The 71670-nt window shown below is 42.6% G+C and overlaps 2 protein-coding genes, 1 long non-coding RNA gene and 1 pseudogene across 8 annotated transcripts; 2 read left to right on the top strand and 2 right to left on the bottom strand.

Annotated features, from left to right (window-relative positions):
* Positions 1-11683: 11683 nt before the first annotated feature.
* LOC116855596 lies at positions 11684-13346 on the bottom strand (annotated as a pseudogene).
* A 3199-nt stretch (positions 13347-16545) lies between these two features.
* AASDHPPT (aminoadipate-semialdehyde dehydrogenase-phosphopantetheinyl transferase) lies at positions 16546-36712 on the bottom strand. Of its 2 annotated transcripts, XM_032838359.1 has the most exons (8): positions 36511-36602; positions 36014-36156; positions 34916-35141; positions 23069-23190; positions 22016-22177; positions 19139-19210; positions 17320-17470; positions 16546-16608 (listed from the first exon to the last, which is right to left on the bottom strand). In XM_032838359.1, the coding sequence occupies exons 3-8, from the start codon at positions 35127-35129 to the stop codon at positions 16553-16555; spliced, it is 777 nt and encodes a 258-aa protein (XP_032694250.1). In that variant the 5' UTR covers positions 35130-35141; positions 36014-36156; positions 36511-36602; the 3' UTR covers positions 16546-16552. The 2 variants fall into 2 exon arrangements, with proteins under 2 accessions (XP_032694250.1, XP_032694249.1); XM_032838358.1 differs by lacking the exon at positions 36014-36156 and having other exon boundaries at positions 16547-16622; positions 36511-36712.
* On the top strand, positions 16852-33439 carry LOC116855544. Its single transcript, XR_004380377.1, has 3 exons — positions 16852-16962; positions 22281-22284; positions 33429-33439. It is a non-coding gene; the product is annotated as an uncharacterized LOC116855544 (long non-coding RNA).
* A 252-nt stretch (positions 36713-36964) lies between the features above and the next one.
* On the top strand, positions 36965-67715 carry KBTBD3 (kelch repeat and BTB domain containing 3). 5 transcript variants are annotated; one of them, XM_032838377.1, is made up of 4 exons: positions 36965-37103; positions 49833-49895; positions 61183-61427; positions 65825-67715. In XM_032838377.1, the coding sequence occupies exons 3-4, from the start codon at positions 61207-61209 to the stop codon at positions 67425-67427; spliced, it is 1824 nt and encodes a 607-aa protein (XP_032694268.1). In that variant the 5' UTR covers positions 36965-37103; positions 49833-49895; positions 61183-61206; the 3' UTR covers positions 67428-67715. The 5 variants fall into 5 exon arrangements, with proteins under 5 accessions (XP_032694268.1, XP_032694266.1, XP_032694265.1 ...); XM_032838375.1 differs by having other exon boundaries at positions 49833-49912; XM_032838374.1 differs by having other exon boundaries at positions 49833-50060.
* The last annotated feature ends 3955 nt before the right edge of the window (positions 67716-71670 follow it).

Raw genomic sequence — 71670 nt, 5'->3', positions numbered from 1 at the left:
GAGAGAATTCCTTCCCCTCTTTTCTTGCCAGAGAAGTAGGCTCTGCTTGGAGGGGGCTGGGTGTTTTTACTTGTCTTCACTAATTTCACTAGGAAGCAGATGCATAGTTTATATGTGGGTATAAATTCATAAAACTGTAGAACATAAGAGCCAGAACAGACTTTAAGAAGTCAACCTCCTCTCTGCCTACTTGTAATCTCTGCCTGTCAAATAAATAAATAAATAATCTTAAAAAAAAAAAAAAAAAAAAAGAAGTCAACCTCCTTGTTCCAGGTCAGTGGCAAAAATGAGACTCTAACGGGCTCTGTTCTGTTTCATAAAATCACTTCAATTGCTCTAACATATACATATATATATATATCTACTTTGTGTAAAGGATGCATCTTTTTAAACATGTTTCTGAAGATTGTCCCAAATATCTGCTACAAATCCTTTTCAATAAAACACCACCTTCTTTTCTTTTTTTTACAACTCCAAACTTTTATTTGAGACAAGAGACCATAAAATTCTTCTGACAAATTAAAGTCACTTGACACTTATTCTCCATCCTTGTACACACTAGTCATGGACACAGGAGAAGTGCCTTTGTCTCCTTTTCTCTCGTATTTTTCACATTTGTCTGGTTCGCTTAAGATGGAACTTTTTTTTTTAATCTTATTTATTTATTTATTTTTGTCTTTCCTCTTTTTATTATTAATATATAATGTATTATTTGTCCCAGGGGTACAGGTCTGTGAATCATCAGTCTTACATAATTCACAGCACTCACCACAACACATACCCTCCCTGATGTCCATCACCCATTAACCCCATCCCCCTACCCCACTCCCCTCCAGCAACCCTCAGTTTGTTTCCTGAGATTAAGAGTTTCTTATGGTTTGTCTTCCTCTCTGGTTTCATCTTGTTTCATTTCTTTCCTCTCTTCCCCTATGATCCCCTGCATTGTTTCTCAAATTCCTCATATCTGAAAGATCATATGATAATTGCCTTCCTCTGATTGACTTATTTCGCTCAGCATAATACCCTCTAGTTCCATCCACATCATTTCTAATGGCAAGATTCCATTTCTCCTCATGGCTGCATAGTATTCCATTATATACCACATCTTCTTTATCCATTCATCTATTAATGGACATCTAGGTTCTTTCCACAGTTTGGCTATTGTGGACATTGCTGATATAAACATTGGGGTGCAGGTGTCTCTTCACATCACTACATCTGTATCTTTGGGGTAAATACCCAGTAGTGCGATTGCTGGGTCGTAGGGTAGTTCTATTTTCAACTTTTCGAGGAACCTCCATGCTGTTTTCCAGAGTGGTGTACCAGCTTGCATTCCCACCAACAGTGTAGGAAGTTCCCCTTTCTCCACATCCTCGCCAACACCTATCCTTTCCTGACCTATAACACCATTTCTTGATAAAGTTTTTATTAAAATATATAACCAGTAGCAATAACATAACCTAAAAGGAGAAATTACTCTTTGTCCACCCATGTACTCACTCAATCACTAGTTCAATTATGAAGCCTATATTAAGAGTCTTACCAAGCCAGGCACAAGGACAAGCCAAGGACAAGTACAAGTAGACCAGCAAGAGATGGCTGAGGAATTTACTGGCTATTGGGGAGAGACAGAGGTATCAACTAATGAATAACAACATACAAATTACGATCAAGGTCATGAAATGCTATTACAGTGGTTTAACATTTATCCTGAAGGAAATCAAAAAGGGAACATTAGGGATGGATTCTGAAACATGTCTTGGTCACCTCTCTTTCAGGTTTGAGTGCACTTAATGGGCCCCTACCTCTGCTATGCCCGAGTTACCAAGCATCGAGTTACCAACCATGCAACAGGAAGTTCACTCATTCCACATTTCTCAAATCCTTTCCTCTTTCATATATCAAATCAACAGTGGGTTTTTGTTTTGTCCTACCCAGTTTGCCCACTAGTTCATGGCAACTGGTATGTATGTATGTATGTATGAATGTATTTATTTAAAGTTTTATTTATTTGACAGAGATGACAAGTAGGCAGAGAGGCAGGCAGGGAGAGAGAGAGAAGCAGGCTCCCTACTGAGCAAGGAGCCTGATGCGGGGCTCAATCCCAGGACCCTGGGATCATGACCTAAGCCGAAGGCAGACGCTCGACTGACTGAGCCACGCAGGCATCCCAGCAACTGGTATTTAAAAAGTGGCATTAGCAGGCTGTGTTGGAAGCATGGTACTTGGGGTTCAGCAGCTATTCTAAGGGGTATGACAGCATCTCAGCACAGCTGTAAGAGTCCTGGAGGATGGAGGAACCCACTCCCCAGCACTGCGCTCAGAGAAGGGGCCCGGCCGCTGAAGATCAATGTTCTATCGCCCCCTCACTTGGGCACATTCACAAGGCACTAGGCAGCCCCAGTGTGGGGCTGTCAAGCCAGGTTAGAAAGTGCCTGTCATCTCAGGGGCTAGTGACTATGGGCTTCGAGCTGTGAGGGGAAGCTTTTTAGGAATAATGGCAAGAACTGAAGAGAAGACTGGAGGTGGCCACAGTTCTGCACAGGAAACATTCTCCAAAGGCTCTATGAGGAAGGTTATACGGTTCAACTGAGATGATATCTTGCCCTCATAGGCCCAGTTTTGCAAGCCTTCCTGAGCCAGTTTTTCAGGTCACCTGTCCAGGTGCTGACCGGAGAGCACGCCGGCCGGGTTAGCACGAGCTCCAGGGTTTGCTGCATCATGGAAGCAGGCCACCCTCTTTGCTTCTTGGCACAACTCGCACAACTGTGACAGTAAGAGTCCTCATCTTTCTCCAACACGACAGTGCACCAGAATATGGAATCATAACTCAGTTCTTTCTTCCTAGAAGGTCCACATACTCCTTTACCCATATCCAATCAACACTGTCTCCACCATGAAGAGGAGCTGGCTTCCATAAGTCAAATCAAAGTCTCTATCCACCTTTTCTACAGACCTACTTAACACAACTTCGGTCTCTAAGCAGCACAGCACTATGGTTAAAAGCACAGCCTTTACAGCCATACCCCTAGAGTTTAAAATATCCTGGCTCCACCACTTACTTCCTGTGTAATTTTAAACCTCCTGTGTCAACTCATCTGTAAAATAAACCAATAATGTAGGTAAAGCATTTAGATCAGAGTAAGCATACTCTGTGAGGGATGATTATTATTTTCATAAGAGAGGAAAATCTCTCTGACAGAATGCTGTGTCACAAAAAGATTTTTTAAAAACTGCTAAGCAAACAACATTCAAGACATCTGAGGAAAGACTTAAGGTAAAGGTATTCAATCTTCCAACAAGCATTTAGTGGGGCCCAGTTCAAAGTGACAGAGATATAGTCATTCACAGAACATACCACAATCTCTGCCCTCGGGGAGCTAATCCTTAATGAAGGAATAGAGGAGGAGATAATTTACAAAAACATAAGCAAAATGATGTATGAGCTCAGGATGAGTAAGGGAAATAGAAGTTAGGACAGGTGTACTTTTAGTCAGGGCGGTCAGGGAAAGCCTTAGTGGTAAGACAGTATTTGCTCAAGGGCCAGGAGGAGGGAAGGAAGTGATCCATGCGTACAGCTGGGAAACGCTTGCCAAGTTTCTTGCAAAGTTTCTGAGATAAAAACTTGGTGGGTTTGAAGAACAGCAAAGAGGTAATACAAGTGGTGTGGAGCAAGGGAAGAAGAAACGAGTAGAAAATATGATCAAAGAGGTATCCAGGGGTGGGCAGATAAGATCTCCTGAGCCGCAGTAATGACTTTGGGTTTTAGTCTGGGCGAGTTGGAAGACACTGCAGAGTTTTGAGTGGAAGAATCACACACTCAGACTTCAGTTTTTAAAGGACGATCTTGGTTTTGTGTTAAAAAAACAAACTAAGTTAAAGAGGGAGAAAGCAGGGTATCAATGAGAAGGCTGCTGCAATGTTCTTGGTGAAGAATGATGGTAGCTTGGCCCAGGGTGGTAATTTCAGAAATGATGAAAAGTAGCCCGACTTGAAGTATTTTTAAGGTAAGGCCAACAGCACCTGCCGACAGACTGGATATGAGGGTAGGGTAGAAAACAAAGTAGGGAGTCCAAAAAACTCGAAGATTTTTAAACCAAATACCTGGAAAAACAAAACTTATATTTACTATGGAGAGATGACAGTGGAATCAGTTTCTAGAGGGAGAAGGTTTTGATTTCAAAAATTATGTATTTAAGATGATGGGAGGACCTACAAGAGAAGATGTCAAGTAGAGAAATAGGAGATGAGTTCAGGGGGAGGGCTGGGCTGCAGAGGGAGATTGGGGAATCATCAGTGAAAAACGTACTTAAGAGAGTGATAACAGAGAAAAGAAGAGATGGGACGACTGAGACCTGGGAGCTTCCAACATGTAGGGTTTGGGAAGACAACAAGACCCAGCAGAGAGACTGAGTAAACATGGACAGTATGGAAGAGGAGACCCGACTGATGGGGAATCCTGCAAGCCAACAACAGGAAGCCACATCAACGGAGTCAGTTATGGCTAATCTGACAGAATACCGTATGTGGTATGGGGGCTTAAAAAACACAAATTTATTTCTCACAGTTCTGGAGTCTAGAAGTCTGAGATCAGGGGGCAGTGTGGGCAGAGCCTGGGGAGAGCTCTCTTCTGGGGTGCAGATTTCTTCTTGTGCCCTCATGTGGCAAAAGCAGAAAAAGGAGGCAAGTTCTTTCATGTCTCTTCTTCCAAGGTCACTAATCACATCCATAAGGACAGCACCCTCAGGAACACATCTAATAATGTCCCACCTGCTGATATAATCACATTGAGGGTAATAGAATTTTAACATATAAATTGAGGGAAGGACCCAAACAGTCAGTCCCCAAGAGAGAGCATCTGCACTGAGCTAAATATGTTGACAGGTCAAGTAAGACAAAGACTATGAATAAAGAATGAAGGCTAGTACTGTCCCCCAAAACAGGGAGCAAAATGGTCTTTGTTATCTTTGAAAAAAAGAAGTCTGATTTGAAGCTTCTAGAGGCCATGGATGAGAGAAACTGGAAATAATGAATTTATCTCCAGTTCTGACAGAAAAGGAGAACAAAAACATGGGACGGTATCTAAGGGTGAGAGATGGGATCTCAAGAGAGGGATTTTCTTCTTATGGGAAGAGCCATAACATGTTTCTATGCTTTGGGGGATGCGGTAGTAAAGAGGGGGATATGGACATGCCCAGGAGGTAAGAAATACCAAAATAAGGGGGAAGGAATTGAATCTTATGAATCTAACTGAATCTAATACAAGGCGGGAGGGGCTGGCCTCAGGCAGGGGCATGGACAATCCCTCTCTAGCAGCAGGAGGGAAGGCAGAGCGACGGGGAACAGGTGTGGCACGATGGGTGGATGTGATGGAGGGAGCATGGGGTAGCTGGGGAAGGTCTCCTCAAAAGGATTTTTTTCAGTGGAATAGGGAACAAAGGAATAAGCCGAGAATAAGGATGGAGGCTGATGTATTGAGTGCGGGGGAGGAGAGATGTGGAACAGTCATCCCAGGGAGTGGACCCAAGAAATGCGGTATGACTGCAGAGCAGCTCCAGAGCCCATTCGAGAGCAGTGGTTACAAATGGAACGGAGACCGAGAAGCTGGAAAGCGCAGGGACAGAAGCAGGAGAGAGTGAAGAGTTAGAGGTTGTGGTGAGCCATGAGGAGCTGGTGTGGCTCAGCAGCAGTGTGGTGGGGACAGCCGAGGAAGGAAGACCCAGAGGGGCTGGGACTGGAGTGCTGGACGCCCTGTGAAGGATTTTATACTTGAACCTACAAGATCAAAGGGAGCTAATCCTGCTTTTCAAGCAGGGCAATGGCAATATTTAATTTGGTCTGCCAGAAAATTCTGGTAGGTAAGAACATGACGGGCTCAAAGTTTTTATTGGAGAATACTGACTTTATGGTAGCTAAAACTCCTTCTTGGAACCAGAAAATACAGTGCACTCTATAAAACAAACCTGGTAAACAAAAGCTTTCCTGACACAATGTTGTTGAAAAATCCAAACCCATCATGAGTCCCCAAAAAACTTTTTATCTGAGGGGCGCCTGGGTGGCTCAGTGGGTTAAAGCCTCTGCCTTCGACTCAGGTCATGATCTCAGGGTCCTGGGATTGAGTCCCGCATTGGGCTCTCTGCTCAGTGGGGAGCCTGCTTCCTCCTCTCTCTCTGCCTGCTTCTCTGCCTATTTGTGATCTGTCTGTCAAATAAATAAATAAAATCTTTAAAAAAAAAACAAACTTTTTATCTGAGTGGCTTTCTTAACTTCCTAGGTTCCTCATAAATATGGGCCATGTGCTCTGACAAATCTGCCTCAAGGTTATCAGAAAGAAAAATCTTCTTCTATGATGTGGCTTGTTAAAAAGGAAAGGAAAGAGGAAAGAAAACTCATGTGAAATAAATCAACTATTTCTCATGATGGAAAATCTGCATGATTATTTTGGACAGAAGTGTATTACGTTTGTTTCTGGTTGGCTTTTTCTAAATTAATGAAGCTTTTAAATGACCAAATACTTCACATTTTCCACACACACCCCCCCACACACCCACAAATAGTATGAAACACAAATGAATAGGATATAACATAAACACACAAGGGCACAGAAGACTGATTTTCCTGTAAATTATAAAATAACTGCTTTGGGAACACTTTCTATTTGATAACTTCACAAAAAAAATTTATCTTGACTTATAATTTATCAACCATTTTTAGAAATACTGTTTTTAATGATCATTCTAAACACAAATGTGGTTAGGTTCCAGAAGGAGGTAAACATGTTTTCTCTTCAGTAAATTCATCATGCCTAAAGCTGAAAGGATGTCAGCTCTGTAGACTATTCCAAGCGACAACTGTATTGATATTGGAACCACCATTTCTATGAAAGTAGATACACTGAGGCTGTATGGTTGACTCAAAATCACATGCCATTTTTGGAGGGAACCCCAGAAACTCTCTTCCACACGATGACTGCCATCCAAGAATTGTCCTCTTTTTTATTGATGAAAAGGAAGGTTCAAACTATCTTTATCATGACTCTAGGATCTGGCTTTTCTAGTCTAGCACAGTTCTAAAGTGGTCTTAATTCATTTCCTTCAGGTTACTTATCTTAATCCTGAATACCCGAACAAAAGATAGACCTCAAATTAGTTCTTTGATCACGAAAGAAAAACAGGTCTACAACAAAGATATATACCAAACCTTCCTAGCTAAGATAGCATGCTTATCTCTTCCACGTAACTACAAGATAAATGCTTTCATTCAACTTAATGGTTGACTTAACATATGAGGGGTTTCTAGGGAACCATCAGTAGTTTATGCTTGGAAGATTCAGGCTGTTTCTCTGTGTTAGTTATCTGTCATTACAGTTATGGTACTGTCTACAGGTTTATCCTAGACTGATTTTAAGTCCCTAAATCAACATCAGACTCCAAAAGTATTGATTATTATCTAAGCCTTTAGCTCCTTTGTAAGGTGCATTTGCTTTGAATAAAATTTATTTGGCTAAGAGGGTCTGGTCTTCTATGTTTAGGAGCTATGCAGATGTAGGAAGAGAGAACCAACAGCTTCCTCATACACAACTTAAAAGCCATCTTTGTACCCTGATGTCAGCTTAAAACAACCCTGACATGGTCACTCGATCAACATCCATGAGCTCAGGGCAGTGGTCTGGAAGCACCAAGTGAAGACTGGAGCTCATCAGGTCTGAGGAGCCACACGGGGACCTGTCGTATTGCCATCTGCAGATCAAGACAAAAAGAACTGACACCCACGTCCCTGTCGATTTAATGACTGCACAACTTGTATGCAGTGGAAATAAACTTTTTAATGCAAACATGATATACTTTTCAAAGCAAAGTTCATTCTAAAATACAAGTATCTGTGGAGAAGAATTTTTAATTTGTTTTCAACAATCAGCTGCACTGAAATAGAGAACGATACTCTCCTAACTAAAAATAACTGACTTTCAAAGCCTACGATGGTTTTTCACCAAGAGCTCTGGCATGTTATCAAGAACACATATTAAACCCTTATAACAAAAGCAATGACCTTTTCCTCTATATTTTAGAATAAAATAACAGCTATTGCCTTGACATTATGAATTCATTGTATAATTCTGACCTCTTAAATAGGAAACAAACTTTCTTAGTATTCTTAGTTGCTAAATTTCGCAAAGGGAAGAATAAATTTAGATAATCATTAAGGATAACAGAAACTGCAGCAGTTTAAAAAAAAAAAAAGACATGAGATTCAAATTCAACCTGTGGGTATAATTACTCAGATTCTAAATTTACTCCCATTTCCTGAAATGTGACACCAACTTTAAAGGTACCACTGCTTCTAAGATATAAGGTGGAAGACTGTGTGGCAGGAGAGGAAGTGGGCTTTTGAGCCCAGGAGAGCCAAGTTAAAACCAGAATGACCCCATTTACTAGGCCTGTGACCTCAGAAACATGACTTAATCTCTTTTGAGCCTCAGGTTTTATATTCTCGAAATGAGAGGAATCATACTTCGCTTAGAGGGAGGTCCTGATGTTCAAGCTAAGAATGCAATTCAAGTGCTTTTGTTTTTTGTTTTTTCGCTTTTTATTTTTAGGATTTTATTATTTGACAAAGAGACACACAGTGAGAGAAGGAACATAGCAGGGGGAGTGGGAGAGGGAGAAGCAGGCTTCCCGCTGAGCAAGGAGCCCGATGCAGGGCTCGATCCCAGGACCCCAGAAACGACCTGAGCCAAAGGCAGACGCTTAACAACTGAGCCACCCAGGCACCCCTGTAATTCAAGTGTTAGCACAAGGCCAGGAACCGAGAATCTGGAGGTAGAGGGAAGAGACAAGCACTATACTAGTAAATACATAGAATATAGTTACAACTTGGGATAAGGGCAAATGGGATTAGCACTGGGTGGGCACATAACGGGGGGCAAAGGAAGCAGAAAAAAACACATCTGAGAAGTACCTACATAGGTACCACGGAGAAACCTGTTACGGAATGAATTTGCCCCCAAAACTCATACGTTGAAATCCTAACTACCCTGGTGACTGTGTTTGGATATCAATCCTAAAAGGCGTGATGAAGATCAAATGAGTCATTAGGGTGGTTTGAATCCAATATAAGCGGCGTCCTTCCGAGACGAGAGTAGGCACTGGCACACAGAAGGAAGAGCGTGTGAGGACGGCGAGAAGGAGGTGGTCCCCAAGCCAGAACCCCACCCTGCTCACACCTCGATCTAAGCTGTGAGAAAATAAACTTCTGTTGCTGAAGTCACCCAGTCTATAGGACTTTATTATGGCTGCCCTGCAAATGAATACAAAATCCCAACATTGAATCCCTCAGCAAATGGTTTCTGAGCCTTCCGATGAGCCAGGCACGGTTGCAGGACGCCAGGGACAGAGCAGTGAACGGAGCTGTCGTGGTCCTTAAATGCCAGGGCACCTACAGCCTGGCAGGGACCACAGCACCAGACAGACAGGACGCAAGGAAGAAAATGGGGGATGCGAAGTACCCAGGAGAAATTAATCTGGGAAGCGAGGTCAACTGTTGGGGTAGGACAAAGAGCCACTTTCAGTCAGATATTGTAGTTGGGAAAGGCCCTGCTCATCAGGTGATGTCTGAGCAAAGGCAGGATGGGAATGAGGAGTCGTGGCTACGTGGGAGAACATTCCAGACAGAGGTGATGCGAGTGCAAAGTCCTGAGGCGGGAGTGTGCCCAGCATGCTCAGAGAACAAGGAGGGGGCACAGTGACTGCCGCAGAGGGAACAAGGGTCTGCTGAGAGGAGAGGAGATTGCGGGGCGGGGGGCGCGACAGGCTCCAGAGGATGGGGAGGATGTGTGCAGTATGCAGGTGGAGTTGGGAGTCTGGAGACATTAAGAGCTGTGGGCAAAAGACCCACCCAGTCTTGGAGGCCCCAGCAGGCCTGTAGGTGAGAAGTCGGAGCTGAGCTCTTACAGGAGTAGGTATGGCTGGAAGTCAGACAAGGTGCCAGGACCAAGACTGGGGCTCTTCTACAACTGACGAAGATGAGGAGGAAGCAACAGAGATGTCGGTAAGCCATGGCCCTGGGCGTGGGAGGAGGAAAGAGTAACCAGCCACGTCCTTCCAGCCACATGGGGAAAAAGTATCTTTTCAAGAAGGGAATAGGGGCACCTGGGTGGCTCCTTCTGGTAAGTGTCTGCCTTTGGCTCAGGTCATGATCTCAGTGTCCTGGGATCGAGTCCTGCATCGGGCTCCCTGCTCAATGGGGTGTCTGCTTCTCCCTCTGCTTGCAGTCTCTCAAATAGAGAAATAAAATATTTTAAAAAGAAAGGGAATAATTACCATGTCTGTAAAATGGTGTCAATGAGTTAACTCAGAGCTTGAGACGTCACTGTGAGCTTTATGATGTGAATATCATTCAGAAACAAGGTAAAAAGCCCCTCTTATGGGTAAGCGGGAGAGAATCCCTGCGCAGACTTGGATTTAAGAGGGGATGACGAAAGGATCCCCAGGCAAACAGTGCTACAAGGTAAAATGAGTACAAGGGCGGTGGCAGGTGGGAGTTCACATTTCCCTTCAGCCAGGAGAAACAGCGACCCGCCGCAGAGGATGGCCCCCGTCAGAAAAGAGGGGAGAACGGCTGGAGCCATGCTTCTGCCAAGGGAGAGAGGGCGGAGGTGGCTTGCCAGTGTTGCGGTTAGCACGAGGCTGCACTGCAGGGATAGGACCCAAGCCAGAGCTGTGCGAACAGCTGTAGGTGGGCGGGTGTGAGGTTGCTGAGACTGGGACTGTCAAACACTACAGAATCCTCCGTCCTCTCTGCCCACAAAACTCTGTCACCATCAGGACTTTGATAGTGACACACTCAAGAAACAACATCGACGTCTCCACTGGGATCCCGCAAGTCCTCTGACAACAGCCATCCCCACCACCCTCCCACCTGGCTCTCGCTGGTCTGCTCGCCATTTCTCGAATATTGTCATCTCAAGAATGCCATACGCATAGAATCATACGGCACGTAACCTTCCAGGATTTGCTTTTTCCCCCGTCAGCATCATTCTGTGGAGATTCGTTCAGGTTGTAATGTGTATCAATAGTGTGTTCCTTTGCATCGCTCATTGGTTAGAATCCCGTGGTATGCAGCTAGCACCGTCTAACCATTTCCCTATTAAAGGACATCTTGCAGGAGGCTGGATAATGGCCATCAGAGAAATCACATCCTAATACCTGGGATCTGGGTCCCATCCATGGGATGTAAGGATCTTGAATCCTGGATTATCTGGGTGAGCCCTCAATGGAATCCCAAGAATCCTTCTAAGAGAGAGGCAAAGGGAGATTTGACAAAAGATGAGGCAGTGCATCCGTGGAGACAGGCTGGAGTGATGTGGACTCAAGCCAAGGGAAGATGGCAAGCACCCGGAGCCACCCAAGGTGAGGAGCAGACTGTCCCTGGAGCCCTGAGTCTCCAGAGGAAGGACAGCTCTGCTGACCCCTTCGTCTCAGCCCAGAGAAGCCAATTTTTGGATTTCTGGCCTCCAGAACTGTGAGAGAGTATGTATGCTTCAGCTCCTGTAAGCCCCCCGGTTTCTGGTAAAGGAGCAGATGTTTGGGAGAAGATGCACATTCCCGTCTCCCTCGGACTTCCGTCTTACCTTCATAGCATGGCAGGGAGGTTCTGGCCCTTCGACTGCCTCGACTGGAGGCGGTCATCCAGTCACTATTCCCACCATCCCCAGGTTCTCACATTTCCCGTGGGAGGACATCTGTGTCAATGTCTGGTGCACCTTAGGTCATCCCTCTTGGTTTAATAGTCTCAGAATGAGTCCCACACTTGGTCCCCGGACTCCTCCCAGTGTGAAGTGATATCCTGCAACTCTTCTGCACAGGCACCTTCCTTGGGCCCGATGCTGTACTGTTTGGGGGTGTGCTGGCAGCCTGTCACGTTCCAGGAAATAAACATGGATGACGGCCCTGCATCCCGAGCATCGCTCTTATCCCTCATGACAGAACTATCTTAGGGGAAGTCCTTGAAACCTTCTGTCTTGGGGGCCTGGGGCGGCGGGGGGTAAGACTACGTCCCTCGGACAGGAGGGGCTGCTTCTGCCGCCACAAAACAGAAGATACCCCCCCCCCCCCCCAATGCTGCCTTAGGTTTTCCATGGCTCGCCCTAACCTCGCCCTGGCTTTCAATCCCTCCTGCTTCCCGTGTGTATGTCCAAAACAGCCGTCGGCCCCCACCCGCCCAGTCTCTGTAACCCCCACCATGGCCAGTGACGCCATGCCACAGCCCCCGGCCCGCCCAACCAGCACTCGTGAGAACGTGAGCAAACGTCGAGTCCCGGGTGTCCATTCCCACCCGCAAGGAAGCTACGAGTCTCTCCGTCCAAGAGAAGCGCCAGCCCATCCGGAGCCCCCCGGAGGCTGTTTCCCCGCGCTCCTCCCGGTCTGAGTTCGGGCGTACCGAGGGCCGCCCCGGGAAACCGACGGCGCACGCAGAGGCCGGCGCGGAGGGAGCGGACGAGGCTGGAGGCCGCCCGGCGGCCAGGGAGCAGCTGCACGAGCTGCACGAGCGAGACGTCCCTGCCAAGGCGGCAAGGTGAGGAGCGGCTCCTGAGCCTGAGAGGTCGGCACCTGCAGGCGAGGCCGAACTCCGAGGCCCGGCGCCCGCCCGAAACTGCGGGTCGTACAGGGTACGTGCTGCTCGTCGCTACGCGCGCGAACCCAGGCCGCAGCCAGCGTAAAGCAGAGGTGAACCACCTCGGAACGGTAACTAGGAGCAAGCGGGACAGCACAACGCCATGAGGCAGCGGCGGGGACCCGACTCCCGCTCACCCTACCTTCAACGCCGCGCTCACCCGCCCCGGCGCCGTGGGAGACGGGAACACGGCTACGCGCGACGACGCCACCGCGCGCCACGGCTCTGTGACGTCGTAAAGGTTCCTCGCTCTCCGCCCTCGCGGGGCTTCCTCGTGCTTCTTCGCATGATCGCCGGCTCGCCTGTTTCCCGTCGGGGCCGAGGGCAGAGCTGAAACCACCAGAACCGACTGTGGAGGAGGAGAGGGACGGCCCAGAGCAGCCCTAGGCCACCGTCCGGCAGGGGGACCGGGGAGAAATAAACACCCTGACCGCTTCCTTCCCGCCCCGTCTTCGCCTAATGGCCTCTCCCGTTTGCAAAAGCCAACAGGGCAAGGGGACTCTGGTTAATACAGTTCAAGTAATTAATGAACCTCTGGCGTACTGAGCAGGGTGAAGGCTGGAAAGTGGTTTAAGGGGGGCTCCCTGCTTATCCTGCACGAGCAGGAGCACAGAAAAGTGCAAAGCAGCCACAGACGAAAGAAGGGTGCTGTCAGGATCCCCACCTTCTTGCATGGCCAGCTAGGGACAACACTGTTTCCTGTCCCAGATGCTAACACACCACCGCCCACCCTGAGGAGTCTGGGTCCAGTGAGCTCGTTATTCCACATGGTTACACTTCTAAATAACACCCAGAGATCCCATCCTGATGTTTCCACCCTAACAGGAAAAATACAGGACGTGAGTACAGGACACTACACGTTCTGTAAGGGTACATACCTAAGGGGTTCAGTGCAAACAATGACCGGTGAGAGAGGCTGTCCCTTCTGAGAGCAGGCCTAAGCGGGGAGAGCGAGGGAGGTCTTCAGTTGCACGTGTGTGGGGGGGAGCACTCTGAAGTAAATACCGCAAAACAGCAGTTAAGCTAGCGTTACCAGGTGGCACTATTTCATGAAATCAGCACCAGCTACCAGTAAAGGCCCCCAGCAACCTCCCTGCCCCGGGAGGGCTTGTTAGAACACTTACTGGCATGCCCCTGAATTCCGTAGATTAGAGTTCAGACTCTGTATCTGGCCTATCTGGTCCAAATATTGAGTCCGCTATTCCACAGATGCAGGATTTTTAACAAAGTCCCTAACGTCACGCTACCTTTTATTCCCCCATCGATAAAATGTGGATAATACACCCTACTCTGGAAGGTTCTGAGGGTTGACTAGCTCGACACTTCTGAAGCACTTACCAAGGGAGAGAGCCAGTCTACATATGAATGAATACCTTGGGACAGAGAAGCCACTTGACTACTGGACATATGTCCAAAGACCTTTGCTAACCTCACATCCACAAACTCTATGATGATATATTTAGTTCCCCCATAAAATGAAATTAGCTCTATCTCCCCTTTGATTGAGTGCTGGTTGATGAACTGTTTTCAGATGTATTTTTGATCAAAGATGCATGTACCTACATACTTACGTATAAACCTATTTCTTCTTCAAGTTTGGATGGCAATAGTTCAGCTGGTGAAGGGGCTATTGGGTTACCCAAATCTAACTGGTTTCTGATACTGAGTAGTAAGAATAATGAAAAATTTAACTGAAAATTTACCCAAATCTACTTGATTCCCGAGTTTTAAATTGCAAGGGGTACATGAATATGCACACATTCCTACATAGACCCATTTCTCAAATCAATCCATCAGTTCCTATGCAAGAAACTACTAACAGAAACCAACGTACCTTGAGCAGTACAGTATAATGCAAATAATGGTTTTGGACTCAGCAAAACATCGTTAAGGATCAACAGCACTGTGGCCCAGCACAGCAGAGGATTCAACAATTAGCAGGACCAAACACTGCGCTTTGGTGGTGAGGGGAACAGAGCATCTGTGTCGGCAGCCGCCAAGTCTCTTACATCACTAAGGACACTGACCCTTCCTCGTATAAAGTCTCAAAACGTTATCTCCCATGTCCCCGTTGTTCTTAGGAAGCTACTTGAGGATATGCTAAGACAGGAGACAGAGGACATGGGAAATCTGGGAATCCAACGGAGGGGAGAGGCAAGCAACCCCCGGGAACAGTGAAAGGCAATTTCAGGATGATGGCTCTAGCAGCCACAGAAGGGACCAAGTCCAGACTGGACAAAACACATCGCCCCAGAAACAATTTTTTTGAGAAAATAGATGAAACCGATAGTACTGACAAGTCCCTACATCTAGCAGAGTTTGTGGTCACATCAGCAGTAAGCTTGTAGGAACCTACGCCAACAGTCAACTGTTAACTCAGGGAACTTAAAACTGTGGTCTGGGGTGAGAGGAACACCCCACCACTCCGCCGTGCACAATGTTACATCATCATCTAAATCAGTCTATAGCGTGAGCACGAAATTACAACCTAGTTCCGCTAGGCAAAGGGGAGCAGGAAGGAAGCGCCCAATGGACTGGGAGCAGAGGAGCAAACCTGACATTAGAAATTCGTGCCTCCAGTTAAAAATTCAAGTAAACGCGATAGAAGCACATTATTGGAAGATACAGGCATGGCAACAAGAATTCTGAGCCTGCTCTGGGAGAGGGGTAGGAAGGTGGGGAATGAGGTCAAGGGGATAGTATTTTTCATTCAGAAGAACAAATCAATAGATCCATTTGACTCTGTGAACTGTGTAACTTCAAGAAACAGAAAAACAAAACATGAAATCTAGCACAGTGCCTGGCTCATAAAAATTCAGGAAAGTTAACTGCTTTATTATCATGACAAGACAGATGACAGGTTTTCACTTCACCATTACATTCATGCTAGGGACAACACTGTTTCCTATTCCAGATGCTATACGGTCTTTTAAAAACACATTATTTACTATGCTTGGGATATTTGGGCATGCTTAATAAAATAAAAAAAAAATTACAAAACATTCTTTTTTTTTTTACTGAGCGAAGTACCTAATTTTATACAATTTACACACAATTTTTAATTTTAGTAACAGGAAACAATGACGTCATTTCATTTCTTGATATTTAACAGTAACAAGACTTGCACTCCCCAAGACATGCACTACGGCCAGAAAAGAGAGTCTGTCGTCAACAGGACAGTCTTGGCATCTTACATATTATGTTCCCACTTTAAGTTCTATTTGCTAGATTTTAAAAGACGCAAAGACAATGAACAAGTGGATCATAAAAAAGGAATAAAAACAGTCAATAACAACACTGATGTATCAATCTCATTTATGATTAAAGAAATACAAATTAAAAAAATAAGATACCATTTCCCACTTATATTGGCAAATATTAAATTTAAAAAGGGCTCCTATCTATAGCTGAGCAGGGAAAACGTAGTGGGGGGGATGGCTGGTCACACACCTGACACTAAGGACGGGGAAATCACAGGGCCTTTCGGGAGAAACCTGGCATTACTTATCAAAGCTCTAAGAGCGCTCAAGCCTTGGGAACCACTTGCAGAATTTTTCTTAAGGACAGAAATAAACACGTACACCTCACAACACGGTTGCAAGGACAACCACTGCACCAATGCCCATTGTAAAAACTGCAATCAGAACGCCCAACCCGGGGCAAGGAATCCATGCGCCATGGCGCACCCCGCTTAGGCCTCAGGCAGTGGGATGGACGCCTGCCCCCCGCCCCCGCCCTGGCCATACCCCCTACCGGGCCTCAGTCTCCTCCTTACCCAGAGTCCACTTCCCACAGAGGCAGATACTGCTGGAGAACAGCTTTCTCAGGGACCTGGGTCAGCAGGAACCGAGGGGAGACGCAGGGCTTGGGGGAGTCCTCTTCACAGAAATGAGATGTGAGAGGAGACACGGCCCTCACTGCCGGTCAGATGCAAGTCTATGAATGTGAAGCTGAAAGTTACAAGAGCAGCTCTTACAATGAGGGAGAGAAGCTGAAGGCAAAACCGGCAAACAGGTTCAGGCAAACGAAGTGTCCTGAAGGGCGCCTGTGCACTGTATGTGAGGTCAGTGAGAAATGCCCCAGGCTACTGAGGTTCATTACAGCCAGACATTGTTACCTCTGGTCAAAAACATCCTGGCTGTTATTTACTGTATGGTAGAAGCCTCTAGCGCCTGTCGATTATGCCACAAACGCATGGCAACGACCAGATGAGCAGTTAAGACAATAAAAAGATAACACAACACTATGTTTCCATTTAAGAAAAAAAGTGTACTAATATGGATTCATGATGTATAAGAGTTTAAATGTTATAGGTAAGAGTTTAAATGCTTCCTCTTTGCATATTTGCATTTTCTATTCTTTTCTACAAAGAGCACTTACCACTTTAGGATTCTGATACCTTTTCTACTCCTTGAGTCAACCCAGTGCGATTTGGGGGGATGGGGGAGAAGAGGGAAACATATTCTAGTGAGCTATCCTCAACTGACAGCCTACTGTTTCTAATAGGAAAACTTGTTTCTTTTTAAAAACTGGTTTTTGAAATAAAATTTGATACTACCAGGCATTTATTTTTTTAGTGAATACAGAAGATTACAAACAGTTTTCATTTTCCTTTGTTACTCAGGGAATCCTATCATGACTTTGTACCATTTCGTATTGGAATTTCTTCTGTGAAGCAAAAACAGTCCCAAAATGAAGGATCTTCAGGGGTCATAGGAACAGCAGATGATATTAAATCATTAAAGGTGAGAATAGTGAACTGCCTCTGAGTTGGTTTCGAATCATCCGGAGATGGAACCTAAAAGGGAGAAGAAAAGATTACCTCATTGTTTTACCGCATGTTCACCTTACAATCAACTTCATGATTAGGAAAAAGCGAAACAAGACCAAATTATTACAGGTCAGTAATATTAAGTTATAACATAACAGGATTTCTCGATAACTGCAATCATCCCTCATGTCAGTGTTGCCAACATAACAAATTAAGAAAAGTTAACAACCTGGCCCTCAAACTTTTTTGGTTCATAACCTGTGGTATTTGTTTCAAATGTAGCTTTCTGAGCCACACATCCAAAAATTCTAAGAGATGAGTTAAAAGGATCCCCAAAATATGTCACTTTTAATATGCAGCGAGGTTTTTCTGATGAGGTGGGCCATAATGCAAACTTCTGAGACCTCTCCTGAGGGCAGATCTGATAAAGTTCCCATCAACACAGAGCACCTTTACAGGAAAAGATTTATTCAGCACTCAGTGTGACCTCAGTTTCAGATTCTCAGAGAGAGCCCCCGTTCACAACTAACCCAGTGGAGACCTTCTTTACCAACTCATCTCCTCTCTGAGGGCAGGGACATGGATTTCATACTGTACACTAACAAAGCCCAGTACAATTTTGCATGATTTATGTCTCACAGCTATGCTGATGGCACTGTTATCCCAATTTTACAGATGGGTAAACTGAGGCTCAGGAAGATCCAGCACTCTGCTAGCTCACCCAGGTTAACATGGCAGGCTTGGGCCTAGAATCCAGGTCTTCCTAACAGCATGCTTGTCCTTGAGAGACAGCCTATAGCGCTCTGCAGCATAAAGCTGAGACTTACCCACAGGGACGGGTAACCTGGGCCAGAACAGCTTCAGGTAACGTCCGCGTGTAACTAAGTTAATGTCCCCTGTAACTAAGTTATGAAGACTTTAATTCCTTGGCTAACGGATCAGAGGCAGGGTCTATGTGTGGAGCTATTATTCCAGTCCCACTATGGTGCCTCACGCGGGTTCCCTAAAAACAGGGACATGCACACAGCTCCGATTCTTCTAACTCTACCAGGATTCTTTAACACATCATTTCCGCAGAATCACAACTCTGTATGTGGAGGTCGAGGGTCCTTGACTGGAGGGTCTTTCTGTCTCATTTCCTCATGTAACAATTAACAGCAGAAGCAAGCAACCGCAGACTGTGATGGGAAGAACAGAGCCCCGTATTCTGCTCCAACATGACACACGGCCCCCATGCGTGTGAGCCTGTAGCTCTGGGAATAATTCAGGAGATCGCTATAAAAGGGGGAGGGGGCTCAACCTGCCAGATAATGCCATTACTGAGCACCCCTCAGCTGGTACCTTTCTATTCCACACAGCCCCAGGGCACCCGGAAATAAACCACTGCTAAGGGGACTAAGAGAGGGGCTATCTGGAGTTTCTATGGAAATAGAAGTATGAGGACAATACTAACAAAATTTCTCCTTTGTAATATTCTTGAATATGAAGAAACAGGTAATAGGCTCTTTAAAAATTTCTGTGAATTCCAAGATGATATTAAGGATTTGATAATGAAAAAACACTTCTAAATCCATAACCTTAAACAGACACCTCTAACCTGATAGAAACAGGATGATTGTTTCCATCAATAAATAACAAAGTCCACACTGATTCATGCTTTTTAGAAAAAAGTAAGAGAAATCTTAAAAATCTTACACCCTGATGTCTGGATCCATCCGGTTTCCTAAGAGCCACAGCAACAAAATGGTGCTCATCTATTTTGCTTTCCTGAAAAATAAATAGTAGTTAATAACATCACTAAATGTGCAAACTCAGATGTTCTTTGGTCTCTATTTTTCAATCTCCTTTCCCTCTCTCTCTGTATACACAGGCACCTGCCTCCTCTGACCCATTTATGACGTCACCTGGACTGTGGCCCCTTGCTTGTGAATAATACTTCAGTATGTACTTCCTACTTGGGACATTCTCTCATGTAACCACGCGAGTTAACAGCTTCAGGAAATTTACATTGAGACAAGAGCTGAATCTACCACCTGTATTGCAATGTTTGTGGCTGAATCCAGGAACGTCCCTTACAGCATTCCCCCCTTCTAGCACCAGAGCCCATCGAGGGTCAAAGTCTGCTTTCAGTTGTCCTGTCTTGCTAGCCCTTGTGTCTTTTACGACAACATTTTAAAATACAGGCCCCATTACTGTCCCTCCTTTATTAACAGAGCATTGCTTATTTTTCTTTGGTCTGATTATGCCTTTTCAACCAGAAAATGAACTAGACGGAGTGCCCTAGCTGGGGGCACATCAAGACAGCCCTCGACTGTCACTGGTGTTTATTCTGGACGTACTTCAAGCGCTCACGTAAAAAACTCAGACCGCAACCCTGGTTTGTAAGTATTTCGTGAACTATGGAGTACAGCCCGTGGAAACTCCGTGGGAACTCACAGGTAAGCCTGAAAGAACACGTGGTTTTCTGTCCTCTGCTAGGTCTGAAACGTGGGGATGGGGCTTAGAATAGGACAGATATTGAGGTAATAGTTTGGACGATTTTAATAGTTTCTAATAGTTTATAAGGATACTGCAGTTACCTCAATATAAATAATATTTATTATATATATATATAATAATATATAATACAAATTATAAATAAAACCACCCCAACTATTAAAGTTTCCAATGAAAAGCCACTTACTAAGGGATTCCTCCGTAAGATACCAGTCTGAAATAGGAAACTATAGTCAGAAATGGTATCTTCTTCGTATCTTCACACCTTAAGGTACCCAAATTAGCAAAAAATAAATGAGATTGAGTAAGGGACAGGTATGTTTAAAAGAAGAAAAAACTTAGTAGTGAAATGTCAGAAGACTGAACTTGTCAAAGGTGTTTTCCCTTTAATGAAAAGCAAGCTCACAATATTTGTAATTATAGACACAACTGCCCTTACTGATGCGCGGCCTTCCCTTCCTCACTGTGAATACACGGACACGTGCACTTCCTAACGCAGGAACCCTTCAGCTGTAATCACTTTTACAAAACCACTGACCACTTGGTAAGAGCTCTGTGGTGTCTACACTTGAGGGGACTATCAGAAGGAATCATGGGCAACGACCAGTCAGCCTTCTGTCCATCTGCTAGAACACCAGGATGCCCCGCTCGACCCACCTATACATCTCGCCAGAAGCCACAACTCAGTGACGCGATTTCAAAATACAGCTTCCTCCTACCTAATGAGACCTCATAAGCACCATGTAAATATGAAACACGACACAACAAACACGAAGAGACCGCTTGACAATGAGTGACTCAATCACAGTACACCCACACTTAGCGGGACGCTGCAACAGAAGCTCTGTGAGGGGAGAACTTTGCCGCTACGTCCTTTCTATCAAAGACGACACATACAAGAAATATCACATGAAACAAAAAAAAGGAAACCAGCAACTTAGCTACCTACTTAAACCAAGTTCATTCAGTGCTACTGAATTTAAGATTTAACTTCTGAAAACTTTCTAAATTTTCAAGACTTTCTCCTAAGCTTACAAATTTTATCCATAAAATTACTGTGAATATCAGAAATTCCCTATAATCTCCAACAAACCAAAAGGGAGAAAGAACATTTTATCTTTTTACGAGATAGTTTAGTGTAAAGATTACAAAGATCAATCATCTGCAGTGAGTGCATGTTACTTTCTTCATAACGTAGCCCATTTTTAAACAAAGACAAAAGTTTAAGCTGGAACTTAAAAATTCAAATTTTATAATTTTTTTCAAATGGCAAAGGTGAAAATGTATCTCTCCTAAATATTAATACTTCCAATTCTTTAAGCACTTTCCTTTCAATGCAAAGAATTTCTATTTCATCTAACCTCATCATTTGGAACTTTTTGGTGGTGACCTTCTATGGAAACTGAGAGCCTATAAAAGAGGACATCCCTCTTGACCTAAGATTTCATTTTTCTAGAGGATTATTTTTCCAGGTATGGAATACAATATTTAAGTGAAAGTCCTCTGTATTTGTTACAATAAATAATGGATTCTTGAGTATGTCCAAGCTAGCATTTTGGTCTATAATAAACTGAGCCGGGTCATAAAGAAAGGAAAAAGTAAAAGACAAAAAATGTCTTGAGTTTTCTAGTCCTGAATTCTAGTTATTTCTGAAGCCCTGTAAAGTGAATTCCTCTAATAGCCCATAATACTGCATTTTTGGCTTAAATGAGTTTGTGTTGGGTTCCTCTCTCTAATGACCAAGAATTGCTAGTGAGAGACCAAATATAGAGAGACCACAATCTTTAACCCGGCTAATTACGGCCACATGATCGTGGTCGTCTAACCTGGACTCTCTCTCTCAAATCCCCTCATCATGGGATTTCCCTTCCCATTTTACTGAACTCCCTGTGACTGACCTTTCAAGAATCAGCCTAAAATCCGTAGGCTCTCACAGCTTCCCTCACCCCTGCTCAGAGCACCAACAGTGGATTCCAGCAATGTCTCATTTCAATGACCAGACCCCAAACTCATCTTGTAGACATGCACACAATATGGAGAATCTTACAGTTAGAGCTAGTGTGATAAATTTCTTACTTCAAATGCCCATTCTTTTTCTTCTTCCCCATCCAGGAACAAACGTGTTTCCTTATAAACTTGGCCAATATCCAGATTTAATGGGGATATATCGAATTCAAGCCGTTGCAATTCAAAGCCTAGTCCAACACCAATGGCCTTTATGAAGCTTTCTTTCAGTGCCTAAAATACAGATATATTTTCTATTAGAGCACTCAGCAAGCAAAATTTTTCATAAACTTTACAGGCCCAACGCAACTAGAGTTTTAACTCTATGCTACATTAGGGCTGTAAATTACTACTATTTTGGGAGGCGCCTACGTGGCTCAGTTGGCTGAGCACCTGCCTCTGGTTCAGGTCATGATCTTGGAGTCCCGGGTTCACAGTCAGCGGGGAGTTTGCTTCTCTGTCTGCTCCCCTGCGCCCCCCCACCACCTGGCTCATGCGCTCTCTCTCACTCACTCTCTCTCAAATAAAATCTCAAAAAAAAAAAAAAAATACTATTTTTACACTTACAGTAGCAAAGAGACAAACCAGATATGTGATCTTAAGGTCAATCATTTAATCTCTTGGTGCCTCCATTCTGTCACATGTAACAGGAGATACTAATGATACTTTCCTCACAGCACTGTCATGATAATTAAATGAACTACCACGTGAAGAACATATGTTACATTAGAGCATATTACATTAGTGTTTGTTAAATAATATGTCTCCTGGCATGTAGCAAATACTACATTAGTGCTTGTTAAGTAAGGCCTCATGTATATGAGCTCCTTTGAAAACAAAAACATTAAATATTATTTAGAATTTAATACTTAATATTAAACAGTGATAAATAAAAGGTCTTGTTTTAACTTTAGAGCAGGTACCTTCTGAGAATTGAATATATATTCAATTTTCTTAAATGTGATTATAGCAATGATGCATAAAAATCATGAAGTTCCCAAGTAGTCACCCATTTATTCCAAACTCTAAGAACTACTGGGTAACCAAAGGACTTTTGCTTTTGTTTTTAGTGAGGCTAATGGATCACCCTAGGCTTTTATTCTCATAATTAGAAAGAAATTATACCCAGTTCCTGTAAAACATGTCAAGTTGAGTCCATTCATCCTTAAAGCTTCTGATCGTTTCCCATTCTTTGTTGGTGAATTTTCTTTTCATAATATGAAAGAACTCTGGAATTGAACCACGACCTGCCAATTGAGGAAACATAAAATTAAAAATAGCTATTCTGTTAACCAAAACTGTCAAAGAGCACAAAGAGAAAGCTACAGGTCAACCTTACTTTTGAATATAATCACAATAATCCTAAACAAAATGTCAGCAAATCAAAGCTGGGAATTAAAATAAGACTCAGTGACCAGCAGAGGTTAGCCCATAAACAGAAGCATAGTTTAAAAGAAATCATGAAATTCTGTGGAATATTAAATAATTAAGGGGAAAAAACCCACATATGGTTATATTAATAGATGCCATCTGAAAATATGATACAACTTAGCAGCCAAATGAGCTATAAATTCTAAGTAACTAGGAGGAAATTTCCTATATGTGGTAAAGTATCAGAAATCCATAAAAAACACTCTTAAGAGATACTCTCTAGGGTTTACATTTTTACTTTGCTACAGAACAGGAAAAACAAAAAGCAATTTCCTTATTGGAAGTTTTTGAGAACCAGGAGAAAGCTGAGGATCTTTGTTATTACTCTTAAGTCACCACTTTGCAAAATTAACATATGCTCATTTCCTTCAAAATAGTGCTCTCTCAACAGGTTTCCTAATTTGACATCTCCAATAGAAAAAGATTTTAATTTCTGTCTTTTCAGGGATGCTCCTGTGAAATAAGTGCATTTAAAAAAGAAAAAAAGAAACTGAGACCCAGTCCTAGTGCCTCTTTACAGAACATTCTCAACAGGAATAATAGAAGAACTCAGAGAATCCAATTCTCAGAATTAAGAGCTAAGATGCAAATTAAAAATACAACATGTGCCTTTCGTATTATATTTTTCCAAAATATGACTATGTTGTTTGTCTGCCTTTACCCCTAAGCAGGATGTTTCTATCATCATTCATTTACTTACCGTACAAATAAGCAGATTACGTATAAACATTACACAGACATGTAGAGACCTAATGGTTACAAACATCAGTCCTGGTTCCTGGCCTCACACACCGACAGCCCAACTGGCCCATCAGAGAGCCTGGCCCTAGGGAGATGAACCACAAACGTCTACTGTATGAATAAATGAACTTAGCCATTATTTGTTTACTTCCCAATGCCCTACTGCCCTATATCCTTCCTTCAAGACTACACATTTTGCAGAAATACCACCTTCTCATCAAGGCAGTCCCTCTGTAGATTGTGATAACATAGTTTATCTACTGTAACTCCAATTTCCATTTCCAGAATACCCAGCTCTAAAATCTGCGTACCCAACTGGCTGACCACCACTCTTGAAGTGACAGCCGCCACTAGACTCTCTATGGGCATTAGAAACTTGTCTAGGGAAAAAAGATGTCAAATCCCCCTGCTGAACCTTTCCCTGGCATTTCATTGCTAACTCACCCCATAAGGATTCAACAGCTGGGTTCCTATGACGATCCTTTCCCCTGAAAAACATCCCAGTGCTAGATGCCAGGGACATGCCAATGAGCAGAACAGACCCGCCCTCACCTCCACAGGGGGCTTACAGTTTCTCCTGCAGTAACCATCTACCATTCCCAAAGTTCTGTCAAGGGCAGAACCCCATAAAATCCAATTCTTCCACACGACTGTTTATGATTCCCCTACCATTCCCACTTCAACAGTCAACAGTCTCTTCCTGTTAAGCCAGGAAATATTTCTGATGACCCTACAATGAGTGACATGTGGTCCTTTACAAATCAAAACAAACACTCATTTATTTTCAAGTTCGTCAGACTCATTTTAATTCATCTGTCTACTCCCTGGCACTCTATTCCTCTCAAGAAGAATACCTTTGAACACATTTTATGAATTACTAATAATTACTGTCTGTATCTATTCATATTGTTAAAAGACTGCTATTTCCTAAAATTAGCCCAGCAAAGCTATAAAGTCATTTCATGTAACAGCACTGAAATAGTAAACTGATCTATAAGTCCCAGGGAAAGGGATTCTTCTTCAGGCCATGGACCCCTTACTCTTCAACACCTTCTTTAAGCCCCTGAATAAACACGGTCTTGTTAAAAAGCAAAGAGAGGGGCGCCTGGGTGGCTCAGTGGGTTGGGCCGCTGCCTTCGGCTCAGGTCATGATCTCAGGGTCCTGGGATCGAGTCCCTCATCGGGCTCTCTGCTCGGCAGGGAGCCTGCTTCCCATTCTCTCTCTCTGCCTGCCTCTCTGTCTACTTGTGATCTCTCTCTGTCAAATGAATAAATAAAGTCTTAAAAAAAAAAAAAGCAAACAGAACTAGTACATACTGGCTTGAGAAAGAACACGCTTAAGACAGCAGGCTTGCAAAACTGACAAGAGAAAAACTGTATATTTTAAATGCTGGGAGTGTTGTTATCTACATAAATCATCAACTGTTTCCTCTTTAATAGATCCTGGCACAGAGCAATAACAATGGGGAAAAGCTACCTTGGATTTGGGAGACAGCACTGCATATTTTGAGTAGAACTGTAGTTTTAATGGAACACTACCCAAAAAGCCATATTTAAAAATACATGCCTGTTGTCAACTATACTGTCATTTTGTTTGCTGGTTTCTTCATAACCTTCAAAAAGCCCTCTGATTTTTTTAACTAAATAAGATGGGGCAATCAAGAAAGAAAAAAGATTTAAATATGCATGCTAATAAAAAACAAACTGATTAACATAAAAAGCAATCTAGCACAATCACTGAAAGCAATCACAAACTGATTATGTACAGCTAAAAAAGTATCCAATGAGTGTGTTTTCATATACTTTTGAGAGCATTTTATCCATTCCACAAAATAAGAGATTTGAGAGCAACAGGAAAATAGGATTTTGTAAATATTCAGCCAAAGCACGACAGCGCCACGGTGTGGCCCTGTGGTGGCAATACATAGTGGGGAACAGTCTGTCTAGGAAACTGGAATTTAAAGGAAAAAAACAAAAAACAGTATGAAATACCAGAACAACACACCTGTCCCTCAGACTATGTGAAGGCAGCACAACTAGCAGCCATATAATCTGGCAAATCTTCCTAATACAATCTTCGATTTAATCATACTGGATATTTAAGAATTTACATATAAAGATAAAATGACTCAAAAATGAACATCGTTCTAGACTAACCAAGTTTACAGAAACCAGATCCCCCCGCCCTTGTAGCGTAAACTTCAGGAAAAGCAGTATTAGATATTCACCGTTCCACAATGACCAGTTACTCAAGACTACAGAGCAACTGGGAAGTTCATTGAACAATTAAACATACAGTAACAACCTACAACCAAGTAATTTATATTAAGTGCCTCCAGCTGCTGTTGCCAGCCTATGGAAAAAAATCCTATTAGTGCCACAACCGACATCAATCTGTCCCCCAAACAAGGTCACTAATGTGTATCTGGACCAGCATCTCAGCTGAAGTTCACCTTTCTTCCTTAAAGAAAAGGGACTGGTTATTGGGGCAGGGGAGAGCAGGAGCTGAGCAAAGTCCAACGCGCGTAAGAAAAACAACATTTAGTTTTTGATAGTAAGTCATATTAGAAATTCCAGTAGTGTCATTTTCTAGATACTGGATTACATACATTTTCAATTCCATGGGAGGGGACAGATTTCTAAAATCTGAGTTAGTATGTACACAATGATGTGTGATTTACAAGCTTACCTGTTTGGGAATTTATCCAGACACAAACCCAGAACAAAGCAAACTGCACGAGTGACTCCTACTGGGTTTCACAAGCTCATGGGCAAAGCCTCTCCCAGCTTCCAGACAATGGAGCTCTGGGGACCCTTCCCAGATGTGCTGTAGGGCAGAAACACTGGACCGAAAGGCAGCTACCTGGGCTGAAGCCCTCCCTGTCGGTAGCCCTGAACCCTGGCTGTTCTCCCTGTTTCTGTGAATGCTCTTTTTTCAACACACACGTGTCAACACACACATAGGAAATGGGCCTACAGAGCCAGGACAGGATTCTGTGGCTGTAAATGTGCTTTCTTTTAGAGAATCTTTTTTTTTTTTAAAGATTTTATTTATTTATTTGACAGAGAGAGAGATGTCACAAGTAGGCAGAGCAGCAGGCAGAGAAAGAGAAGGGGAAGCAGGCTCCCCGCTGAGCAGAGAGCCCAACGTAGGGCTCGATCCCACGACTCTGGGATCATGACCTGAGCTGAAGGCAGAGGCTTAACCCACTGAGCCACTCAGGCGCCACTATAAATGTGCTTTCAAGGACCCTGAAGGCAAGGTGGAGGGGCAGGAGGGTGAGGCCGCCCCAGGGACCAGAACACTGAGCATAGAGACCCCAGGGACTAGTTGCAGACCTTGAAACCTTAGATCATTTGCCCTGCTGGGTTGCACACTTGCTTGGAACCCATGCCTCCCTTTTATCTTCCAACATCTCCCCTTTGAAGTGGGAAAGTCTACCCTACACCTGTTCCACCACCCAGTCACAGGAGGAGATGGTCGGTTTTCTAGCTGAACAGGCCCGCTGAAGAAAGAGGAGTACTGCCCCACCAGGGAGCATACCCAGCCTCACCTCTACCTGACTTAGATCACTCAGATGATGACATCTGAACTTTCTGAGTTGAGGATGTTCAGAAGAGATCTTGGAGTCGGATGGAATAGGCTAAGATCTGGAGAGGCTGGGATGGGATGACTTTATTTTGTATGTGGGACAGACAGAAACTGGGGAAGGGGGAGGCAGAGGATGGACTGTGCTGGGTTGAACAGTGTCTCCCCCAACTCATGCCCACCCAGAACCTGGGAAATGGACCCTTCCATGCACAGGGTGCAAATGTTATCAAGCCAAGAAGTCGTCACACTGGGTCAGAGTGGGCCCCGTGTCTAATGACTGCCATCTTTCTGAGGGGACCACTGAGGAAGGGATGCAGGAGAGAAGGCCGCGCAAAGATGAAGGTAAAACCAAAGTGATGGAGCTACAAGCCAAGGAACGGCGGGGGCTGCCGGGGGACCAGGACGGGGTGAGGAAGGATTCTTCTCTGGAACAAGAGAGGGAGCGCGGTGCCGTCAGCACGCTGACTCGCGGCTCTCAGAACACAGTGAGCTCTGTCGTGGCAGCCACAGGAGTTCGCCGTCCTCCGCCAGAAGCCCTGGCAACCGACACCCGCGCTCCCCAGCGCACACGTCACGCACAGCCGCACCGCCGCGTTCCTGGGACTGAGCGCCACGCCCGCGACAAACATCCCTACGGGCCTCCAGCACCTCCTCGCTGGTACGCACGACGTCTCGGGGGTCTCTGAAGCTTCGGACGCGGACGGGGAGTCGGGGAGACCGAGGAACACGCAAGGGACGCGCCGGCAACCCTTGAGCGAGGATGCCGAAGCTCTGCCCTCGCTGCGGCCGCTCCAGCTCCCGCTCCCGGGTGTCGTGTCGGGCTCCTCCGTCCCGAGCTCGTCCCTTCACCGAGGGAGGCCCGAGCGCTTCTCCCACAGAGACTTCCAAGCATTTTACACCGTAGCCATATTAACCTCCGCCCAGCAAGGGCGCCACAACGCAGCCCCGCGTTTGTGAGAGAGAAGACTGACTGAAACCGGCCTTCCGCGGACCTCGTGCTCCTTCCGGCCTTTGGGAGCCTGACAGGAAACCGTCCTCCTGACGTCTGACGAAGCGGACTGGTTCCTGGGCTCTAGACGGTTAGAAGCTGGCTCTCCTGGCGCTCCGCAGTGCGAGACGGGCTCCGACGGCGCTCGCGCGAGTTCCGCACTACGAACAGCGAGCGCGCGGCGTCTCTCCCCGCTGCCCCGCAGTGGCGTCCGCTACAGCGTCCCGACGTCAGTACGTCGGCCACGCCCCCAAGCAGTGCGGACGCACAGAAGCCGCCTGCGCTCTCAGAAGTTCTGTTCCAGCGGACGGGGGGTGGCTGTCGCGGGGTCTGAATTTGCAAGGAGCATCCCGACCCGCATCAGAAGCTCCACTCCATACACGCCACAGCGGCGACGGGCACAACCATCTTAGAGTGGGCGCTTCTTAAGAAGGTTCTTAGTAACGCCAGCCCTTCCCGGGTTTAGGCCCTGATCTACCCAGCACTGGTGGTGGCAGAACTGTTAAGCCGTTAGAATGTGAAACATAATACACACACAAATTCTAGAGGAACGGAAGATTTAAATGTAAAAATAATTTTAGAACAAAATCCAGTAGACTCTACTCTATGGGTAGAGTAAATCTTTCATCAATTATTTTTTCCAAATAAGACAATTCAGAACTTATCAAGCAAAAGAGAGATGCCTTTAATTAAAAAATAAACCCATATGGCCAAAAATATAAGTTTAAAAGATAAATATAGAATGGGAAAAATCCAACAAATTTGGTCAATAGACTGTTAATATCCATAATATGTAAAGATCTTTTCTATAACGATTAGAAAGTATGGATATGTAGTTTACACAAAAAAATTCAAATAGTCAATAAGCTATTGATCACTGTTATCAGAGTAATGTACCATTTAATAAACGATCTTTATCCACTGAACTACTCTCTGTAAATAATTCTAAGGCTCTTAGCTGACTATTCTGCTGATACCACGCTTTTGTTTACAATGCCTAACACAGCTGCAGAGAATGGTAAAGCCAGTTCCTCTCACTGTATTTCTCATCCTCTTAAGACATCAGTGCCTCCAGGGGCACCAGGGTGGCTCAGTGGGTTAAGCCTCTGCCTTTGGCTCAGGTCATGATCTCAGGGTCCTGGGATCGAGCCCCTCATCAGGCTCTCTGCTCAAAGGGGAGCCTCCTTCCCCATCTCTCTCTGCCTACCTGTGATCTCTCTCTGTCAAATAAATAAAGTCTTAAAAAAAAAAAAGAATCAAAAAAAAAAAAAGGAATCAATACCTCCATAAAAATGTTAAATTCATTTAACCCAGCTCACAGAATTTTTTATACACTTTTTGCTGGCAAGTCCTTACACAGCTATCAACAAAATGTAGTAGTGAGAAGCAGTGGCTCGATATGTGGGCTCGGTATTGTGGCTACAAAGCCATGATCTTCTATTTTTGAGCCGTCACCTTGGGCCAGTGTCTTAATCTATTCTTTTTATTTTTTTAAATCTATTTATTTGAGAGAGACAACAAGAGAGAGAAGGTGCAAGCGCACACACAAGAAGGGGGAAAGAAGGGAGAGGGAGAGAGAATATCAAGCAGACTCCACACCAAGTGCAGAGTCAGATGTGGGGGAGGAACTCATGACCCGGAGATCACGAACTGAGCCAACTGAGCCCCCCTGGCTTACTCTTTTCTATACAGTAAAAGGAGTACTTACATCCTAGGCTTAAGCAGATGAAGAAAACATTTAAGAGGCTCTAACACAGTGTCACAAAGAAGAAATGCTCAGTAAACACTAGCTCTACACTGCATACCCCATCAAATCCTCTGCATAGCGAAGACCTGGCGTGTATCCAGGCAGGGGGAAAGCTCCCTGCAGGCGAAGACCTGGCTCTCCAGTAAGGAGGTCAGAGAACAAAAGTAAGAGTGACTTACTGAAGGTGCCTGAAGGCTGTGTCTCCAAGCTTAAGAAAAATGCTTTAAGTACATCCGGCAAAACACAGGTCCAGGAGAACAGAGACCAGTCTACATGGAAACAGAGGAAGAGACTGTACGAGCAACAAGGATAAAAGCCGAGCCCGAGAAAGGGTGTGTGAAGGAGAGAAGCAGTTGCAGATCCGTGGATGTTGAGGATTAAGACCCAGAGAAGAACTACTTGTAATCATAATTCAGAACAGTTAATATTCTAGCTAGAATCTCAGATGAGTAACATTTTCTGTTGTGGCTGTGTACTCATTTTTTAATTTTTCAACAAACACAGTCAGCAAAACCTAGAACCCTGACCCTCTGTACACGCAGTAAATATTCATGGAGCACCTGCTCTGTATAAGTCCCAGGGTAAGTCCCAGGTCCGCGGCAGCGAAGACAAGTAAGCCGTGGTTCCTGACCTTCTCCAGTGCGGGAGAACAACGTTCCAGTAACTAAGCTACAATCACAAATCAGAAGGGCCCAGAGGGTCAGAGAATCTTTTCTAAGGAGGTACTCGCTCCGTCTCACCCATCAGGTCTCAGCTACTCAAGAAAAGACGGGGCAGAAAAACAGGCAGAAGGACGGACTCTGAACAGGAAAGAGTCTGCTGCACGGGGGGTAATGAAAGATGAGTGTGGACAGCACTGAGCAAGGAGAGTGTCCAGAAATGTGGAGAGAGAGGTAAATGAGATCAAGACGATAGGGTCATGTTAAGGTGACTGGGCTTATTAAGAACCAACCCAAGAGTTTTGAGAAAACTGCTGTAGGGATTTTTAAAGACCACTGTCTTCTGTACAGAGAAAGGTACTACCCGCGTGGGGACAAAAGTGAAAAGGGGTAACTATTTATAATAATGCAGGGAATGGTATGATGGAAACAGACCGACTCTACCACCTTCCTACTTATAGTACCACTTCTCACTTTATACTTACTGTACTTAATTCACAGAGCAGCTCTTCTAGAGAGGAGTTCTTTGGCAGTCATTTCAAAGCTGTTAAATTAGTATTAAATCTCAAAATATAGTTACTCTGTCCCACCAATTAATATCCAGCCATGTTTATAATAAAAAATGGAAATCTGAAAATGTAAAATCATGGGGAAAAAAAAATTGCTTTTGGTCTTTTCCCAAATTTAAATCATAATTTTTATATCTATTTTATCCTGCCTTATTTTTAAACATGACAACAAAATTAAACAATTCATAAAACTATCTTTTCTTTTATACTTATAAAAGCCTTCAATGCTGGATAGAAATTAGAAAATGAAGCAAAACAACAACAACAACAAAAAAAAGGAAGCAAAAACCAATTTCCCAATTGGGGGTAGCAAGCTATAATGATGACCTACAGAAGTCCTTCCCTACCGGGGTTAGAAAGGTACTGCACTGGCACCTTCCTTCCATCAGGGTCCCCAATATCTTCTAATCCCTCTTCTCCTGATAGTCATTTCTTGGGTGCCAATCATGCGCGAGCTACTTTGGTGTAAGGCTCTTTTCTCCATTAGGCAGAGAATCAAGTGGCAGGTGCAACAGGGTTCCCAACTGCGGACATCTGGCTGGAAGAGGCCCGGAGCCCCCAGATCCATCAGCCATCCCACAGCAGCCCTGGAGGAGACCGGACAGCAAGGGCAAGCACCCGCTTCCGCTGGAAGGCAAGACTCTGCAAGTCCCTACATGCAACTCACAGGGACAGGAGAATGAAGGACAACACGGAACGGAGTCTTTCAAGGTACCCGCGACGTGCCAAAAGCCGACTCCATCTTGAGAGCGGATGATCTAATAATGATGTCCGACACAGGGTACGAAGCTGTATCCTCCCATCACTCGGCAGCTCGCCTCACGGACTTGGGTACGCAGAGCAATTCTAATGAAAGCCAGCGAAGTAGAACAGTGTGCACTCCCCCGAGTGACGAAACCGTGTGCACGCATACTTCAGAAATGAGGGACACAATCACAACACTAGGGACAAATGGAAAAGATCTCTTCCTCATGCGAGATGTATCAACAGGTCTTTGGCAATGAAGCAAAAAAAGTAAAAGGTCTGGACACTGAGACCAGCCAAATAAAATCAGTCAAAAAAAGTATGGGGGGGCTCTTATAAAATACAATTAAGAGGAAACCGAGTTTTCAATTTTTGCTCAATCACCTTACCAATGATTAAAAGTTTCAATCAGCAATTACTTGTTTATCCAGTACCGACCATAAGCCAACACTGTTCATGAAGCCAACCGGTAATAAATTCTGTCTCACAGGCCTAATTTCAAGGCAGGTGTTAACCTGACGAGCCAGCCGTCACTGTAATTGTGCTGACTGCACTGTATGGACCAGTGGCCTCTCAGATGATTTCTGATTTTTGGAATCAGGACAAAAGAAAGCTATGAAAGCATAAGCGCTTGTTCCCATGCTCACCCTTTCTGAATAAGCTGCCTTTTTTTTCTTTTTTTAAAGATTTTATTTATTTGCGAGAGAGAGAACACAAGCACAAGCAAGCAGAGGGAGAAGCAGACGCCCCACTGAGCAAGAAGCCCGACGAGGGGCTTGATCCCAGGACCCCGGGATCATGACCTGAGCCGAAGGCAGACGCTTCACTGACCGAGCTGCCCAGAGGCCCCTTATTAGCTGTGATCCTGCTGAAAAGCCGATCCTCTCCAGAGAAAACCATGTGCATATTCATATGAAATGTAGTAAACAATATAAGGGGGTTAAAAAAAATGCCTTGATGCTTACCCAGGGATTTCTGGGTCGAGCCCCCATTCCTACGAGAGAGCTTCCTGAGGAAAGTTAAGAACCGAGCTCTCACGCAGAGGCTCACGAGCAGGTCAGGAAGAAAGAAGTGGTGGGAAAACGCGAGGTAAATACACTGACCGCCACAGTGAGAGAGGAGAGTCACCTCGTCCTCTGAAGCCCCAGTGGGGCAGCACAGGGCACAGCTGCATCTGTCTGACAAAACACTTAGCGAGTACTATGACCGCTACACAATGTTGGGGCGGAGACTTGGGGCGGCCACCAACCTCGGAAGGAGCTCACAGTTCTTGCTCTCGTGCGGCTCGTAAGGACCACGAGTGACAATTGCGTATCCTGACAAATCGTCTGGAGCTGAGACAGGTTACTAGCACGAAGGAAATGTCTCTTACGAGAGCCTATCACTAAAGAATCTAGCTAGGACAGAGGGTTCACAGAGCCTTACAGAGTGAGACTGAGGTGACAGCCAACCAGTCCAGGGTCATCTCTGCAGAAACAGGGGTGGGGGAAGTTAACAAATCTTCCAGACGAAGGGCAATGGAAGATTCTGTGCACAGACAGTGCCGAGACGCGGAAGCCACACTCAGAAGTTAGGAAGATGCTGGTTCCTTACCTCCTGCCAACAGTACTAGCGCATTAACGGGGGGGGGGGGGTGTTGTGCCCTGAAACGATGAAATCGGACACTTTCCGTATAGCACCGGGTACAATGCGCTGGCAGAGAGGAAGCGCTCACTCAACGTGAGCGACGCTGAAAATCACAGAGCGGTGAAGAGAACCTGTGCTCTGCTAATACAGTCTGGGTACGCTCACCCCCACAGTCAATGTGAAAAGTTCCTACAGCCACCAATTATGAATTTCTAAAGCAGAATACAGGCAGTTTAAATATTTTACTAACTGCTTGCTCTTTGTTTTCACTAATGTAGTAAATGGGATGCACTGAACTGTATTTAGATGTAACACAAATCTCTACCCAAGGGCTAGAATATACTTCACCATTGAGATTTATTTTTTTTTAAGCAAAACAACTTCCTGATGAATTCTGGAGAATACTTGAGTGAAACAAAGTTCTTACAATATAATTATTAAGTTTTCTGAATGGAATGCTCTTGAAAATTGATGAATTCGGTTTAACATCTGTTATTTAAATAAAAGACAGTTATTTAAAAACTGTTCTTTAAAAAATTTGACCATCTTTGAAAAGTTTCAAATTTAGTCTTATTTAACAAGCTGAGGTGTAATCCAAAAAGAAAACCCTCATATTTCACTTTGCCTCCAGGCAAAGCATTACATGCAACCCCAGTAATGGGGAATCTCGCCTTTACATAGAAATCTGTTGATGTTCACAGAAAAAGGGAAACACACTCTTTTCAGATTCATGCTCTCTCAGATACACAACTGTTGAGTACTGAGCACATTTTCCCTAAGCTTTAGTATCTGTAATCCACCTCCTGGCCTGAGATTTCAGAACAGATAAGAACTGAGAAAACAAGACGCTTAGCACTGCAAAAATGCAACATTACCTGGAAAACTGGTCTTCATTACATCGATTCCAACTTGTAGCTCAGGTTCAGCAGCGAGCACTGCATAGTCCCCTTGATGAGAGACATTAAAGTTGAAGTTGGGGTAGGGATTCAAGGAGTCTTTTGCAAGAACTGGTTTTCCCTTTGCAGTTCTTTGCAAACGAATATTATTCCAAGGGATATTCAATTTCTCTGCAACTAATTTCCTTATCATCAGACGACCAGCCTGTTAAGGAATTAAAACATGTGGTATGTATTGAGGTCTACTAAAGACTCAGATACCCTGCCTGTAACATACAAAGTCTATTTTTGTGGTTTCTAAAATAAATTTATTTTTAAGTGTTTAAAAGTATATTAAGTATTAAACTTGCTGTACTAAGATTTAAGCAGTGCTTAAGGAAGTAGAAGAAAAAGTTAAAGTCCCTCTTTAGCAATTCCCTCCCCTCAACAAATAACCAATGTAACAATTCTGCATCTTTCTGTTCTTCTAAGTATCTATATACCTTTTCATTTAGATATGCTTTTTTTTTTTTTAAATGTAGATACATATTTGAGATCCTACTATAAGGAGGACTGCACCAGGCCTAAGCTTTATAACTTGCAAGTGTTGGGGATTATTTCATGTCTGTACCTATGAGTCCAGTCTGTCCCTTTTAACTGTAGTCTAATATTTCACAGTATCAAGATACTCCTCTTGATGGACGACTCCGCTATTACTGGACTTTTAGGCTGGCTCTAGTTTAGCTATTATGAAAAATTTCCCAGTGAACAGACCTATTCTACCCAAATCTCTGTGAATATGTCCAAGTACTTCTAGATCCCATACACCTATCACTCAGCTTCAATAATTAGCGATGCATGACTTGTTTCACATACACCCCTTCCACTGTCCCACTTCCATGAATTATGAAAAAACTACTCAAATCATACAAAAATGCCCAAGAGTAGGAAATGACAAAGTCTGTAATAATTTATAAAATACCTTTCCAGGTGTCTCCCCTTCCATTCTAACATTCTAACATAGACTTTCAAAATCTGCATGACTTTATGAATTACACAATTTCTTACAAACTATAAAAAAGTTAAAAAGAAATTCACCACTCTGCCTTCAAAACACTATCTATTAGTCCACAGCCCAAACGAAAAGGTGTTTCTATCCGGGGCACTTTGGAGCAATGGCGGTCTTGGAAGCGATGATCACCAGAGGCGACTTCAAACTGCACCCTGCGGCCGAGGTAATTCTGAAATCCAACTTTCCCTTTGTTGCTTGGAAAGGCATAACCACAACCAACACTTCATTTACAACGGCGTTCCCCGAGCGACGCAATCGGGGAGGGAAGCCCGAGGGGCGTCCCCCCGCCGGGCCGGCTTCTCCGGGACGCGAAGGCCGGCCCGGGCCTCCTCCCGCGACCCCGAACACCCCGTCGCGGTGTGCCGGGGCCTGTCCGTGCCGGTCGCCGTCAGGCAGGCGGTGCGGGGTCGCGCGGTGGGGCGCCGGCGTGGCCCGCAGACACGCTGCCCGCGAGACGCGCCGCACGGCCGCCAGCCCGCCCCGACACACAAAGGGCCCTCCGCACCCCAGACCCGAGTAGTACCATGGCCGCCTTAGCGTCCCGGGCAAAGACGAACTGGCCGATGCGCTCCTTCTCCTCGGGCTGGATCGACCGCACGGCCAGCAGCCACTCCGCGCGGCTCGGCAGCCAGGTGCCGCACGAAAAGGCCCAGCGCACGCCCTCCATGGCCGGCACCAAGCAGGACCGCGGGGCGGGCGAGACCACGCACCGAGAAAGGACCTCGCCGCCACGCCGGCTCTGATGGCGCGGACGCTGGCGTGGCCCCGCCCCCTTCTTCCCGGCGTCGCGGCGGAGGGGGCGGTGCGGACGGCGACGCGCACGACGCCCCGCCCACCGGGAGCGCAGGTTTCCCCGGCCCAGCCGCGGTCTCCAGGAGAGATGGGCTAGGGGCGGAGACGGAGGCCCGCCTCTGCGCTCCGCGCTCTGCGGCAGCTCGTGACGTCACGAGGGGCGGGGCCTCGCGGAGAGAAGAGGGAGGGACCAAGGCCGAGAGCCGCCTAATTACGCCAGTCACACTCGGAGAAGCGCTAACGGGACAGCGGTTCAGGCCAATCGCAGTCGGGCCTGCGGAGGCAGCGAGACTAGGGTGGAGACTTCGGAGACTGCAGTTGCAGGTGGGTGAGCTCTGGGGTCTGAAGGAGGAGTGGGATGGCAGCGGTGCTGGGGGGCCCGCGGAGGAGGGGATCCCCGGGGCTCTGGCCGCCCCTTGGCTCGTCCGTGTGCCGGGTCGGGGAGGGCTATGGGCGATGGGGAGCGCGCCGCTCGGGGCCCCCGGAGCTGTGCCCCGCGGCCGCCCCGACCTGGCCTCCCCGCCGGCCCTGGGACCCCTCGCTGCGGCCGTGCGGTGGCCCGGGCACCGGGGGCCCTAGGAGCGGCGGAGCGCACTTAGCTCAGCAGCCTTCCTCGGCGGCTCCGTTCCTTGGCTCGGTTGTTTTCCCAGGCCTGACCGAGGGCCGTCTGGACGCCTCAGGGGGACCCTCGTGACCACAGCCCCTGCGGTACTGGCCTCTGCGGAGCCCTGTCGATGCCCAACTTCGCGGTAGATGAGATGCCATCCGCTGAGATGTAGACGGTCCCCTCCGCCCTTTGGCGGCCAGGGGACGTCAGCCCAGGGCCAGCAGTAGTCATTCACACAGCGACCTAAGGATTACTTCCACCCTCTTTAAGATGGCTTCTATTCTGTTTTTATCTATGCTTGTTTCTGTTAAGTTTTCCTGATCTCACAAGCCCCTTCCAATCCTTTGCAGGTAGGTGGGGTTTTGAACGCCCAACACACGCAAATCCTCAAAGGGATGTAACGTAGTGTCTTGATAGATCAACCGGGGTAATACTTACTAAGAGCCTGTGTCAGGGGCGCTATGTAAGATCTGCTTGCCACCTGCAGAGAGCTTACAATCTGGCAAAGCAGAGGGAACATGTGCCAAAACCCCGCGGTGAGTGAAAATGTGTAGGTTCGTGAAGTATACGGTGCCCGCTAATTCTCCTGTCCCCGATGATCACAACTCCGTTCTCCATTTTTAACTTTACGTATCTGAGCATATGGTAACTTCTCCGCCCTTGGCTTTTTGAACTGATTTTTTTAATTTCACTGTTTCCAAAACACTACCATGCTCTGTGCAGTAGTAATTATTGTTACTGATGGAGAATCTGAGATGAGAAAGAGAAATCTGTGGGACGATTTCAACGCAGGTTTAGGAATTCATAGTCCATTCTTTTAGCATTGAACTGAGCTCTGTGTATTCATCTGTAGAGCCTCGCAGACAGATAGTGCAGTGGTTATTCGTACTTGCTTTCTCTGCCTAGAATATTCTGTCCTCCCGTCCTCACATTTCTTGTTCCTCTGTGTCATTCTGGTCTCGGCTCAAGTGTCATACCTAGGAGAATGTCTCCGTACAAGCTCACTCTCCCCACTCCCTTCTATCCCTGGTACTACGGTGGACATTCTTTTTCGGTTTGTTTAATGGAATCCCCTTCCCTGTCTACTTTGTAAATTCTTACTTGTCCTTCAAGGCTTAGGGCAAACCCGACCTTTTCTTGAGGACAACCCCGGAGTTTTTTGTTTTGTTTTGTTTTTTAATTCTCTGTTTAATTCATTTGGCAACTATTCTTACACAGCCTTATGACATCTATTATCCCGAATTATTTTTATGTGTGTCAGAATGTAAACTACTTGAGAGGGAATTTAATGCATACCTTACGTTTTACAAATAGTATACACATGTTTTGATGAATTTTTACAATAGATTTTACTCCTTTTATAAGCTAACCTTGGTATTTATATTCTGTCTACCTTTACTTCCCTTGTTTTTTTCTTAAGGAAATATAAAGTGTGCCTAACTATATTCAGGATTCCCAAACACTTTATTGTGATTTTTTTTTTTTTTTTTATTGCATTGGTGAGGGGAAAAAGAGGACTGAAGTGTTAGGGGTTCAGCAAGCTTGTAATAGTCAACTTGCCAGATCCTGAGCTGTCGCTTCTTAGTGGGATTCTGAGAAACCTGTGTTCTTTTTCCAGTTCCACCACCAGTTATCTGTGTGACTTTGGGAAAATCACATAACCTCTCCCGGGTTTCAATTTGATTGGAAAAGCATCAAATGAAATCCTCTAAGTTTCATCGATTTTGGGGAGCAGGGGAGATAATGTTCATTAGCTTCTTATTGGGTCACAACTTTATTCCATTGCAAAGCTTAATTTTTCAAGACTTTAATAAGTATTTTTTTTTAATTCTACCAGTTACCCAAGAAATCTTGCTACCTTTCCCCCCTCAGTTTGCATATCCAATCTATTCTCCATTCTATCGGTTCTGCTTCTAAACTAGAGCTACCATCTAAATTTCTCCTTCTCCACTGTTAACACTCTGGTCTAAACCACCATCCTGTCACACCGGCAAGACTATTTCATTATCTAGCCTGCAGGAGAAGGGGCAACATTGTTTTCCTAAGTCCTCCCTGCCGTGAGCACTTCTGAAGCAGCCGGTCTGCAGAGCTAGGTCTCCCAAGTCCACGTCCTTGTTCACTGCATCATATGTGCTTCTGACCAGACAGTGTAGGAGAGGCCAGCAAGATAGGAATCCTGAAGAGCGTTGTGCTCCAGAAACTAGAGATGCGTGTTTTAAGAAGTGGGGACTAGTTAGCAACGTGAGTTAACTAAAATGTGGAGAGAGAAGATGAGAGCACGGTGTGGTGACACTGACTCAGCAGGATGTAGGGTGAGAGCACTGGACGGTAGTGGGCTCAGATAGCCACTGGATGGAAAGCTGCTACAGACTTTCTGGGTCAGGGAGTGGAAAACCGGGATGGTCGGTAGAGGGTAATGGAAGTTCAAAGGACAGATTTTTGTTTGACATTTAAAGATGGGAGATAGTACAATGTGTCTGCTGATGGAATCTGTCCAGTGCAGGGGAGAATGTGTTGATGCAGGAGAGGCGGTAGTTGTGTGGGTGCGCGTGCCCGCATGTGTGCATGCTACTCTAGAGTGTACTCCAGAGTGGGGGACCCTGTCTCACTGGTTTTGGCTGTACGCCCAGTAGTTAGAACAGTACTTGCCAAAGTAACAGCTACTCTGTAAACTTTCTAATATCTGTTGAATAAATGATTAACTTGGACACTATTTCTCTTACCTCCTTTTTAAAAAAATTCTTCACATATCAGCCAGAAATATATTTTAAAAAAATAAATCAGACCATGTCACTGCGCAGTGCAAATTCTTCTGTGATCCCAACTGCATGTAGAATGGAATTCCAGCCCCCTGAGGCCTATCGGGTCCCACATGAGGTGATGCCCGCCTTCTGGAGCCCTACTTCCCCTGCATTCTTCTCTCCTTAACTGAATTCTAGTGATGCTGGCCTTCTTTCATGTCCTCAAACAGAAGGACTCCTTACCACATTAGGGCTTTATACAGGATTTCTCCCCCCCAACTTCTTGTCTTGATATCATTCAGGTGTCCACTTAAATGACACCTTCTGAGGAAGACACTCCCTGAGACTATAGTGAACCAGAGCAAAAATCTCCTGGAGCCACATGGTCCTGGGCCAGCTCCCTGGGACCTGCCGTATAACCTTGAGCAAACTGCAGAAGGTCTTAAGGCCCCAGCTCCCCTTCCTGTGAAGTGCAGACAGTAGCAGTATCTGATTTACACACTCCTTTTGAAGACTCAAGAGTATATGGAGCAGCGGTACAGAGTGAGCCCTCTGTAAGTGTTACCAGGGTCACTCCCTGACAGGGCTGAATATCCCCATTGTTCTTTCTGTTCCTTTCCCAGCTGTTTCTTCACCGTGTTTGCAACAATGTCTAATTTATCAGTCTTCCTCCCTAGATAGGAACCACCAGGAAAGCAAGGATCACGTCTGCCTCTATCCTCCATCCCTTCTGACTAATTCCCTACCTGGCACACAGTTAGCAGTCTGTGACAAATATTAATTAGGATAGGCCAGAAATCACGCTCGGTTTTGAAATCTAGTGACCAAACTCGCATCACTGGAGAGCCTGACGGAATCAAAGCCCAGACCAGTCTTGGTGCAGCCTCCGTGGAATCCGGCACTCCTGTCAAGCACTTGCATTTTCTGTTGTTACTTTGTATCAATCTTGCAGACTTGATTCTTGTACTTTTATTGATTCAATTATTTAAATCAAATTTTAATGGAAGATGTTAAAAGGAAGAAGGAGACGATAGTATTAAAAATTGATTCAGTGTTTTGAGCAGGAAGGAGTTTTGTTGAAGCTACGATGCACCCTTACACACCGCTGTCTCATGCGCTTCGAAGAAAGAAAACACTGTCATCATCAGCTACGATACAACTCCTTATCGCCCGGTATTTTTCATTCTCAAGGAAAGCCCTTTTAAAATTTTCGTATATCACCCCAGTACACACGCAAAATTAGCTGAGATGCCCTTAAAACATTTTCACATTCAGAGTCCAGTGCTTCAAATTCACTTGCAACTCGGAATCTCGAAGTCCATGTTTTTCTACATAATATTCTGTTATCAAGAGCATTAGTGATGCATCATTTCTTTTTTTTTTTTTAAGATTTTATTTATTTATTTATTTGACAGATCATAAGTAGGCAGAGAGGCAGGCAGAGAGAGAGGGGGAAGCAGGCTCCCCGCTGAGCAGAGAGCCCGATACAGGGCTGGATCCCAGGACCCTGAGATCATGACCTGAGCCAAAGGCAGAGGCTTAACCCACCGAGCGACCCAGGTGCCCCTGATGCATCATTTCTTGAATGACTATCTGTTATTATCTCCAGGGCTGTCTTTGAAGACATGGATACCCATTCTTCACATTCTGATGCACAGTTTGATGCACATAGGGACAAATAGGTCATGTTACTACCTGGCCAGAAGCAATAAGATACCTGTCAATTTCAGATATGTTTAGGGTGGAAAAAATGTGTCTTAAAATTAGTAAAAAATTAGGGGCACCTGGGTGGCTCAGTGGGTTAAGCCTCTGCCTTCGGCTTGGGTCATGATCTCAGGGTCCTGGGATTGAGCCCCGCATCGGGCTCTCTGCTCGGGGGGAGCCCGCTTCCCCCACTCTCTCTCTCTGCCTGCTTGTGATCTCTCTCTCTGTCAAATAAATAAAATCTTTTAAAAAAAATCAGTGAAATATTATATTGAATTTGCAGAATATTTGAAGAAAAAATTGCCTTATACCTTTTAACAAGATTTAAGAATTGTTTTAACAATAATGTTATTAAGTACATGTTATTACTGAGTTTAACCATTAATATTGATACACCACCTGACAATATTAATTTATTATTTATGACATAGCTTAAGCATCACAACAGTACGATGTATAGGTGTGTCTGCCTTGAACACAAGGAAGCGAAAGCCTCAGAGAGCCTCCATAGGGGCCGCAGTATGGTGATGAGCTACTTAGGACCCTATTCCTTCAGCCTCGAGTCCTGAATTCTTGGCTATATGCAAAATACACTACTACTATGAGTGCACATTTACTCCGACCAAATTTAAGAAATGAAGATTTCAGCTTCTTTGCTCTTTCATTCTGTACAGAATATACACGGCAGGCTTTATCTTTTAACAGTGTCATAAAAGTGAATATCTATATATGACTCTAATATGTTTGAGAATACTTATTTGAGGATACTTAAAATTTTCTTTCTTTTTTTCTTTTTTTAAAGATTTTATTTATTTATTTGAAAGAGAGAGCGCGAGAGTGCACACACAAGCCAGGTAAGAGGCAGAGGGAGAAGTAGGCTCCCCACTGAGGGGGGAGCCTGACTCGGGCTCGATCCCAGGACCCTGGGATCATGACCTGAACCTAAGGCAGATGCTCAACCGACGGAGACACCTAGGTGCTCTGAAACTTAAAAATGTCTAGTAAAGTTTGCTTTTTGTTACTATTTATAGAAATGAGAATTCTTTATATCTCTATCATTGGGTTCAATGAACAGTGAGCCTCAAAAGAGACTTAATCCAACACAAGATCCGAATTCAATACATATTTTTAATGATAATAAAGTTAATTAAAATGTGTTTGTGGCTGAAGTTTATTAAAATTTATTTCCTCAAGACTCACATCACTATGTAGAAATACAGTTTTTATCCTTTTGAAAGTCTCAGGTTTGAGTACCTTTTAGCTTTTTTGTTTTACATGCAACTTCGCTTTTGAAAACCGAGGAATAGGCCACCTGGATGGCTCAGTTGGTTAAGCATCGGACCCTTGATTTTGGCTCAGGTCATGATCTCTGGGTCGTGGGGTTGGGCTCCACACCAGGTGTGGAGTCTGCTTGGGGTTCTCTGTGTACCGCTGGCCTTCCTGCTTGTGCTTACTCTCTCTCAAGTAAATTAATAAATCTTAAAAAAAAAAAAAAAAGAACTACTTACACTAAAAAAGAAAACAATGTTTTCTTTGCATTTTTAAAGTGTTTTGAACAAGAACAAAACCGGGATATCAGTTTTTAAACTGAATTTCTATTTTGTGGTCTTTAATTTTTATTTTGAAATAATCACATAAATATAGGAAGTTACAAAAATAGTATGAAGCAGTCCCAGGTGCCCTTCACCCAGTTTCCCCAAGGCAGCATCTTCCATGGTTATTGCCTAAAATCAAAATCAGGAACTTGACTCTGGTGCACTGTGTGGGGACAGTCCTATGTCATTTTATCACATGTATAGATGCCTGTAGCTGATCAAGTCACAGATTATTACAATTCACTGCAGAAGTCTCCCTATGCATTCCTGCCCCTCCACCCCCACCACATTCCTCAGCCCCGGAAACCACTAATATGTTGTCCATCTCTATCATTTTGTCATTTCAAGAACGTTCTAGAAATGGAAACATACAGTATGTGACCTTTTGAGATTATCCTTTTTCACTCATCATAATGCTCTTGAAATTCATCTAAGTTGTGATGTATATCAGTGGCTTGTTCCTTTTTAATGGTGGGCAGTATTCCATGGTATGGAAGTACGACAGTCAGTATACTCGTCCATATGTTGAGCAACATTTTGGATGTTTATGGTTTTTGACCATACAATTCTAAGTGCTATGATAAACCATGTACAGATTTGTATTTCTCTAGGATAAATGTGCTCATATCAGTGATTATTGGCTAATATAATGTGTACTTAGTTCCCCATTTTTATTGAGATGTAATTGACATATAGCATTGTGTTAGTTTTAGGTGTACAAGAGAATGACTTGATATTTGTAAATATTATGGAATGAATACCACAATAAGTTTAGTTAACATTCATCACCTTGCAGAATGTTGTCTTCTGCTGATAGCTTTTAAGATTTACTCCCAGAGCAACGTCCAAATAGAGAACTCAGCATTGTTAACTGCAGTCCTCATGCTGTACATTACATCTCCAGAATTTAGTTCTCTTATAACTGGAAATTCATAGTTTCACCCCCTTCCCTCAGTTCCCCTATCCCCCATCCCCTCTGGCAAACTACCACCTTTTCTCTGTTCCCATGAGGTTTTTTTTCTTCTTCAAGATTCCACATTTAAGTGACATTCTACAGTCTACATTTATTATTTCACTTAGCATAATGTCCTCAAGGTCCATCTGTGCTGTTGCAAATGGCAGGATTCCTTCTTTTTTTATGGCTAATGCTCTACTGTGTGTGTGTCTGTGTGTGTGTGTATTTCACATTTTCTTTATCCATTTATCAATCTACAGACACTTAAGTCATTTCCTTATCTCGGCTGTTGTGAATATGCTGCTGGAACACAGCAGATAGATGCCTCTTCAGGATAGTGATTTAGTGTCCTTTCAGTTCACACCTAGAAGCTGAATTGGTTAAGATCATATTGTAGTTTCATTTAAAATTTTTGAGAAACCGCCACACTACTTTCTATATTGGTTGCACCAGTTTTCATTCACACCAAAAGTATACAAGGTTCCCTTTTCTTCACATCCCCAACAGCACTTGCTCTTATCTTTTTGACAAAAGCCAGACTGACAAGTGTGAGTTTGTATCTCGGGGTTTTGATTAGCTTCTTCCTGATCATTAGTGACACTGAGCATCACCTCATGTACCTGTTAAGCCAGTGAATAGCTTTGGAAAAATATCTATTCATGTTCACTGCCCATTTTTAATTGGATTACTTGGAGTTTTGTTTTGTTTTTTTGCTCTTGAGTTCTAGAAGTTCCTTACAAATTTTGGATATTAACAACTTACCAGATGCGCGGGTTAAGAATATTTTCTCCCAGTCTGTAGGCTGACCTTTCATTTGGTTGATCACTTATTTTATAGTGTAGAAGTTTTGTAGGTGATGTAGTCCCACTTCTTTATTTTTTATTTTGTTGCTTGTGCCTTACGTGTCTTATCCACCACCCCCCCAAAATAATTGCTATTACCAATGTCAAGGAGTTTATCCCCTACTTTTCTTCTAGGAGTTTTATAGTTTTTAGTCTCACATTTCAGTATTTAACTGACTTAATTGTTGTGAATGGTGTGAGATATGGTTCTGGTTCCATTCTTTTGCATGTGAATATCCAATTGTCCTAGTGTGATTTATTGAAGAAACCATCTTTTCACCATTGAGTACTCATGCCATCCTTGTTAAATAATAGTTGTCCATTTATGTGTGAATTTACTTCTGGTCTCTCAGTTCTTTTCCATTAGTCCATGTGTTTGTCTTTATGCCAGTGCCATACTGTCTCGATTACTATAGCTTTGTAATATAATTTAAAATCAGGAAGTGTAGGGGCACCTGGGTGGCACAGTCAGTTAAACATCTGCCTTTGGCTCAGGATCTCAGGGTTCCAGGATCAAGCCCCATATCAGGCTCCCTGTTCAGTGGAGAGTCTGCTGCTCCCTTACCCCTTCCTCCCCCACCACCCTCTTCTGCTCTCTCTCGTACACACTCTCAAATAAGTAAATAAAATCTTTTAAAAAAATCAGGAAGCGTGATGCATCTAGCCTTGCTGTTCTTTCTCAGGATTACTTTGGCTATTGCAGGATTACTCTGGCTGTGTAGATAGTTCTTTATGAATTTTAAGATTATTTTTCTATTTTTATGAAAAATGCCTTAGGTATCTTGATAGGGATTATATTCAGTTTACAGAGGAGTTTAGGTAGTATGGACAGTTTAATAATATTAATTTTTCCAATCCATGAACACAGGGTATATTTCCATTTATTTATATCTTCTCCAATTTCTTTCAACAATGTTTTATAGTTTTCAATTTATAAGTCATTGACCTACTTGGTTAAATTTACTCCTAAGTATTTTATTGTTTTTGATGCTGTTGTAAATGAGATTGTTTTCTTTGTTTTAAATTTTAATTTGTTAGTATATAGAAATGTTACTGATTTTTGTATGTTGATTTTGTATCCTAGAGCTTCACTGAAGTCATTTATTAGTTGTTACATGTTTTTTTGGTGTAGTCTTTAGGATTTTCTGTATACAAAACATCATCTGCAAACAACGACAATTTTACTTTTTTCCTTTCCAATTCTGATTCCATTTATTTGTTTTTCTTGCCTCATTGCTCTGGCTAGAACTTCCAGTACTGTGTTAAATAGTGATGAAAGTGGACAACCTTCACTTGGTCCTAATATTAGAGGAAAAACTTTCAACCTTTCACCATTGAGTTTGATGTTAGTTGTGGGTTGTCATGTATGGCCTTGAGAATTCTATGCCCAGTTTGCTTCTATGCCCAATTGAGAATTTTTATCATGAATCGATGCTGAATTTTTAAATGTTTTTCTCCATCTGTTGGGATGATCATATTACTTTCATCTTTTTAATTAATGTGGTAAATTACAATTTTTGATTTGCAAGTGTTCACTCATCCTTGCCTCCTAGGAATGAATCCTAATTGATCATGGTATATTATCCTTTTGGTGTGCTGTTGGATTCAGTTTGCTAGAACTTGGTTGAGACTTTTTGCATCTTTCGTCACCGGGGATATTGGCTTGTAAGGTTTTTTGTTTTGTTTTGTTTTTGTCTTGTTTTTGTAGTGGCCTTATTTGGCTTTGATATCATGGTAATGCTGGCTCAGTTGGTTAAGGACTGCCTTCAGCTCAGGTTGGGTTACCTGCTCAACAGGGAGTCTGCTTCCTCCTCTGCTCCCCCAAACCTTCCCCCCTTCCCTGGCTCCATGCTCCCTTTCTCTCTCTTTTGCTCTCTTTCTCTCTCAAATAAAATACTTAAAATTTTTTTCAATATATTTGCAAATTTTCCCATTATTGATTTCTGCTTTCATATGATTGTTGCTAGAAAATATAGTTTGTGTGATTTCAGTCTTCTTATATTTGCTACAACTTGTATTATGGCCTAACATTTGCTCTATCCTACAAAATGTTCTGTGTCTGTATATGTCACTTAGGTCCTTGTGATTTATAATGTTATTCAAATCCACTGTTTCCTTACTGATTCTTTGGATAGTATATCCATTGCTGAGTAGGATATTAAAGTCTCCAGTTATTATTTTATTGCTATTTATTTCTGTCAGTTCTGCTAGTATTTGCTTTATATATTTGGTTCTCTGATATTAGGTGCATAAACATTTACAATTATGTATTTTTAATGGATTGACTCCATTATCATTATATAAGGACCTTCTTCATCTCTTTTGACTATTTTTAAAGTCTCTTTTGTCTGATATGAGTATAGCATCTCTGCCTTCTTTTGGTTATGATTTGTGTGAAATATTTTTTTCCCATTCCTTCACTCTCAGTCTGCATGTGTTTTTAAAACTACAGGGAGGGATGCCTTCATGGTTCAGTTGGTTAAGTGGCTGCCTTCGGCTCAGGTCATGATCCTAGGGTCCTGGGTTTGAGTTCCATATCAGGCTCCTTGCTTAGCAGGGAACCTGCTTCTCCCTCTGCCTGCAGCTCTCCCTGCTTGTGTGCTCTCTCTTTGACAAGTAAGTTAAAAAATAAAATAAAATAAATAAAGCTACAGTGAATCTCTCATAGGCAGCTTATTATTGGATCTTGTATTTTTCTCTATTCAGTTATCCTGTGTCTCTTGAATGGAGAATTTAATCCATTTATACTTAAATTGTTAATACGTCAAGACTTACTACTACCATTTTGTTAACTGTGTTCTATTTTGTAGATACTTTGTTGCTTCTTTGTGGTTTGATGACTTTTTGCGGCAATATTTTGTCATTCTTTTATCATAATCTTTTATGTGACCACTTCAGGGTTTTCTTTTTTGGCTACTGTGATGCTAACATAAAATCTATCTATAACATTATATTTTAAGTTGATAACAACTCAATTTTACTAACATAAACTTTAAATTTTTACTTCTCCCCTCACTCACAGTTCCAGTTATTAGTGTTTCAGTATGTATGTTCATATACATATGTATATGTGAATATATATATAGAATTTTCAGGATTTTATTTCTAAGTAATCTCTGCACCCACTGTGGGGCTCACACTCACAAACCTGAGATCAAGAGTCACATACTCCACTGACTGAGCAAGCCAGGCACCCCTCAGTTTACATATATTTTATATTATGTATCCAAAAATAAATTATTATAGTTGAAACTAGAGGTATAAATAAATTACATATTTGAGAATACGATTACAATATTGGAGAATCTGATTTTGACTGTATATTTACTATTACCAGTTCTACAAACATATATATATTTTTATGATGTTAATTAGCATCATTTTATTTCTCCTTGAAAAACTACCTAGTATTGCTTGTAAGGCAGATGTAATGCTGATTAACTTCCTTAGCTTTTATTTGTTGAGAAATTCTTTACCTCTCATGAATTTCTGAAAGACTACTTCACCAGCTATACTATTCTTAGTTAACAGCTTCTGTTTCTCTTTCAGTACTTTGAATATATCACCTCATTCTCTCCTGATTGAAACGTTGCTATTGAGAAATCTGTCCATAGTCTTATGGTAGGGATCACATATCACTGTGATGTGTCAGTCTTTTGCTGCTTTCAAAATTCTTTGTCTGTGACTTTTGACAATTAAAATGTGTCTCTATGTAGCCCTTTTTGGATTCAATCTATTTGGGGTCTTTTGGGTGTCATTATTCTGATACCCATTTTTCTCCTCATGTTTGGGAAGTTTTCAACCATTATTGTTTTTAAATACTTTCTGTCCCCTTTTCCCCACTCTCTTCTTCTTTGGGATTCTTACAATGCATATTTGTTCTTTAGATGGTGTCCTAGGAGTCCTGTATGCTTTCTTTACTCTTTTTAATTCTTCTTTCTTTTTGCTGTTCTGACTGGAAAATTTCACGTGCCCTATTGTATAGTTCACTGATTCTTCTGCTTGATGAAGTCCGCTGTTGGAAGTTCTTTTTTTTTTTTTTTAATTTAAAAGACTGTATTTATTTATTTGACAGACAGAGATCACAAGTAGGCAGAGAGGCAGGCAGAGAGAGGGAGGAAGCAGGCTCTCTGCTGAGCAGAGAGCCCAATGTGGGGCTCAATCCCAGGACCCTGAGATAATGACCTGAGCCAAGGGCAGAGGCTTTAACCCACTGAGCCACCCAGGCGCCCCTACTGTTGAAGTTCTCAATTGAATTCTTCAGGGAAGTCACTGGATTCTTCACTTATAGGATTTCTTTCTTTCTTTCTTCTTTCTTTCTTTTTGTGGTTTCTATTTCTTGTTGAACTTCTCATTTTGTTCATGCATATCTCCCCCAATTTTGTTTAGTTATTTGTGTTTTCTTGTAGTTAACTGGACTTCTTTAAGAGGAATAATCTGAATTACTTGCAGACAATTCACAGATCTCCCATTTCTTTAAGGTCAATTATTGGAGCTTTATTATTCTCCTATGGTGATGTCAATGTTTATCTGATTCTTTATCATCCTTGCTTCTTTGTGTTGTTATCTGCACGTTTGAGTAAGCAGTCTCCTCTTCCATACTTTACAGGTTGTCTTCTCCAGAAATGGTCTTCCCCCAGTCAGTTCACCTTGATTCTGGACTGGTCAGCAGGCAGCATCCTTGGTCAGGTGGGGCTTGCTGACAGGGTCTCTGTTTGGGCAAGGCTGCTGCCTGAGCTCTGAGGTCAGGCTGGGTGCCTCTGGCTGGTGGGTTCCTGCCTACACGAAGCTGTGGGATGCACTCTGCAGGAATTCTCTGGCTAAACTTCCAACTCAAGTAGGACTGGTGCTATACTCAGCAGCTAGGAAGGGCTACAAATATGCTTCCTTGCCTGAGTGGAGTTGTAAGACAGTCTCCATGGCCCTTTAGCTTGATGTTTGGGGATCTGTATCCAGAAGAGCTACCCACCAAACTCCTGGGTCAGACAGTGCCACCAGCTGTGCTCTGCAGATGGAAAGACTGACTGGCTTGGTGCTCCACTCAGGTGCTATTGTACACTTAGCTGTAGGTTGGGCTACATAGCTTCCCAGGTGTTCTGGTTAGGCTTGCTCGTTGGGACTTGGCACTGAAGATAGTGCCAAGCAGGGCTTCAGATTTGCTTCCCCACATGGGGAAAGGCTGTATAACAGCCTCCACAGACAGGTGGACTTGGTAGTCAGGGACATGAGTCAGGCAAAACACACTGAGCTCCCTAGACAGATGGGGTCACCACCTGGGCTCTGCAGATGGGCAGGCACCCTGCTTAGGTACTCCTCTTAAGTGCTGCTGAGCTATTCAGTTTCCCAGATGCTCCGGTCAGGTTTCCTGGTGGCGTGAAGCTAGGGGCTGCACTCAGCAGTAAGCAGGGCTATGAATTAGCTTTCCTGCCAGGCAGGGTGGCAAAAATAGGCTCTAAGGCCAGCAGGGCTCATTGTTTGGGGTCTTGAATCAGGCAAAACTGCACCCTGAGTTCCCTGACCAGATGGAGTCACCATGTCATGGTTAGCTTTTTAAAAACCTTCCAAATAATTTATATTAGCTACATGTGAATGATACAGTGTCTCTCTGGCTTCTCAATCATTCGATATTATCAGTATATTTTTATTAGCCATTCTAATGGATAGGTAGTGCGATTTCATTGTGGTTTTAATTTTGTATTTCCATGACTAATGATACTGAACATGCCTTCATGTGTTCATTTCTGTATTTTCTTTGGTGAAATATTTCTTCATATCTTCTGCCCATTTTTTAATTGAATTTTTGTTTTCTTTACTGATAGATTTTGAGAATTCCTTATACATTGTAGATATTAATCTTTTATCAGATTTCATTTGCAAATATTTTCTCCCAGGCTATGATTGTCTTTTCTTTCACAGAGGAAACGTTTTCAATTTGGTAACATTCAACTACCATTTTTCCTCTGTTTAATGGATTGTGCTTTTAATATCATAGATCTAAGAATTGAGATCTAAGAACTTCCAGTACTGTGATGAATAGTAATAATAAAAAGTGGACATATTTGCCATTTTCATCATCTTAGAGAAAAAGCATTCCGTCTCCTGCGATTTAGTTTTGTTTATTTCTTTGTTTTTGTATTGTCTTTGTCTGGGGCACCACAGTAGTACTGACTTACTTCGGAAGTGTTCCCTCCTCTTCTGTATTCTGGAGGAAATTGTACAGATTTAGTATTCACTTTTTTTAAAACTTCTGGTAAATTCAATGTCTTTAATAGTTACAGGGCTGTTCAAATTTTATATTTCATCTTGAGTGAGTTGTGGTAATACATGGGTTCTTTGAGAAATTAGTCCATTTCATCTGTCCTATCACACTGTTACATGTAGAGTTGTTTATAATATTCCTTTCCTTTTCCTTCTGATTATCTTCAAGGTCTGTAGTGATTCCCCTATTTCATTCCTGATATTATTAATGCACGTCTTCTTTCCTTCATTCCTTGTTAATCTTGCTCAAGTTTGTCTATTTCATTGAACTTTTCAAAGAATTGAACTTTCACTGATTTTCTCTGTGGTTTTCCATTTTTAATATCATAGAGTTCTGCTCTTTATCATTTCCTTTCACATAACTTTATTGAGTTTATTTTGCCCTTCTTCTCATAGTTTCTTCAGGTTGAAGCAAAATTTATAACACTGCCTAATGTAGATCTCAGCATATGTAAGGAATTATTTAAAATGATTAAATAAGAAAGATATGAGGGAGTGTAAAGGGAAGTGAAAGAGTGTAAAGTTTATACACTTTATTCACACTGGTAAAATATTTGCACAAATATTATTATAACATATATTATACACACACACATATATGCACACATATAAATGTAATACATAGAACAACCACTAAAAAGTCCATACAAAGCTGTACACTCATAGCCACTATAGCTAAATCAAAATGGAATTCTGCAAAGGGTTAAGTAACTTAAGTATCTCATAGGAAAGGCAGAAAGTAACTCACAGGAATTTGAGTAAAGAAAGTTACTCCAAGTAACTCATAGGAAGGCAGAAAGAAGAAAAATAAATTAATTAAAAACAGAAATCACAGAAAACAACCAAAAAGCAGACCTAAGTATCAATGCATCAATAATTGTACTAAATATAAATGGTCTATATATGCCAGTTAAAAGACAGAGATTAGCAGAATAGATTTTCAAAAAATGATCCAATTTTATACAATTCTATAAGTTATTCACTTCAAATGGAATGATAAAAGTAGGTTAAAAGTCAACAAGCAGGTTGAAAATATACTATGCAAGCATTAATTAAAAGTAAACAGGTATGGTTATATCAATACTAGACAAAATGGATGTCAGCAAGGAAAATTATGAGGGACAGAGAGGAATATCACATGTCTATCCGCCAAGAAGTCACAGCAAACCTAATTGTCTAGGTACCAAACAACAGAGCTGCAAAATATGTGAAGCAAAAACTGATGGAACTGTTAAGAAAAACAGACAAATATACTTAACAGCTGGATACTTTACTATTTCCCGGTCTTAAATTAATAGAACAAGAAGAGAGTAAGAAATGACACAAAACACAATACCATCAATCAATAGAATCGAATCAACATTAATAGAAAACTCCCCCTAACAAAAGAACACACAGTATTTTCAACTGTCATGGAACATATACCAAGTAACCATATCCTGATGCACAAAACAAACCTCAAATGACTGAAAAGAATAAAAATCACAAAGACTTTGCCATTACTCATTGAGGCATCTCTGTGAGGGCTGCTTTAAAATTCTTGGTAGATAATTTTGACATCTGTGTCATCTCTGCATATCTTTTTTTAAAAAAATATTTTATTTGTTTATTTGACAGAGAGTTAGAGAGAGAGCACAAGTAAGCAGAGCGTCAGGGAGAGGGGAAGAGAGAGAAGCAGGCTCTCTGCTGAGCAGGGAGCCTGATGTGGGGCTCAATCCCAGGACCCTGGAATCATGACCTGAGCTGAAGGCAGCCGCTTAACCAACTGAGCCACCCGGGCGCCCCTCTGTTCGTATCTTTTGATTATCTTTTCAACTTGACATATACCTGATTTTGGATATATTGGGTATTATGTGGTAAGATTCTAGATCATATTTAAATCCTGTGCTTTAGGTTTTTGTTTTTTGTTTTTTTGTGTTTTTTTTTTTTTAATTGTTCTGTTGGGTTAAGGTCACCACCTCATTACTGCTAGGTTGGGATGGAAGTCCTGATTTTCCACCCCATCTTTGTGGACACCTGGGAGAGGAGGGCTGCTGGACAGAGTTAGGAGTTAAGTTTCCCCTCTTTGCATCCTCTGATACCACTGTGGCTGGGAGAAGGAGGGGCACATCGTTGCTACCTCTCCATGAGGTCTCCATTGACATCATTGTGGGGTGCCTTCAGGCTTGAATATCACGTTATAACTACAAAAGTTAAGAGTCTCTCACCATTTATTTGCCTACCAATGTTTACCTATTAACAGAAATGGAAGTTTTGTCATATGGTATTGTTCTCTGATTTATTGGTTAAAAGGTCCAGAAAGATTAGCTTTGTAACACAGACACAGATGGCAGATTTAGACTGTTATAATCAGTGATCAAAATTTGCCTCCCTGGTGCCACTTTCTCCTCAGTGTATTAACATGCTCAGGTCTCAAATAAAAGAAAACAAAATTTCCTAGAATTCACCTATTCCTCAAGTCCTTATCTCACTGAACTTCTTTAAAAAATAATTTATACAAATTGTGTCCATTATTTCCTCATTAAGCTACTGTAGTGTAGCCTCTCCTCACCCCACCCCAAAATCATCAGTGGTGTTTTCTCAGTTCTTACCTCAGCTTTGGATGATGTGTGAGTATTTCCTACACAGAAATTCTCTTCCTTTGCCCTCCACCGCCTCTCCTACTTTTCCTTCATTTCCGTCCCTGTTCTTTGTGAGTTCTTCCTTAGTCAACAAACTTTGTCACCTGTGTCTTCCACAAATTGTACTTTCTGCTATATTTTCAGTTCATCTAGATATCACCTGGTAGGTAGCTGTTCATACACAAATAATTCTTCAACTAAGTGGTCTATGCCTTAAGGTGAGTTATCCTCAGTGTTCCATTCTTGGACCTCTTCTTTAATAATTTTATTTATTTTCCTTGATTGATTTTTATCTGTTTCAATGGCTTTAGTTATCTTGTGGACTGAGTTCCCCTATCCCCTTCATAAACCTTCCCATACCCTTTCTCTTTGATAGCACTTAACTTTATCATGATTAAATAAAGTTTACATATACAAAAGTACTCAAACCAAGTTAAGAAAATAGAAAATTTCACCTTCTCTGCTTGGCCATTCTATATGGAATAAACATGGCAGGCTTGAACTTATAACAACTTCATCAAAATAAATACCTGTGCGTAATGCAAATATAAAAATTTGATACTTGAAGTTACTTTTTTTTTTAAAGATTTTATTTTTTTATTTGACAGACAGACATCACAAGTAGGCAGAGAGGCAGGCAGAGAGAGAGGAGGGGAAGCAGGCTCCCTCCTGAGCAGAGAGCCCAATGTGGGACTTGATCCCAGGGTCGACTCGATCCCAGGACCTGGGATCATGACCTGAGCTGAAGGCGGAGGCTTTAACCTACTGAGCCACCCAGGCACCCTGATAATTGAAAGTTTCTACTAAGTTCTTTTACTTATATTACTAGTCACAGACAAAATTATTGTATACATATATCATTGGGTTCACCTTTGACCTGTGAACTATAAGCTTCAATAGTCGATTTACTCCAATAATTCACTTATATATACTGATATTAAAAAGGATTGCAAACCATTATTGCCTTTATTAAACATTGTACAGGTCTTAGCTACTTCTGTAGTAAAAGAAAGAAACAGTATCTGTAAAAAATAGAAAAAAAAACAAGCCCCATTTGTTACAAATGATGTAATTTTTATGCAGAAAACACTAAAGAATCAACAGATAAATATTTAGATTAAGAAATGTGCTTAAGGAAAAAAAAGAAATGTGCTTGAGTTACTGGGATTAAAATTCATATGCATTATTAAAATAACCCTATTTGTTGTAATAGACACATCTCAGTGACTTAACAATTTTTTATCCAAAAAAAAATCCCAAAATCAAAAACCAGTGTTTGCATCTTTTTAAATTGACATTCCTCATGCCAGTGCACCTTAGATAGTAAGCTCCATGAGAATAAGAGCCACATCTTAGTCATTTACTGCTGGTATTCTGAGCAGAATGATCTTTCTAAAATGTAAAGCCATGGTGTAGTGCCTCTCCAACTTCAAGTCCTTCTAAATATTCCTCATTACTTCTAGAATGAAAGCCACGCCCCCTCACATGGTATGCAGCTTTGCATGAGCCAGTCCACTTCAGCTTTATCTGCCTCATATCTGCTCCTCAACACTGCTTCTCCCAAGGGGCTGTGGTAACTCTTTCATCCATGCCTCTCCACTTACACTTTTTTCTCTTGGAAATGTCTTTCTCATCTTCTTTGGTAATCAGTCATCTTTTAATTTTTCTTTAACAGCTCAAATACCATCACAATGTCTTCCTCTGTCCTTCCCCCTCTATGCTCTCTCTGCTCTGTCCTCCTCACCCCTGGGATCAAGTCCGAGCTTTGTCCTTCTTTCCTGCCTCCATAACACTCTTCGTATCTCTACTGGGACGCTCACTTGTTACTTCTTTCTCTCCACACCAGCCCGTGAACCGGCAAGAGCAGGGACCCTGTGACTCCTCTGTGTTTAGATTCCCAATGCCTGCACAGGTTCGAAGCCCAGGAGATATTCAATAAAAGTTTACAGAAGAGGGGAGATCAGAGTGGAGGCAATTCAAGTGAGAACAATGACACATTTATCTCAAAGAGTGGCTGTTGGGGTGAAGAAAAGGTAGTGGTTTTAAAATAGGTATGGCTGGTGCAGGAGGACTTCTGAGTGCCTGGCTTGGGAAATATGAGCATCTCGATGGGAAAACCAAAAAGAATAGCGTTATTGGGGGGGGTGGTTGCGGGGGATCAGAATGCTACTTAAACTTCAGTAGTTTTCATTGGTAATTATGGCCACACTGAAGAATTGAAAAATAGAGATTTTTTAATGCCCAATAAAAGATATGTTTTAAAATTAAAATTAAATTTGTATGTACAGCACACACACACACATACATAATCAGATACAGAACAAAAGTGTTGTGGAATGAGTTTTCAGCATCTAGCCATGTCCTCTCCTCTTTCTCTCCTTGATTAAATGGCTTGGAGGCCAAGATAGTAATTTCTGCTTTATATTGTCCTATGGGGATCACAGAGCCTTGTCAGCACCAATAATCCCAAACTCTGAACTTCTGAAAACCAAGAAGAGTCTACGATTGTAGGAGAGAAAGGTATCTTTCCATCTACATCTAAGTTCCTCTGCCAGAGTCATTTAGTACATTTCTAAACGGATGAGGCTTTAGAGCAGTTCCGAAAGGTTGTGCAGGCTGTGTGCGCTGAGTGTCCCCGCCACTCCTGTGGTCCTCTGAGGCAGCCGTGGGGAGACCCTGCATTGCTGCTACAGATGACAGCGCTCCAGCCCACGGCCAGACTGGAGAAACAGCCCAGGAGATACGCTTGGTTTGTGTGCTTGAGAAAATGCTCTGACTCTTCGCACAGCATTACGTCATGTCTGTCTGTCTAGTCTAGATGAGGCTGCTTATCTGCTCTGTGTACCGTTTTGTGTACTGTACATGCTCCCTGGTCTCTCCCCTTAAATATTCCTTTCCAGCATTCTGGAGTCAGTGCAAGAGGCTGGCTCAGGTCTCAACCAGCGTGTCTTTCTCTCCCCTGACCCCCTGGTCCTGGCACTCCAGATGAACTATGTCACAGTGACACCGCTTGTGCTCGACTTTTCTCTTATGCCTTAGGAGCTCTTAGAGTCTGCTGCTTCCCTCACCAGCTTATTAGGCACGTAAACCTCCTGATCAGTGTCAGTTAAAAGGTTTCCTTGGCTTTTACGTTAAATGTTTAGTAGAAGAAAAAAAATGAGAATCGAAGACTATGAGCTCCTTGCCTCAACTATATCCCAAGTAAAGTGCTGGAGCAGCAGTGGAGCCGTGTGTCCGATCCCGAAGCCCTGCTCGTCCCGCTCCCTCACATGACATCATTCCCCTGGGAAGGTGGATGATTTGTAGTTACTAGAAAAGGAGGGAAAAACATCCATACTTTTAAAAACAGAGTTTTACAAGTGACTTAAGAGGCATGCCTTGTGAGGTGACGAATGACTCTTGGGATGGCAGCTGTATGTAATTATCTGTGTACCTCACTCTTTGGCCTTAAATATTTTCTGCCTTAGGTCACACATTAACAACATTCTTAAGTAAAGATTTATAGTGTTGTGGTGATTAATGTATTGTATCAACTGAACTGGAACACAGGGTTCCCAGACATTTGGTCAAACATTATTCGCTGTGTTTCTAAAGGATGTTTCTAGATGGACTGAGTGAAGCAGGTTGTCCTCCCTAATGAAGGTGGGCCTCACCCAATCAGTTGAAGACCTGGATAGGACATAACTGCTAAGAGGAAACTTATCTGAGTGCTGAGTTGAGAAAAACCATTTCCTGCCTTTGGACTCAAATTAAAAAATCATCTGTTTCCAGGTTTCCAGGCTGTCAGCTTTTAGACTATCCTTGGTCTCCGCTTGCCAACCACAGATCTTGGGACCTCCATAATTTTGTGAATCAATTCCTTATTTTTTTTCCAATTCCTTATTTTTTATAGACACACACACACACAAACTATATGTACCAGTATGTGTGTGTGTGTACACCTCTGTACACAAAAACAATAGGCTTGTAGCCTATTGGTTCACTGGTTCTGTTTCTCCAGAGAACTCTGACTAGTGCAACTCTTTTCTGCCTTCCTTTTCTTCGAAACTGCCCCCAAGCCTCTCATTATCTCTCTCCCTTCATGACACCCACTCTCATTATGTCTCCCTCCTTACAGCTGCTTTAGAACGCTGCTCACAGAATCCCTGCTGGGAACTTGTTTTTCCAGGAACTCTGCCAGTCACATCCTATTACCCTCCCCCACTTGTACGCGCTCGCTGTCCCTCCCATGCACGTGTGTACGCGCTGGCCTTCCCACAGTACAGCAGCCGTCCAGTGGATCTTCCTGTGATGATGAAAATATTTCAGATTTCTGCTGAACAATGTAATAGCTGCCGTATGTGACAATGCAGTTCTCCAGACAAACAGAACCAGCTGGAGAGATGGACAGACAGACAGATTGACACTAGGAAGCTGGCTTCTGTGATCACGGGGTCTGAGAAACCCTGAGATCCGCAGCCGGCATGCCTCCAGGAGAGCTGGCAAGAGCCAGTGGGACAGGGACAGTCCTCAGTCTCAGTCCAAAGGCAGGAGAAGCCCAACGCCCCAACTCCAACGCAGTGCAGCAGACAGAAAGAATCCTTTCTTACTTGGCCTTGTGTTCTGTCTGGCTTTCAAAAGGAATGGATGAGTGCCAATCACATGAGCGAGGGCACTCTGCTTTACTGAGTTTCCCACTTCAAATGGTAATCGCATCCACAAATGCCCTCACAGACACCCCCAAAAATAATGCCTAGCTACGTACCGGGGCACTCCCTGGCTCAGTCATGCTGACACATAAAAGTAACCATCACACTACATGTGGCTACTGATTACTTAAAATATGGTCAGAGCAACCAAAGAACCAAATTTTTAATTTAATTTCATCAGATGATTTAAATTTAAAAAGCAATACATGGCGCATGATTACTGTATTGGACAACATGGCAGTAGATGGTCTCAGTCCCAGACTAGAGCTTTAACTGATGCTCTGGGACCATTCAGACTACTTCTCTGTGTATAGCTTCCACCTGGGCTTGAAAGAAGTCCAACTACCTCGAGACCGCCATGTTGCGAGGAAGTGTAAGCTAGCCCACACGGAAAGAGTGCATTGAGAGAGACACACACAAAGACAGACAGAGACCTGTCTGTTCTAGGCATCCCATTTGAAGCATCGGAAATGTGAGAAAAGGAACCATATTGGACCTGGAGCCTAGTCAGGCTTTCAAATGACTTCAGCCAGAGCTGCCACCTGATTCTAAGTGTATGAAAGCCTCAAGCAAGAAGCTCCAGCTAAACCCACAGAACCATGAGAGAGAGTAAATTGTTCTCACAAGCTACTAAGTTTGCTGGTGATTTACAAAGCAATAGATAACCAGAATAAAAACATACTAAGAGAATCAAGGTTCCCTCTTTCTCTGGCTTCCTTAGTTCCCAATCTTCTTTCCCTTTCTGTTTCCCACCTCCTTGCTTTTTGGTGGGGTAAAGTTGTGTGCATAGAACTGAATTTGGGAAAGTCACAATGATCTGGACTTAAACTATCTTGGATTTCTGATCTGATGTTTAAAAGGCCTTTCTAAATAAAGTTATGCTGTTTTCTGTCATGCTTTCAAATAGGACAGTTTGGCTTAAGAGAGAGAGAGAGAGCGAGAGAAAGGACTCAAACAAAATCACAAATGAGAGGGGAGAAATAACCAACACCACAGAAAGACAAACAATTGTAAGAGAATTTTAATGATAAACTATGCCACCAAACTGGGCAACCTGGAAGAAATGGATAAATTCCTAGAAACATATAAATTACCAAAACTGATACAGGAAGAAATAGGAAACTTGAACAGACCAAAGCAAATAGACTGAATCAGTAATCAAAAAACTCCCAACAAACAGAAGTACAGGACAAGATTGGCTTCACAGAGTAATTTTACTGAACATTTAAAGAAGAGTTAATGCCTGTCTTATCAAACTATTCCAAAAGAAATAGAAAAGGAAGGAAAACTTCTAAATTCACTCTATGAGGCCAGCATTACCCTCATACCAAAACAGGATAAAGAGTCCACTAAAAAAGAGAACTACAGGTCAATATCCCTGATGAAAATAGAAGCAAAAATCTCGATAAAATAGTAACATGCCAAATTCAACAATACATTAGGAAATTCACTCACCATGATCAAGAGGGATTTATCCCTGAGTTGCCAGGGTGGTTCAATATTCACAAACCAGTCAACGTCATACATCACATCAGTAAGAGAAGATAAGAACCATATGATCACTTTAATAGATGCAGAAAAAAGCATTTGACAAAGTTCAACATCCAGTCATGATAAAAACCCTCAACAAAATAGGTTTAGAGGGAACATACCTCCATATAATAAAGGCCATATATGAAAACCCACAGCTAGTATCATCCTAAATGGGGAAAAATGGAGAACTTTTTAAGGTCAGGAATAAAACAAGGAGGTCCCGTCTTACCACTCTGATTCAATGTAGTACTGGAAGTCCTAGCCACAAGCAATCAGACAAGGAAAAGAAATAAAAGGCAACCATATAGGCCAACTTGGACCGATGTTTGCCTTTCTTTCCTTACTAAAGGCCATAACTAGTTAATACAGTCTAACACTCTGGTCCTTTTTGGTGTTTATCTCTGAAAAGCTGAACCCCAGAAGGCATATATCTGTGCTTCAAGATCAGTATTTTAACATTTTCTTTGCTGCAAGAAGAAAATGGATGGGAGGGGACAGGGATGTGTTGGGTATACAGCCATGTGATAACTACGGGGTAAATAATACCTCTTACATATAACAAGACTAGTCATGTAGTAAGAGCCTATGTGTGCTACACATACAATTTTAAAATTGTGCTATTTGACACAATTATATAGCCCTGAACTGTATCCTTCCATCTGATAGTACTTTCTATTCCAGGAATCTCAATATTTACAAAAATTCAAAAGAAATTTATTATTAAATGTCCTGAAAACAAATGTTTAGAACAAGTTTACTATGTTAACAGTTGTTCTCAGTATAAATGACACTGAACAGACTTTGGATCTGAAATGTCATCCGGACTCACCACAACAATGATTTTTCTCTTCCATTCCAGTTCTAAGAACAAAAGGAATTGGCTATGGATAATTCATATCATTTCAATCAACGACACTCACGTAACGGACTTCCACCTGAGAAGAAAAACAACTTCCTTGTATCTGAAGATCATGGACAGAAAATCTTAAGTGTACTGCAGAATTTTAGAGAACAAAATGTCTTTTATGATTTCGAAATAATCATGAAAGATGAAATAATCCCATGTCATCGCTGTGTCTTAGCAGCGTGCAGTGACTTTTTCAGGTACTTCGCCTTTTGTGTGTGCCTCAGATTTTGTGTTATTAAGTTATGTTTCATAACTACTGAATTTCTCCCCTACAGGAGCACGGAATGGTAATTTTTAATTCTTAAAATAAAAACTAATTTGAACCTAGATTAACTAGTGAATTTTTAATATGAAAATTTAAGACTACCTTTTTTTTTAAAGATTTTTTATTATTTATTTGAAAGAGAGAGAGAGAGAGAGAGAGAGGGACGGAGGGAACACAGCAGAGGGAGTGGGAGAGGAAGAAGCAGGCCTCCCACCGAGCAGGGAGTCCAACTCTGGCCTCGATCCCAGGTCCCCAGGACCAAGACCCAAGCTGAAGGCAGATGCCCAATGACTGAGCCACCCAGGTGCCCTAAGACTACCTTTTTTAATAGTTCAGGTCTTCCCAGGTCAGCATTTCCTGAGGTTGTATGGACCACTGGTCCCTTGGAAAAAAAATTGTTTTGATCTAGAGCCAGTTTTGTTTGGGGGAGTTCTTGCACTGTGTTGTTTAGAAAAAAAGGAGAGGACAAATGGATTAAAAAATGGAAGTATAATTCAAAGGAAATGAATTTGAGAGGAGAACTGAGTTTAGTCATGTATCCGTGCGCTAAACAAGGGAGAAGGACTCACACAGAGGATTTCAAGATTTCTTCTCTCTTTAACAAAGAGAGTCCTATATGGGAAACGTACCTCCAGAAGCATTTCTGGAGAACTCCCAACTTGTTCTGATTCCAGGCAACCTTTTGAATAGAACTTGGTTCCCCCATAGATCATCCTACAGGGAATGTCCTAGTCATGACACTGTTCGAACCCCCTGTGGTGACAGCGGGTTTCTGATTCTGCAAGGGTAAGTGCCAGACGCAGGACCTCAGTACCGTGGCAACCATATCAAGGTCATACCGGCCTGTGAGTCCTCTTGGTCAGATGCATGAACCTCTCCTGGTGACATCCTGGCCTCAGCCCTCCCAGTCTCACTGCAATAAATTTAATCCTAATTACAGTATTTGCATTATGTTCCATTATAGAAACAATTTTTATTCAAAATAAGCAGGACTTAAATCTCTAGTAAATAAAATTTATAAAAACAGAGTAAGATTTAAAATACAAATACACTAGGTGCAAGGTAACTTATACTGATTTTAATCCTTAATTAAAACTGCTCCTTTGCCACCAGCATCTGATTAGACCTCACCCCTGTTGCTCTGGAGGGAATCAGCAGAAGTGTTACTGATAGTCACTGCTCGCTGAACTCCCGTGCCTGGGGGTTTTCCTGCTTGAGTGGGGAGCAGTGGCTCAGTGCTGCGTCCCACATCACCGGGGACATGGAGGCGACACCTTCTCCCCACCCAGACACTAGTTCTTTCTCTGTTCTTTTCATGTCTTCTCTCTGGTAACCTAAGCTGTTCTTTGAACTCCACTGGGCCCCTCACTGTCACTGTGCTCTGCCTCGGTGGTACTACCAGTTTCTCCCCAGTTCTGTTCCATTCCAGGTTTTCTTCCTAGTAGCTCCATTCTGCTCCCCCATCTTCTGCCACCTCCTCCCGACAGGAAGCTGGGTGCTCTAACGGTTAAGTACCTGGCCTCTTAATACACAGGCCCTAAATCTAAATCCTGGTTCTGTCACTTATCAGACATGACCTTAAACAAGTGACTTAATTTCTTCAAGTCTCGGGTTCCTTATTTGTAAAAATTAAGATAATAAATAAGAACCTAACTTACCAAGTCATTATGAGTGTTAAATGAAATAATGTATATGTACTGTTTAGGAACCTGTCCACTACTTTCAACTAACACTAGATGCTATGATTACTGTTATTTCCAAACCTAGCAAAAAATGGACGTAATCTGGTGCAAACACCCAGGTTGATTTCCCTATCATGTTAATGAAATAAGAAGTTCCTGTGAGCATTTGGATTGCAGGCCTCTAGTCTTCATGTAGAGTTTATTTATTAAATGTATCTGCACATAATTTTGCACAATATTTTGTTCATCCTACTCCTAACTATTATGGATCTGCTTTAAATTTTTTAAAACTCCTATTAAAACAATTAGGGGCGCCTGGGTGGCTCAGTGGGTTAAAGCCTCTGCCTTCGGCTCAGGTCATGATCCCAGGGTCCTGGGATCGAGCCTCGCATCGGGCTCTCTGCTCAGTGGGGAGCCTGCTTCCTCCTCTCTCTCTGGCTGCCTCTCTGCCTGCTTGTGATCTCTGCCTGTCAAATAAATAAATAAAAATCTTAAAAAAAAAAAAGAACAGAACAATTAAAATCTTCTCCCTGCTTTGACATAACACAAATGTCCATGTTATAATGTCCTAGATCCTTTATTATATATAGTATTTTACTAAAGGAATACCCAGTTCATATTAAAATGGAAACAAAGACTGAAATTCTATAATTTACACTCTTGAGTGATGAGGCCACTAATTCATAGTATTTGTGTTATCAAGTTCACTGAAGTACTGGGAGGAAGAATGTAAAACAATAGGGCAGTGTGCAATGCATGAGAAGTGCACTTTATGATGATTTTGGAAAATAAAAGTTATAAATGAGATGTAAAGTCACAGAAGACTGAAGAGGAGTCACATATATTATACAACCACTTTATGGTAATATGGCAAATTTGAAATGGATGGTAACCGGATACTTAAGGATGAACAGGAGGAAGTCCAGAAATACGACCTTACTTGTGTCTTCTCAAAGAAAATGTGGAAGCTGGTGATAAACTAAAAATGTACAGCATCTGACAGAAAACATTTTCCTAAAGTGATGATAGTACCTAATACTTTGCATTGATTAACTCACTGGTGCCTCTAAACACTGAGTAGAACAGACACTACAAGTATCGCCATTTTCAGATGAGGAACTGGAAGCACAATGAAGCCCCCCCCACCAAGGTCACACAGCTTGTAAGTGACAATGGCCAGACACCCACCCAGGAAGCCAGATTCTAGAGGTCTGGCTCTTAATATTATCCTAAACTGATGATCCATGTATTCATAATCCAATATAATTGTCATCACAGTTTCATATTGCTCAGCTGACATTACTGAGATATGTATATGATGTAGAACATGTACGTAATTTGTGTAACTATACCCACTTGTGGATTAAGAACCCAGTAGCCTAGTGGGCAAGTGTCATCCTTCCTTGTCCTGAGGGGTGTTCCCGTACTTGGAGGGCTCCTCGTACTTCTCAGTCGGATACTAGTGCTTCCTGAATAGCTTTGCTTACCCTCTAGAACAGACTCTTAAGAACTAAACTGGTTCCCCACAGAGTACTTGAGCACTTCGGGGCACTGCTCACACAGGTACCCTGGACAATAATGGTATAGACGCAAACCAGTATTAAACCAGAACCCACACCAGTCAGTCCAGTCCTAGCAAAGGTACAGCTACAGGTGGTCCTTAGTTCTTTCTTTAGCTCTTTCTCTTTAATCTCAGTCTCCGCTGGCTGTCCACTGACAACCGCCATAGCAGGTCTGTGTAAAAATGAATCATGCTGGATATGAAGTCAATAGAAGGATGGGTGGCAAGATTGGTCTACGAAAACCAAGAGTAAAATACGTCTTCGTTTCCTGCCCAAACACTTACAAATAAGTTACATTTTCACTTAAATTGAGCCCCTAAAGTTCCCACTTCCTTAGACTCTATCCTCTTGGCCAGGTGGAGATGAATTACAGCTCAGAAGAACTCAGAACTTAAATCTGGGGACCACCTCCATCTCTCAGTGGCTGTCTCTTTGAAAACTTACTTTTAGCCTTTTGGGTTGGTGTTTAGCTCCATGAAATCACATTCCCTTTTGTTCCTAAACTGCTGCATGGAATGTGTCTCCTTCAGCGTGTATTTAAATATATCTCGTGTGGTGGGTTTCCCACATAGACTCCTTGGAGACATGTGATACCTCACAGCATTCCACTTTCCCCATGTTTTTTCACTGCTGCCAAGCTGAAAATTACTGTGCAAGATACTTTTAAACCCTAACCTCAGAAGCATTGTATATGTTAAGTACTCCTAGTTATCACCTGCAGAGTTGATACTAATTAACTCATTAAAAAAAGGAAACATTAGAGAGATTTTACCCTAATTTTATGAATAATATTTAAGAGCAGCTAATTAGTTTACCAAATGTGACTCTTCTTACAGTCTTCTTTGGATGAGTTGCAACAGCTCGGCTATCACGTATGTATTTTGTAGTATGGGAGTTATGTTTAGGTCTTAAAGATAAACAATGCGGTATACAACTCTTCTAGATAATTCATAAAGATAAACTTGACATGTCTGAAATATATTTTAAATCAACCTAAGGGTCAAGGAAGCGTCTGGAAGGTAAGTTGACAGCTAGCACGGAATGACCTCTTCCCACGTGTTCTTCTCTGTTCTTCACTGTTGCAGGGCTATGTTTGAAGTAAACATGAGAGAGAGAGACGGTGGGAGTGTCACCATCACAAATCTGTCCTCCAAAGCTGTGAAGGCATTCCTTGACTACGCCTATACTGGGAAAACACAGATAACAGATGAGAATGTGGAAATGTTCTTCCAGTTGTCCTCATTTCTTCAAGTCTCCTTCCTGGCCAAAGCTTGCAGTGACTTTTTAATAAAAAGCATTAACCTTGTCAACTGTCTACAGTTACTATCTATATCAGACAGCTATGGCTCCCCTCGCTTGTTCGATCACGCCCTCTACTTTGTACAGAACCACTTTTCCTTGCTATTTAAATCCAGTGATTTCTTAGAGATGAATTTTGGAGTCCTGCAAAAATGTCTGGAATCAGATGACTTAAATGTCCCCGAGGAAGAAACCGTCCTGAAGGTTGTCCTTAGTTGGACCAAACATAACCTAGAATCAAGGCAAAAGCATCTGCCTTATTTGATTAAAAAAGTCCGATTACATCAGTTATCTGAGGAGACGCTTCGAGACTGTCTGCTCAACGAGGAGTGTTTACTCAAAAGCACGAACTGTTTTGACATGGTCATGGATGCCATGAAGTGTGTGCAAGGTTCTGGCGGACTCTTCCCTGACGCTCGGCCATCCACCACCGAGAAATACATCTTTGTGCACAAAACCGAGGAAAACGGAGGCAACCAATACACATTTTGCTACAACATCAACAGTGACTCGTGGAAAGTACTGCCACAGTCACACCTGATCGATCTGCCAGGGTCTAGTCTGTCTAGTTACGGAGAGAAGATATTCCTCACCGGGGGCTGCAAGGGGCCGTGCTGCAGAACCGTGCGGCTTCACATCGCAGAGTCCTACCACGACGCGACCGACCAAACCTGGTGCTACTGTCCGGTTAAAAACGATTTCTTCCTGGTATCAACTATGAAGACCCCGAGAACCATGCATACGTCAGTTCTGGCTCTCGACAGGTTATTTGTCATAGGTGGAAAGACCAGAGGGTCTCAGGACATTAAAAGTCTCTTAGACGTTGAGTCTTACAACCCTCTTTCCAGAGAATGGATGTCTGTTAGCCCCTTACCCAGGGGCATATTTTACCCCGAAGCCAGCGCATGCCAGAATGTCATCTATGTCCTTGGGTCGGAGGTAGAGATTACAGATGCCTTTAACCCGTCCCTCGACTGCTTTTTTAAATACAACGCGACCACTGACCAGTGGTCTGAACTAGTAGCAGAGTTCGGGCAGTTTTTTCATGCAACGCTGATCAAAGCTGTCCCAGTAAACTGCACACTGTACATATGTGACCTTTCCACCTACAAGGTGTATAGTTTTTGTCCAGATACTTGCGTCTGGAAGGGGGAAGGCTCTTTTGAGTGTGCGGGCTTCAACGCAGGCGCGGTTGGGATTGAAGATAAAATTTACATCTTGGGTGGCGATTACGCCCCGGATGAAATCACAGATGAAGTCCAAGTCTACCACAGCAGCAGGTCGGAGTGGGAGGAAGTCGCTCCGATGCCAAGAGCCTTAACGGAATTTTACTGTCAGGTGATTCAGTTCAATAAATACAGAGACCCATGGTTTTCTAACCATTTCTGAAAGGAGCATGTGCTTAGACATTCTAAAACTATTCCAGTTGTAGAAACCTACCGTAAATCTGCTAACCGTAATAGTTGGTAACAAGGCCTTTACCTCTTAGTAAAATAAAATGTACCGTCTGTTAGAGAATCACTATGAATGGAAGCATATATGACTTAGCAGTTGCCAGAAACTTCAAAGACAAAATACATTCACCAAACATTATACTGAATATCACTGAATCTTGGAGAATCCAGAACACTTAGTATTCTCATCTGTAAATAAAACTCGTAGGCGTTGCTGTCTTGATTTTTAGAGTACTTTATCCATAAAAGACTAGTAAGAACAAATCAGTGTTCACAGATTTGTACTATCTAGGTAGGGAAAATCTCTTAAGGTAGTGAAAATGGATTATTTGCACATTATATTAGATGAAGTGAAATTTTAATTAGAAAGAGGTAAGAAGCCTGCTCCGTTACTACAGGAGTAAGAGTTGCTGAATTCCTACCCTTTCTGATCCTGGCTTAGCTTCTTTTCAGTCCTTCCTTTTTTCCTTTTCCTTTTTCTGTTTTTTTGGGGGGGTTAGGTAAACTTTTCTAAAATGCTGTGTATTTCCCTAGGCTTCTAAGCTGTACACTCAACATGGCTTGACTTTTTTTATGATTCAATTCTTCATTAAAAGCATAATGTACCATGCTATAATGCCATAATGTCAATGGCAGTTACTGAAATGCTTTTAAAATTGCTTATTCTATTAGTTCTCAGTGTTCGTTGGTTTCAGTTTCTAGCAGTATCATATCTTTCTCATTTTCTGGCTCAGGCTCAGTAAATTAACATTCTTGATTTAATTATTAGTTCTAAGTTACAACCAATCTGAGTCTATCATAACTTCTGAGTGAAGTTCTTGGATTCCAAGATGGTGGTCCTCAAATACTTTTTCTGTATCCTTGCCAGGTTCCAACATAATTGAGGACGGAGGAAATCTGGCCTCTAGATCAGTGTGTCCTTATGTTGAATTTCGTAATTTTTTATATGTTCAAATTTGAGTTGCAGTAAGAAATTTCAACATTTAAATTAGTACCATATCAGTTTCCTTTGATGATATATATCAACTATAAAGCACCGTGTTGGTTTACAACTTATGTAAATTAGTCACAGTGATTTATTTTCTAATTTTTTTTAAATGACTAGGTTTTTGGTGTTGCTCAAATTCACAACCTGCTGTATCTGTTTAGATGCTTAATCATCTTTCACCCAAACAAAGAAAGAGTATCAATCATCCTTGTTCTCAGGTAGGATGATTCTGTGTTGCAAGAGAGTATGTTTCTTTCATTAGTTTAAAAAGATATAACCATATTAGGTTGTAAAAGTAGAAATAAACCTAAATAAAGGTCCTTCTACTATGCCATATAAGTTTATGCAATCATAAGCTTCAAATATAAATATATATATATATATATATATATATATATATTAGACTACATGATCATGCATTTCCAAAATTGGACTGTCCCTAATCAGATGGCTGTTGCATAAAAAGTATTCTGTAGAATTGTGGGCCGTCCCTCCTAAGTGGGCTCTGCCCTTTCCCGTATGTATGTGTGTGTGTGTGTGTGTGTGTAGGCTTTTGTATGTATACTTGTGGCTTTGAAAAAATTATTTAGGAAAGACCATAACACAGTGGGTGACCTACCTGGATTTACTGAACTGTTAACTTAAACATATATAAATAATTAAAGTATGTTTAAAATAAATATTAATTACTGACTCTAGGAATTGTTCATCTCTTCCAGAAAGGAAAAACTAAGGCGAAACAATCCCTTCCTGATCTTGTTTCATTATTAGATCATCTTGATGTCCGCCAATCTTCTCATTAGCTGTTGGTTCATGGTAATGTTTCTAGAAACAAGGCCTAGGAAGCTCCCTCTGCATTTGATTTAATACACTTTCTAACACACGAGGTTTTTTTCTACAGTTGCTGCACTTGACTTGTTAATCATGCTTTTCTCATTGCCATCCCTTTACATCCACAACTGGATGCTCTTTGTCAGTTTTAACAGCAAGAAAAGTACTCCGTCTAGTCATCAACGCCTGAATTCTTCCTTTATTTACTGTTTTTTTTTACTTTGATCCTTGGCATCAGAGCACAGACTGCTGGGCTGGGCTTGGCTCCATTAATGACTGATCTTGTTCCAATTTTACATCTTCTTGTAAAGGTGGCACTTTCATTATCTGTCTGCCATATTGAAAAAATGGTTGTCTGTGTCCCGCACCCTCGAGGAACCCAGCCACACGCACACGTGTAAGTGACTGAACTGGTTATAACCTTCTCATCTTGCCGATCCCTGGCTTTACTGTCCGAGAACCATGCCTGTCGTTCTGGCCTGACTCCATTCTGGATCTCCGACAGGCAAGTATCTGATCTTTCAAGGTTATTCTCAGAACCCCCAGAAAGAGCTGCTGTATTCCTGTCTGTAAAGTTAGGTCAGAGGAAACAACACATCCCTTTATCTATGGCCTCTTCCCCAAGTCTTTTTTTTTTTTTTTTTCTCTAAAGTCTGCTTTCCTTCATGATCCTTGTTCAGCCAATAATGCAATGTAAGAGACAAAATAATTGTGCTCATTACCTAGATTGCTTTCATTCTTGTGGAAAAATTGTTAAACATTTCTAAGTCCTTTATCATTTAGATTATGCACACACACAAAAAAAATCTAATACATCTTCTAGAATTGAAAATAGGTCTCTGGCATTATTATATATGAAGATGATTAAATTAAACATTTATATGAGATCAGTTCGAAGTTAATGGGCACTCCCAGAGTGATCTACAAAATTGATTTCAAATGTGGAGCACCTTTTGTTCATTTATTGCTTGAAAAACTGAGCAGTAGGAAGAATATTTGCATAATCAAAATTAACTACCTTCCCAGCACACTCAGCTCTGGTTCTGGGTGGGAAGTCTTTATCACGGCAGTATTCGATCTGCTACTCTGGAAAGCGAGTGTGCTTTGAGAGTGACCACATCTGGTATCGAGAGCAACTGGATATGAGTACGGTATACCTCGCTCAAGGGGCACCGTTCAGAAAATCAGACTCAAGTAGAGAGAAGCATGTATTGACATTCCGAGATAGGGAAGCAGTAAATACAATCTAACGATCAAGTTTGATGTGGACTATGTAATGTTACTATTAGGTGCTCATTCTCAGTTTAATTGGATCCTGTGTCTGGAAAGTCTTTGATATTTAGAGTTGGAAATGGCTTCCATGGGCAGCCCTGGAGGGCAACCTAAAAAGAAAGGCTAGACTTCATAGGGAAGCAGATTTCCATTCAACGTAAGAAATCACTTGACTCCCCTTTGCAAAGCCATATTTAGAGTAAGACAAGTCCTCAGACGGGCCCTGTGGCCAATGGTCCATCCCGTAAGTCCTATACAGCAGTCAACAATTAAAGATTTCTACATGCTCTTTACACCTTCCCATCTTTCTAGTTTTCTGACATATGACTGATGACTGCCTCCTCTGATTTATTGAGCATTTTAGATTCTAACGCACTTGATCTCAGTAGCTCAGTAGCTCTGCACACGCAAGGTTTCAGTAGGACCAGAGTCTTACAACTACACCAGTTAGGACCAGTCTTATTGAAGACAATCTGTTCTTCATTCTTTTTTTTTTTTAATCACTCAGGAAAAATCTATAAATGGTGCTGATGTTTTTAGTGCACTGCTAATAGGGCGTTTTCCTCCTCTCTCCTGTGGGTGCACATCTGTTTCACAGAGAATAGACACTGAAAGACCAGCACCTAAAATTTTCTCCTGAATTAGTTCCTGTTTTGCTGCAAATGTTGCTGTCTAGTTAAATGCAGTGATTCTAGTTAAAGAGTATATGACTTAAAAGAATATCTTTATATCTTAAAAACCTAGATGTGTTTATAAATTGATTCTGTTGGATGGTACAAATAATGCTTAATTAAATTTAATATCTCGCTAGGGAATATAATCACAGGATAGTACTATTATGCATTGATCAAAAGATAACTTCTAAATCCTAGACTCCTATTCAAACTTGAAAATAGCCTTAGAATCTAACACAGCTTCTGACATGCTGGAGACAAAGCCCCTCTAAATTCCAAAACACTCTGACAGGTGATTCACCCTGACAAATGATTTTTTTTTTCCAATTTCTAATTCAGTTCTTTCAGGAATAAAGAGCTCAATGCCTTCATTTTTGAAAAATTTTATTACTGCTCACATAGAAAGCTCTGCT

The sequence above is a fragment of the Lontra canadensis genome, unplaced genomic scaffold (assembly GCF_010015895.1).
Source record: "Lontra canadensis isolate GAN:19392208 unplaced genomic scaffold, GSC_riverotter_1.0 scaffold104, whole genome shotgun sequence".
NCBI classification, from domain to species: domain Eukaryota; kingdom Metazoa; phylum Chordata; class Mammalia; order Carnivora; family Mustelidae; genus Lontra; species Lontra canadensis.
Note: the sequence above shows the minus strand (reverse complement) of the source record. Positions and strands in the feature narration are given on the sequence as shown.

What these genes read in the sequence shown, in the direction of transcription:
- AASDHPPT (XM_032838358.1), bottom strand. Translation starts at nt 36,654, where the DNA reads ATGGAGGGCGTGCGCTGGGCCTTTTCGTGCGGCACCTGGCTGCCGAGC. An exon ending in ACATGTTTTACAGGAACTGG is followed by an intron (nt 22,178 to 23,068) that starts GTATAATTTCTT and finishes TCTGTATTTTAG; the next exon opens with GCACTGAAAGAAAGCTTCAT. An exon ending in AAAAAGAATGGGCATTTGAA is followed by an intron (nt 19,211 to 22,015) that starts GTAAGAAATTTA and finishes TTTATTTTTCAG; the next exon opens with GAAAGCAAAATAGATGAGCA.
- KBTBD3 (XM_032838376.1), top strand. Translation starts at nt 61,207, where the DNA reads ATGGATAATTCATATCATTTCAATCAACGACACTCACGTAACGGACTT. An exon ending in GCGTGCAGTGACTTTTTCAG is followed by an intron (nt 61,428 to 65,824) that starts GTACTTCGCCTT and finishes TCACTGTTGCAG; the next exon opens with GGCTATGTTTGAAGTAAACA.